The 65,420-nt window shown below is 55.5% G+C and overlaps 3 protein-coding genes across 3 annotated transcripts; all 3 read left to right on the forward strand.

Annotated features, from left to right (window-relative positions):
* The first annotated feature begins 26,356 nt into the window (after positions 1 to 26,356).
* Positions 26,357 to 28,640, forward strand: DUSP2 (dual specificity phosphatase 2). Its single transcript, XM_046662377.1, has 4 exons — positions 26,357 to 26,837; positions 26,924 to 27,045; positions 27,445 to 27,664; positions 27,783 to 28,640. Exons 1-4 carry the CDS (start codon positions 26,450 to 26,452, stop codon positions 27,995 to 27,997), a joined length of 945 nt encoding a protein of 314 aa, XP_046518333.1. The 5' UTR covers positions 26,357 to 26,449; the 3' UTR covers positions 27,998 to 28,640.
* Positions 28,641 to 31,851: 3,211 nt separating this feature from the next.
* ASTL (astacin like metalloendopeptidase) lies at positions 31,852 to 45,057 on the forward strand. Its single transcript, XM_046661809.1, is given in 10 exon segments — positions 31,852 to 31,897; positions 32,511 to 32,636; positions 34,381 to 34,442; positions 35,671 to 35,761; positions 36,235 to 36,352; positions 37,113 to 37,294; positions 39,896 to 39,977; positions 40,071 to 40,225; positions 44,617 to 44,960; positions 44,962 to 45,057. Coding segments are annotated over 10 exon segments (1,302 nt in total).
* Positions 45,058 to 52,188: 7,131 nt separating this feature from the next.
* On the forward strand, positions 52,189 to 55,868 carry ADRA2B (adrenoceptor alpha 2B). Its single transcript, XM_046660352.1, has one exon. It carries the CDS (start codon positions 52,658 to 52,660, stop codon positions 54,020 to 54,022), a length of 1,365 nt encoding a protein of 454 aa, XP_046516308.1. The 5' UTR covers positions 52,189 to 52,657; the 3' UTR covers positions 54,023 to 55,868.
* The last annotated feature ends 9,552 nt before the right edge of the window (positions 55,869 to 65,420 follow it).

Consider the following 65,420-nt stretch of genomic DNA (forward strand, 5'->3'; position numbering starts at 1 on the left):
CCTGGCGCCTGAGAGCTCCCTGCTCCTTCCGCCTGCGATTCCTTGCATGTCCATCCCGTGTTCTCCGTACCGCATTCTTCCTCCTGCTTGGTTTATTTCCTCTTCGATTGTCAAAGGAGAAAGGGTACACGGGAGGTAAAATTTTTCAGATCCTCACACGTTGGATAATTCAGCCAAGTAGAGAAAAACTAGTTGAAAATACTTTTCCTTTAGAATTTTGGCGAAGGCAGAAGATGTTTTGATTCCTGATCTTTGATCTGAGGTGTAGCCTCCCCCATCCTCCAGCCTCCAAGCTTGAGATCTTCTCTTTGTTCCTGGTCTTCTGTCTGAGTTGTTTTTATCTATTGTGCTGTCGTTGGGACGTCATTTGTAAAGTCACGTCTTTCAGTTCTGGAGAATTTTCTTGAATTATTTCATTCTCCCTCTTCTCTCTTTTGGCCCTCATGTCACTCAGATGTTCAATCACCTGGACTTGTCCTCTCATCTTCTCATCGTTTTTCTCCTGTTTTTCAACCGTTTGTCTTCTCGCTCTACTTTCTTACAGTTTCTCTCATCTTTATCTTCCAATCCTGATACTGAGTTTTTAATTTCTGCTTTCTTGTTTTTCTTACCCAAGAGATTTGTTTTCTGAATGTTCCCTTTTTGTGGTAGCTCTCCTTGTTCCATGGGTGCAGTATCTTCCCCTTCTAAGGATGTTAGTGATTTTTGTTAATGTTTTCTTCTTCCTGCATCGTTTGTTTTGTCCAAGCTGCTTTTTCCTGTTGGGTCCCTCTCCTGCATGGTGGAGGCTTTGCTTGGATGGCTAAAAGCCACTGGTGGTTTTTTCATATGAAGAAACTCGGACTGGGGGCTCTGAGCGTGTATGTGTTTGCGGCTGGCTATGAACTTCACTGTAGGGTGGGCTGACTGTGTATCACACAGGCTTTCAACTGGTTCTGATTCTAGCCCCTCTCTTTAATCCATTTGGTGCCTCACGTATCCTGAGCCTTTTGAAGATTTTGTTTTGTAAATTGGATTGGCTCTTGTCCCCACTGCTGGTTAAGAATTCAATTTTTTGTTTCCCCTAAACCATTTACCATTTGGTGCACTGCTTTCCAGTCTCCAAAACATTTTTCCTGTTGTTCCTCTCCTTTCTCTTTGATTGTGTGGGGTTTGCCTTAAATTTTGTTTCCTTTGCTGTTGTTGAAGTGGGATTTTAGGAAGGAGCAGAAGTAAATGTGTTTCTTCAATCCAACATTTTTACCCAGCTCTGTTCTTGTTTGTTTCTTTATGTAGTTTATCCCTCCAACTTTATTGAAGTGTAATCAAAATACATTTAGCTGCATGTATTTAAAATGCACAATCGAGGGGGCCACCCTGGTGGTGCAGTAGTTAAGTTTGCATGTTCTGCTTCTCGGTGGCCCGGGGTTTGCCGGTCCAGATCCCAGGTGCGGACATGGCACTGCTTGGCAAAAGCCATGCTGTGGTAGGCGTCCCACGTATAAAGCAGAGGAAGATGGGCATGGATGTTAGCTCAGGACCAGTCTTCCTCAGCAAAAAAAGAGGAGGATTGGCAGTAGTTAGCTCAGGGCTAGTCTTCCTCAAAAAAAAAAACAAACACAATTGAATCAATTTTTACGTGTATATACACCTGTGACATCATTATCACAACTAAGATAATGAAGATTTTATCCTCCACAAAGGTTACCTTGTGGCACTTTGTGATTCTACCAGAGCCCTGTTCTCAGGCAAGCACTGATCTGCTTTCTGTCTCCATAAAATAGTCTACATTTTCTAGGATTTTATATCAATGGAATCATATAGTACGTGCTATTTTTTCTATGGCTTCTTTCATTCAGCATGATTCTGAGATTCGTCCATGGTGCATTTATCAATGGTTCATTCCTTTATATTGCTACTACAGTTACGCGCCATATAACAATGTTTCAGTCAACAGCAGACCGCGTGTATGACAGTGGTCCCGCAAGATTATAGTGGAGCTGAAAAGTTTCTATCGCCTAGTGACATCGTAGCCATCTTAACATCCTAGGGCAACACATTACTCACGTGTTTGTGGCAATGCTGGTGTACACAAATCTACCGTGCTGGCAGTCGTATAAAAGTGTAGCACATACAGTCATGTACAGTACATAATACTTGATAATAATAAATAACTATGTTACTGGTTTGTGTATTTAATATACTATCCTTTTCATCGTTATTTTAGAACGTACTCTTTCTACTTATAAAAAAGTTCTCTGTGAAGCAGGATGCCGTGTTACGCTGGTAGCAGCGTCGCGTCTCATCTTTACCACGTCTCTTGATTGCATCATTTCTCTTGTGCTTGATTTAACCTCACGTTGTTTTGTTCAGCATGGCCCCTAAGTGTACAAAATCCACTGCTAATGTTGCCAGTAGGAGCCCACGTGGAGTGATTGACCTGCAAATGAAATTAAAAGTGATTAAGGAGCCAGCCCTGATGGCCTAGCAGTTAAAGATCAGTGCACTCTACTTCAGTGGCCTGGGTTCAGTTCCCTGGGTTTGGTTCCCGGGCGTAGAACCAGACCACTCTTCTGTTAGTAGCCATGCAGTGGTGGCAGCTCACATAGAGGAGCTAAAGAATTTACAACTATACACAACTATGTACTGGGGCTTTAGGGGGAAAAAGGAAGAGAAAGGAGGAAGATTGGTAACAGATGTTAGCTTTAGGGCAAATCTTCCCCTGGGGGAAAAAAGTGATTAAGGACTACAAGGTGGAAAATCTGTGATGGTTATTGCTCGCCAGTCAGGCATGTCCCATTCCACCATAGTTACAATCTTAAAGAACAAGAACAAAGTGACGAAAGTTGTTAAAGGATCTGCTTTATTGAAGGCAACGAGAATAACAAAAATTTGAACACGTGGAAACACAGATTAGATTGGTGATTACCAGAGGGGAAGAGGGGAGGGAGGAGGGCGAAAGCGGTTGTTAGGCACATGTGTGTGGGGATGGATTGTAATTAGTCTTTGGGTGTTGAACATGTTGTAATCTACACAGAAATCGACATAGATAATGATGTACACCTGAAATTTATGTTATAAACCACTATTACCACAATAAAAAAGGAATTAAAAATAAATACATAAAATGTAAAAAAAAATTAGAGAAAGGTCTATATAAGACATGGAGAAACTTCTGATGACCTGGATTGAAGACCAGACACAGAAGTGTACCCCTCTCAGTGCTATGACGATCACGGCCAGGGCAAAAAGTTTGTGATGTTGAAAGAAAAGACTGGACCCTGCTACGATGTTGAATTTACTGCGGCTCTGGGTGGCTTAAACAATTCAAGAACAACAACAATTCATTGCTCATTACATCATGTGAAAGTGAGTGGTGAGTCTGCGAGGCTGATGTGATGGCAGCTGAAGAATTTTTGGAAACTCTACATAAGCTGGTTGTGGAGGAAAATTACGTGTCAGAGCAAATATTCGATACGAATGAAACCTCCCTATTCTGGAAATAGATGCCTGAAAGGACTTTCAGCTGTAAGGAGGGCAAGTCAGTGCCAGGTTTCAAGGCTTTTTTTTAAAAATTTTTTTTGAGGAAGATTAGCCCTGAGCTAACTACTGCCAATCCTCCTCTTTTTTTGCTGAGGAAGACTGGCCCTAAGCTAATATCCCTGCCCATCTTCCTCTACTTTATATGTGGGACACCTGCCACAGCATGGCGTGCCAAGTGGTGCCATGTCCACACCAGGGATCCAAACTGGCGAACCCCGGGCTCCTGGGCCACTAAGAAGGGGAATGTGTGAACTTAATCACTGCGCCACCGGGCCGGCCCCCAGGTTTCAAGGCTTTTAAGGACATGATAACAGTCTTGCTTGGAGGCAATGTGGCGGGCTACAAATTGAAATCCTTTGTGATCTGGCACAGTGAGAACCCCAGGGCCTTCAAGCATATCAGTAAACACGCACTGCCAGTGCGCTACAGGAGCAATAAGAAGTCATGGGTGACCCAGCACCTCTTCCAAGATGCCCTCCTGAATTGCTATGCCAGCAAAATGGAGAAGTACTGTTTGGAGAATAACATACCTTTCAAGATTTTGCTTATTGTTGATAATGCTCCCAGACATCCCCTTTTTATTGGTGATCTTCATCCCAATATCAAAGAGGTGTTTCTCCCTTCAAACACCACCGCTTTGATCCAACCTATGGATCAAGGAGTTACAGCAGCTTTTTAGGCCTATGACCTGAGGAGGACCTTTGCCCAGGCTATTGCTGCAACTGAGAGGACACTGATGCAATTCTGGAAGGATGACAACATCTGTGACTGCATCAAGCACCTTGCTTGGGCTTGGGGTGATGTCACCAAGGAGTGCATGAATGGCATCTGGAAGGAGACACTCAAGAGGTTTGTCCATGACTCAAAGGATTTGCCAAAGATGAGGAGGCTGCAGAAGGCGACAAGGCTGTGGCTGAGAGGGCAGACAACTTGACCCTGGCTGTGGGTGAGGAGGACACTGAGGAGCTGCTGGAGGTGGTTTCTGAGAAACTGACTAATGAGTTGATGGAACCAGAACAGAAACACTCGGCTGAAGAAGAGGCGAGAGAGAAGGAAACTGCAGCAGAAGAAGAAGACGGACCCCCAGGAAAATTCATAGTGAAAGTCTTAGCAGAAGCCTTTGCAGATCTTAACCATCTCCTTAAAAAGTTTGAAAACATGGACCCCAACCCGGAAAGGTTTTCATTAACAGAGAGAAATGTTCATGGTCCATTATCTGCTTACCAGTAACTCTGTAATGAAAAAAAGAACAAACCAAGCCAAACACCAGGGACATATTTCTTTTTTTTTTAAGATTTTATTTTTCCTTTTTCTCCCCAAAGCCCCCCATATACATAGTTGTATATTCTTCGTTGTGGGTCCTTCTAGTTGTGGCATGTGGGACGCTGCCTCAGCGTGGTTTGATGAGCAGTGCCATGTCCGCACCCAGGATTCGCACCAACGAAACACTGGGCCGCCTGCAGCAGAGCACGCAAACTTAACCACTTGGCCACGGGGCCAGCCCCTGAGGACATATCTGAAAAGAGTGGCACCTCCTCAAGAAGAGCCTCAGGCAGGTCCTTCGGGAGGTGTTCCAGAAGAGGCACTGTTATCAGAGGAGATGACGGCTCCATGTGTGTTACTGCCCCTGGAGACCTTCCAGTGGGAGAAGATGTGGAGGCAGAAGACAGCGATGTTGATGATCCTGCTCCTGTGTAGGCCTAGGCTAATGTGTGTATTTCTAAGTTTTTAACAAAAAAGCCTAAAAAGTAAACAAAAATTAAAAATTTTAAAAATAGGAAAAGCTGAGAATAAGGATATAAAGAACATATTTTTGTACAGCTGTACAATGTGTTTGTGTTTTGAGCTAAGTGTTATTACGAAAGAGTCAAAAAGTTTAAAAACATGAAAAAGTTTATAAAGTAAAAAAGTTACAGTAAGCTAAGGTTAATTCATTATGAAGAAAGAAAAGCTTTTTAAAACAAATTTAGCGTGGCCTAAGTGTACGGTGTTGTCGAGTCTCCAGGAGTGCGCAGTAGGGTCCCTGGCCTCACACTCACTCACCACTCGCCCACTGACTCACCGCGAGCAACTTCCAGTCCCGCAGGCTCCATTCGTGGTAAGTGCCCTAGACAGGTGTACCATTTCTTATCTTTTACACTGTATTTTTACTGTACCTTTTCTACGTTTAGACACACAAACACTTAGCGTTGTGTTACAAGTGCCTACAGTATTCAGTACAGAGACGTGCTGTGCAGGTTTGTCGTCGAGGAGCCATAGGCTGAACCGTAGAGCCTGGGTGAGCAGTGGGCTAGACCATCTGGGTTGGTGTAAGGACACTCTGTGATGCTGGCACAAGGACAGAATCACCTAACGACGCATTTCTCAGAACGTATCCCCATCAGCAAGCGATGCAGGACTGTATCCACTGAGTGGATGTACCACAGTTTGTTTATTCATTCACGTTGAGGGGCATTTGGAACAATAGTTTTTCACTATTACAAATAAGGCTGCTATAAACATCTATGTACAAGTCTTTGTGTGAATATGTTTTCGAGGTTTTTTTTAAAGGTAAATACCTAGGAGTGGAATGGCTGAGTCATACCGTAGGTGTATGTTTAATTTTTTTTTTTTTAATGGAAGATTCACCTTGAGCTAACATCCACCGCCAATCCTCCTCATTTTGCTGAACAGGACTGAGCTAACCTCAGCTAACATCTGTGCCCACATTGCTCTCCTTTATATGTGGGATGCCTGCCACAGCAGGCCTTGATAAGTGGTGCGTAGGTCTGCGCCTGGGATCCCCCACAAACCCCAGATCAGAGCACAGGAACTTAACTGCTATGCCACTGGGCTGGCCCCTGTTTAAATATTTTTAAGTAAGTGCCAAACTGTTTTCCAAGTGGTTGTAACATTTTATGTTCCCACCAGCACTGTATGAGCTCCAGTTGCTCCATCTCCTTGCCAAAACTTGCTATGGCCAGTCTTCTTATTGCACTTTTAATTTGCATTTCCCTAATGACTAATGATGTTTAGCATCTTTTTATGTGCTTATTAGCATTTATAAATCTTCTGTGAAGTGTCATTTGAAATCATTTGCTCATTTTTTATTGGGTTGTTTGTCTTATACTGTAATAAGAATTTATTACAGTAAAAACTTTTTCTCTTCTTTTTAAAAATTGAGTTATAATTCACATACTAAAAATTCACCCTATTAAAGAGTGCAATTCAGTGGTTTTGAGCATATTCTCAAAGGTGTGCAACCGTCAGCACTATCTAATTCCAAGCATTTTCATTACCCCTCTCCTCCAAATCCTCAGACCCATTAGCAATTGCTCCCCCATCCCTGCCCCATAGCCCCTGGCGACCACTAATTTGCTTTCTGTGTTTATGGAACATTCGATGTAAATGGAATCACACAATATGTGGTTGTTTGTGACTGGCTTCTTAGTATAATGTTTTCAAGGTTCATCCATGCCATAAAATGAATCAGTACTTCATTCCTTTTTATGACTGAATAATATTCCACTGTATGGATAACACCACATTTTGTTTATCAGTTGCTGGACATTTGAGATTTTTCCACTTTTTGGCTACTGTGAATAGTGCCATTATGAACATTCATGTCCCAGTTTTTGTATGGACATGTGTTTATAATTCTCCTGAGTACATACATACCTGGTGGTGGAATTGCTGGGTTACGTGGAAACTCTATGTTTAACTTTTTGAGGAGGTGCCAGACTCTTTTCCAAAGCAGCTGCACCATTGACATTCACACTAGCAACTTATGAGGGTTCCAATTTCTGCACATCCCCAACAACATTTGTTATTGTTTTGTCACTCTAGCCGTCTCATCGGGTGTGAAGTGGTATCTCATTCTGGTTATGAGTTGCATTTCCCCCGTGACGAATGATGTTGACCATCTTTTCATGCACATATTAGCCATTTGTGTATCTTCTTTGGAGGAATGTCTATTCAAAACCTTGCTCACTTTTAAATTGGATTGTCATTTTATGGTTGAGTTGTGTATTCATATGTTTTAGACGCAAGTCCTTTGACCGATACGTGTGTTGGGAATATTTTCTCCCTGTCTGTGGTTTGCTGGGGTGTTTTTTTAATGGTATCTTTCAAAGAACACAAGTTTATAATTTTGATGAAGCCTAATTTATGAATTTTTTTCTTTTATGTTTTGTGCTTCTATGTTCTACAAAAAACCTTTGCCTAACTCAAGGACACAGAGATTTTCCCCCTATGTTTTCTTCTAGACATTTTATAGTTTTAGGTTTTACATTTAGGTGAGTGATCTGTTCAACTTAATTTTTATATGTGGTGTGAGGTAAGAGTCATGTTTGACATTGAAGATATTTCCGATTGTTCCTCGTTGTACGTTTTACGTGTCTCCTCATTGCATATTGTCTCATATTTCATATGAGGCAGTCCCCTTCTTCTCTGAGTCCTTTGTCCTCACCGTGTCTCACACCCCTTAGAGGGAAGGTTTTTGCTTTTTCTTATTTTGAGAGTAAAGATGCAGAGAGATTTTGCTAATATGGAGCATACTTTTTTGACTCAATACTGCCATGTTGCTTACCCTACATCCTTGTCAACACTTGGTATTATCTGACTTTTTGAATTTTTATTTATTTTCTGCCAATCTTGATGGTGTAAATGGATATCTCATAGTTTTATTTTTGATTTCTCTAATTGCTATGGAGTTTCAGTATTTCTCCACACACCTGTCAATCATTCAGATTTCCCTTATATAAATTGCCTTTTATGGCTATATCCATTTTACTGTTGATATTTTTCTGTAATTCCTCTATTTTCTTCTTGATTTGCAAAAATTCCTGGTATATGCTAAATTAGAATTCCTTAATAGTTTATTTTATTTATGAAATTAAATGAATACATATATACAATAACTATTGTGAGTTTTAGACGTTGCAAACATTTTCTCCCAATCTATCACCTATCTGTTAACGCTGTTATGGAAACATAAATCTTTGTGTGTGTGTGTGTGTGAGGAAGATTGGCCCTGAGCTAACAGTTGTTGCCAGTCTTCCTCATTTTGCTGAGGGAGATTGTCACTGAGCTGACCTCTGTGCCAGTCTTTCTCTATTTCTGTATGTGGGACACTGCCACAGCATAGCTTGATGAGCAGTGTGTAGGTCCGCACCAGGATCTGAACCCTTAAACCCTGGGTCGCCAAAGCAGAGTACACGAACTTAACTCACTATGCCACTGGGCTGGCCCCAAGATCTTTTTTTCATATGTGGTTGAATCCATCATCTTTTCAACTATAACTTTCTAAAATCTTTACTGTCTTAAGGTAAAAAAGATGTCCTCCTACATGCTCATCTCTTAGCTTTATCATTTTACCTTTTACATTGAGATATTTATTCTATTAGGTAAGTGTTGTGAGGTAGGGATCCAACCTTATTTTTTCCATCCTGGCTTACCAGCTCTATGTACTAAACATAGTTAGCACAGCAGCCGGGCAGCTAAGGAGCAGGAGAGGCCGTGAGGACCAGGGGCCCCTGAGTGTGAGCGTCAGAGACTGACCCGTTTGATGGTTTTCTCCAGCAGCATTGAGCTGCCAGGGCCAAGAGCTGGACTGAGACAACATCAGGGTTTTTTCCAGGTGTCAGGGTTGGAAGGGCAAGGAGGGGAGGGAATTCAGGTCTTGGCAGGGGTGGGAATAGACAGGATAAACCGTGAAGTCCTGTGGACAGGAGCAGGGGTTTTGGTTCCTGTGGGTAGGCACCTGAGACATGGAACACGCTTAGGGTACAATAAATGAGAATAGGACAAGGAAGCTGAGAGTGTGGGCTGTAACACAGGGCCTAAATGTGACAGCAGGGATTTCCTGCTTCCCTCCACTCCCTCCACCCTTCTTGGTGTCGGCACAGATGGGGGTAGACTGCTGGCGGCAGAGGCTTTTTATAATAACAGCAGAGTTAGGCCCAGCGGCAGCCACCCTTCCTCACAGGAAAGGCTGGGCTGTCCTGAAGGTGCTGGCTCTCAGGCCGGATAGGTGAGACCCCCTCACTGTCCAGGATCCATAGGAGGGGGTGGAGTGGCCGCACATGACTGACTGTCTGAAGGCCCTGGAGCTCAAGACCGGATGGTGATGGGTGGCAGGAAGCAGAGAGATTTAGGCGGGAGATGGAAGTTGGGGGTGGGGAAGCGGGCCACAGAGAGTGGGTTTGTCCCAGCAGCAGCAAATGTGGGGCTCTCCAGCCGAGGCAGACTGGCTGTGCTGGGCAGGGTAGCTGGGTTACGTTACACAACAGTCCTATCGTCCAGCCACTTAACACGTTAACAAAGGTTCAGGGCTTGCTGAAAGAGCTCCTCAGGTAACTGCCCCGCCTGGAGAACCAAGGGCTTCTCTATCCACAAGGCAGAGGCAGAGAGGGAGACCGGAAAAGCCCACAGGGCTTTTTAGCGCCTCAGCCTGGAAGTGACGCTTCATTGGCTGGAATGAATCTCCTGGCTCTGCCCAGTGGCAGGAGGGCTGAGAAGAGGAGGCCTCTGCGCAGCTGGCAGGGGGGTCTGGAGAACCCCCCCTCCCACCATGTCCTCTACAGGATGTGCGATGCTGTGTCCCCTTGTCACGACTGGCCTCTGCCTGGGCCTGCCTGGGCTTCCAGCCCTACCCCAGGGCTTGTCCTGGAAGGAGAGAGGTTGATGAGAGGCAATACTGGGGGGGCCCAGGGAGGGCTGCTCTCCACTGAGGGGCTGGCGGGACTAGCTGGCGAGGAGGAAGGGGAGGGGAGCCAGAAGGGTCCCTCCGTGCTGCCTGAGGAGGGGCTCCCTGCCCGGCCTTGCGGGCTGACAGCCGGCCTTATTCTCACTGATGGATTCGCTTACTGCTCCTTCTCGGTAAGGGCATTGCAAAGGGCTCACATCCAGGGAGGAAGTGACTCCAAAAACGGACTGACCCCTGGGTTACGGGCAACGCTCCACTGTCTTTTCCCTTTTCTGTTTGTTCCCAGTGTTCTATCATGTGGATGGATTTCTGAGACAACCAGAGAAGATAACGAATGTTATGTGATAAATGTGTGCAGGGTGGGTATGGTGCATGAGGCTCCGGGGAGATAAAACTTAGGGTCTTTTTGCCCTGACTTGGGGTCTCCAGGGCCTCCCTGGCCCAGGCCTTGGGTGTCCTTGCTGCTGGCTTGCACCAGTGAGGCCACCTCCTTGCGTTCCCACTTGGTAGCCCATGAAACTGGGGCTGGGGTCGTTTAAGGGCCTTCCGCAAGGTCACGAGGCATGCTGGTGGGAGAAACAAGCTTGGAGCCCAGCCTCCTGGCCCCAACCTGGCCTTCACCCTCGCTCCTTCCCCTCCCCCTTGGCGCTGGCCTGAGCTGAGCCTGCCCCACAATACCATATTTGACACATTAAGACTGTCTGTTCAGGAGAGTAGAACAAGGTGTTAATTCCTTCAAGCCCTAGGAGTTGAAAACAAGAGGCCTGTGCCCCTAGAGCAACCCAGGAAAGGCGATGTGAAAACCCAGGAGGCGGGGGTGGGGGCCCAGGGCCCGGGGCCCAGGGTGTCAGAGGGTGGAAACAGGATGTGAGCAGAGAGGGGGCCGTGAGAAGCAAGGTGGCTCCTAGCAAAAGGCGCCACCTGGTACGGCATGTTCTGAGCCACGGAAAAAGACCCTGGCTGCGTGGGAGTCGTCACATCCTGCTCCCCAGGAGGCCTCCCCCTGCCCTGCCTGGCTCCAAGCCAAGGCAGAAGCTGACCCCTGAGCTGGGGGCGGGGGAGAGGGGGACAAGAAGGTCGGCTTTGGAGAGATGGAGATTAAATCTTAACAAGGACTCCCAGCTCTCCCGGGGAGGCCTGCCACCCAAACACAAAAGCGAAAATGAAGGGAGAACAGGGCAGATGGCTCACCTGTCTTCCATCTACCCGACACTGATGGAGGACCTGCTCGGCTAGCCTGAGCCAAGAGCGGGGAAAGCGAAACTGCCAGGGCCCACTCCCTGACTCCAGGGAGGCCCAAGAGTTGGGAGGTTCTTGTGATGAGGGCAGAGGTGAGCCTGGACCCTAGGAGGCCCTGGGAGATTCAGCCTGAGGATCTGGGAAGGCTTCCTGGAGGAAGTGAGGCCTAAGGGGAGTCTCGAAGGATGGGCAGGTGAGGGATGAGTAAAGGCATGCCAGGCAGGGTCAGCCAGCCCAGGGTACTGAGGGGACACCTGGCCTAAGGTGTAGGTCCAGGTCGCTGGGGCCCTCTTTTTGCCCCCCTGGCCAGATCCCACCCCCTTGGCCCGCTCAGGGCCTGTACTCTCCCCTCTGGCCTGGCCCCTCGCTAGCATTAACACCTGGCATTCTCTTTTCTTGTCAAAGCAACACCCCACCCCACATCCCCCCAGCAAACCTCGGGGCCCCTTCCTCCCACAGTCCAACATGGAAGTCTCCCCCACACTCACCCCCCACCCTGCCCGACTGTGTGTGCTCCCGCAGCTCCCGCCCCCAAGTCCCCATCGACCTCTCTGTGGTTCAATGCTTTTCCTTGGTTTGTAACCAGACTTTTTCTCCTAGAGCGTTTTCAGACATTTATACATACATACATACATATATAGAGATATATACAATAAAGAGCTTTCTCTTTTTTGTAGAAATGGTATCATACTATATGGCCTTACTTTGCAGCTCACTTTTTTCCTGTTGTCCTGGAGCTTGTGTGTAGATCCACCTCGTTATTCTTTTATAGATGCTTGGCAGAACTAGAAAGATTGTGTATTCCCTTTTCCCCCGATACAGACAAGGCTGCATTGGAAATCTTTGTACAATTCCCTTTTTGCAGAGTGATGCCCTGAAGAGGGGTTGCTGGGTCAAAGGGCATGTGCTTTCCACATTTGGATGGGTCCTGCCAAACCGAGCTCTAAAAAGACATGCCCCTCACGCTGCCACCACGAGGGCACGAGCTTACTCACTTACCGGCCCTCCCGGTGCTGAGTGTCGCCGACCAGATGGGCAAGTGATGCCAGCTCATTGATCCAGTGGGCAGAGAGGAGTCCCACGTGTGCTCTAAACATGGCACCTCCCGGCCTGTGGAGTCTGTTTTGCTACAGCTGCCCCTTCTTCTATTGTGTTCCCTGACTCCTTACTCATTTTTGGAGGGCCTCACGTCTGTGCTTGCCTTCCCCACACTCCCTTTCCTCCTTCCGTGTTTTCTGTCTTTTTCCAAGACTGCCATCTCACACCCTATATGTTTATTTCTTTATTTTCTACCCTCCTGCCCACCCCACCCAATTAGAACGTGAGAACCAGGAGGGCAGGGATTCTGTCATTTCTTCATGCTAATGTTTCCAGCACCCAGGACAGTGCCTGGCACAGAGTAGGCACCCCTGCTTAATTGTTCTATGAATGAGCGAATGAATGAATGAGAGAATAATAACCTTTTATCTGTTATTTGTTTTTCAAATATTTTCTCCACGTCTGTCACTTGCCCTTTACCTTGGTTTATGGTGAGTTTGATCATACAGAAAATTTTAATTTATATGAGGTCGAATCTATCAGCCTTTCGTACATGGATTTTGTGTTCTCCAGTTTGCTTATGATCTTATTTCTTCCAAAGTTATAAACATATTCTGCTATATATTTTCCCTAATACTTGCACATTTGGGTCTTATTTTAAGTGAATTATTCCACATAGAATGTATTTTTGTGAAAGATATGAGATATGGATAAAAAATTTTTAAAAAAAGGATAGTCGGCTCTGCTATTGCTGTATACTGGGGTCCAATCTTTGCCCTGCTGGTCAGAAATGCCCCCTTTACCACTAACTGGGGTTTTGGACTTTCTATGGGTTCCTGATCCATCTGTTAATTACTATGCCAGAACCACATTTTTAAAATCACTAGACTTTTGTAGTTTATTTTTATATCAAGTGGGACATGTCCCCCCTCTTCATTCTCGATTTTCAAACATTTCTTTGCTATTTTTGTACACTTTCTCTGTTGGAGGAATAGAAAACCAGCTTGTCAGGTCCCATTAAAACATCTTGTGGTTTTGACTGGGTTGTGATGCTTTTACAGATCAAGTTACAGAGGCCCCAACATCTACGTGTCAAATATTCCCGTTACCGGGCAGGACTCAGTTCTCTATACGCTTAGCTCTATCAGGTCCTTCAGCCAAATTTTACAGCTGTCTTCCTAGAGGTCCTACACGTTTCTCTTAGGCCTATTTCTTCGTATCCTATTTTGAATGACAAAATTCTATTACAATTTCTCATGGGTTTTTCAGTGTGGAGAAAAGCAGTGCTGCTGTGTGATTATCTCGAATCTGGGTCCCTTGCTGGATTTCCCTTTTTAAAAAGTTCCGATATTTGTCAGATGATTTTTCTGACAGGCACTCATATTTTCTGCAAATAATGATGGGTTATGCTCTTCTACATCTCTTTCTTGCCCCACTGAAAGACCGGGACCCCCCAACATGACCCAGCAGTCCTTCTAGTGGGCTTGCTCGTCTTCCTCCTCCATTAAGAAGATGATCCTTGGGGGCCGGCCCCATGGCTGAGTGGTTAAGTTCGTGCACTCCGCTGCGGTGGCCCAGGGTTGCACCGGTTTGGATCCTGGGCACGGACATGGCACCGTTTGTCAGGCCACGTTGAGGCAGCGACACACATGCCACAACTCGAAGGACCTGCAACTAAGATATACAACTATGTACGGGGGAGCGGGGGGGGATTTGGGGAGATAAAGCAGAAAAAAAAAAAGAGAAGAAGAAGAAGATTGGCAACTCAGAAGAAGTTGTTAGCTCAGCCGCCAATCTTTAAAAAAAAAAAGAGAGAAGATCCTGGAGTTTTGCTATTAAGTTGATGTTTGCTGGAGTTAAGAAGGCTTCTAATTTTCTATTTCCAGTGTTTTTCCAAGAATTCTGCTTTTCTATTATCTCAGATGAGTGTTAATGGTATCCGTTTTTTGACAAGCTTGCTTGGTGCACTGGGCACCAAGATAACGAACACCTTCGTTGAAGTCAGGCGTGGCTAGGTGACTATGTTCTGGCCATTGGGGTATAAGCAGGTGACCACAGCTTCCGGGAAGTGCGCTTCACCTTCTGGAGGGGGCGTGAGGAGACGGGAGGGTGTCCTAGGAGGCCCGCCCACTTTCCCTCTTGTGAGTCTGTTCTTCCCTATTATTTACGTTTTTTACGCAGGGACAGCCCTTCATAGTTTCCAAAATGCCTTCCTGGATGCCGGCTCATTCAATTCCCACAACAGCTGGGTGAGGCAGCGCTGCTCTGCCCCTGTCCCAGGAGGCGGCTGGGGCTGGGGTGACTCACCGCCCCGCCCACCCGCCTCCCTGCAGAGGGGCCGCCCAGCACGGCTCCCTGGGAAGGGGAAGGCACCCCATTGTCAGTATGCAGCAGTTTCTGTTTCCCTTATTGACTGGGGCTGTGGGGCCTCTTCCTCACTGGGACCCGTCAGCCGCGCTGGACCCAGTCTGGGGGAGCTGCCCCGGCCCTCTGCAAGGTGAGGGTGCAGGGTGAGCCCCACCTGGCCTTGCCTGGGGGCTTCCAGGCTGCTGGATGCTGCCTTGCTCTGTGCCCCCCAGACCCGTGAGGCCCCCAGTGCTCTGGACGCTCCAGCACCCGTTCCCTCCTTGGCCAGGCTGCCAGTATGCCTCTCCTCCGGCCCTGGGGGCTCTGGATGGGGAGGAGGGAGATCACTGAGGACAAGCAGCTACACTGTGACCTGCTGCTTCCACCCCCCGAAGGAACCATGGCTGCCAGCTGTCCACAGCCCCATTGCCCAGCTTGGCTCTGGCAGGGGCCGCCCCTGTGGTTAGGCAATGGGGCCCCTAATGGGAGCCGCCATGGGACTGTTGTTGGCCTGGGGACAGGAGAGCTCTGCAAAGGGGTGGAGGGATGGGAGTGCTGCTCTAGGCAGCCTGAACAAGACCTGTCCTCCATCCCCTGGCCTGGACTTGGCCTTGCAGGACTCAATTCCCCTCTCTGGGCCTCGGTTTCCTCATCTGTAAAGTAGGGCTGATGAAAATCCCTGGGGTGAGGCCTGGGTGAGGGAGAGCGTGGAAAGGAAGGAGGGCACAGGAGAGCGCATTGCACTTGCCTCGTTGACTGCATCCTATGCCTGCTGCCAGACACAGAGCGACAGAGCACATCCAAGAGGGGCGAGGGGGTGGTGGGCAGGTGGCCACCCAGGCTGCACAGAGACTCCAGTAGGGCCGGGAGCCCTTGAGGACTCTGCAGTGCTGTGGTGCTCCCAAGAGGGAGTCAGTGCTCCATGAGAGCCACCAGGGAGGCCTCCTGGAGGCAGAGGCGACATGGCCTCATCTCTCAGCCAAGGTCAAGGGGGTTCCACAGCCCCTGGAAGATGAAATCTGGCCCACCTCATTTGTGACCACAGGTGAGGTACCTGCCCCAGGTCCTGGGCAGATGACCCCTCTGTTCTGCTCCTGTTGGATGGGTGAGGGGTGAATGCTGACGCCAACCCAGATCAGAGGCTGCCAGGGGGCATGGAGCAAGACAGCCCACCAGGCCTGCTGCCCGTCCTTGGGGCATCTCTCCCGCAGGCTGTGGGCTAGGGCTTTGGGGCCAAGGCACACTTCAGGGTTGTTTACTGTTGCTGAAGAGGCAGGACCAGTGCACTGAGTGCTGGGACCTCCTGGGGAAAGGAAGGGCTGGTGTCCCAGCTCAACCTTGTGCACACTAAGGAAAATCTCTGAGCCTTAGTTTTTTCTTCTGCAAAATGGGGAGAATAAATAATTCTTATCTCTTAAAGTGACATAACACTGATGCGCAATGGGATGGAATGTAGCTAGCACATGGTAGGTCTGCAAATATGTGAGTTTGGAAACATTGCCAAGTGGTTCTTGCTTTCAGCCAGAATGAGGCAACACCCAGAAGCCTCGGGCTGCTGGAAGAGAGCAAGGAGGCCTTCGGGGTCTCGAGTGGGGCAGCAGAAGGCATGCCCCGGGCTCTTTATCCAGGGCTGGTCTGGCCTCCAGGACCTGGGGAACGTGGAGCAGCTTCTGGGTAGCCCCCTGGCTGGGCCCATTTGCAATGGGACATTCTGGGCTGGCAGAGGGGCCTGGGGTGGAGACAGGTACGGGGAGGTGGAGTTCTGGTGCATGGGGAAGCCAGCAAACATTGCCATCTACCTGGTGAGCATTCTGTGCTGGAAGGAACTCTCTGGGTCATGTTTGCCATACCCCTGCCTCTAGGAGGGCTGCAGTCCCCAGAGGGAAAAGACATCCCCAGGCTCTGGGGCACCTTCCCTGTGGAGGGCAGGGGAAGTTCTGCAGTCTGACCTTGGCCCCTCAGAGTGCCGGTTTCCCCTCACGCCTCTGCCTTGATGGACAAAGGCCTCAGGCTGCGGGTTGGCCTGGCCCCAGCAAGGCTTGGGCTGGACCTCACCCTGACGCCCAGGGAGTGATGGCTGAGCTCCCCCTCTGGCCCGGCCAGTCCACCTCCCTCTGCCCCAGGCTGGAGGGGCAGCTGTGCCGGGCCTGGAATGGGTGTGGGGGCGCAGAGCAGGACGGAGGAGGCCCAGAGACTCTGGGCAGGAGGAGAAATAAGCTGGGGCTGGGCTAGGGCACTGGGCAGGTTTCCAGGAAGGTGGCTTCAGCGATCCAGGGGCAGGGAACAGCAAGGGCAGAGGTTGGGAAGTGGGGACGCAGGGTGGATGGGGGTCGTGGTGAGCTCTCAAGGCCAGGCCCATGAGTAGGGACTGGGCGGTCACCGCATGTGGTCTCTGACAGGGAGAGGTGGCTCCACACTCAGACCAGGTGCTGTCATCAGGGGCCCAGTGCTCATGTCCACACTAGGAGGCTGCAGTCCTGGGGGGCCTCACTCAGGGTCACCCACTGAGACCAGGGCAGGGCGTGCCAGCACCTGGAGCTCGGCCTCAACTCACTGCTCCGTCCACCTCCCTGGGCCTCCTCTGGCTGAGGTGGATATTTAGCAAAAACCGCTGAGGGTGGGAGGCAGCCTGAAGAGGCGGAGGGGAGAGGGGCTGAAGGAGGAGGGGAGATGCTCCTGGGAGAAGAAAGTGGGACGAGTGAAGGGAGAGGGGAGGGAAGGAAGGGGGCAGGTGGCCTTGAAACTGCAGGCCTTTCCAGCTGCTGCACAGACCTTCCCCAGGGCAGCACCCTCCTGCCCTTCTGTGGGTCCTCCTATGGCGTCAGCCGCCCTGTGGCCCTGCTGTCCCTCCCTCACCTTTAGCAGCCGGGCCAGGAGGGGGAGGCTCCAGCCACCTGGGTTGCTAGCCTAATGACTACTATCTTTGGGGCTGCACCCTGGGCCCCGTGGCCTTGTTCTGGCCTCCTGCCCTCCCTCCCTTGGGCCCACTGCTGGGCCAACTTGCAGCCGGAGCCAGCCAGCCCCATGATGGCAGGAACACCGGGCATCTGGGCATGCCTGGCCCCTGCAGGCCCCGGGAAGCTGGGCCTCAGTTGCTATGCCTATGCCTGGCCTGGCCTCCAGGGGCCTTTCCTGTCTCAGACTAAATCTGAGGCCTGCCCTTGCCCCTGGGGAAACTGAGGCAGGCACTCCTAGTTCAGGCCCTGCTGTGCATGAGTCAGGCTGGGGACAGGGCCAGCAGCCACACCCTGGAAAGCAGCAGGGACAGCAGGATAACCTCTCTGGTTGAGGTCCTCGAGGAGGGCCTGCTGAGAAGGTGGCATGGCTCTGGCCGGGCCGTGCTCTCCCTGGAGCAGGGGTTCCTGACTTGCGGCAGTGGACGGGCTCCAAGGGATGGTGTCAGTGGGGCTGACAGCAAAGCCCAGCTCATAGGGAAGTGTTCCTGGGGCACCAGCACAGTGCCAGACACCCTGGGGAGCCCTGACCACTGTATTTGCAAAATCAAAGACTAAGGACCAGCCCTGTGGAGCAGCTTTGGTGGCCCGGGGTTCTCTGGTTTGGATTCTGGATGCAGACCTATGCACCGCTTGGCAAGCCATGCTGTGGCAGGCGTCCCACATATAAGGTGGAGGAACATGGGCACGGATGTTAGCTCAGGGCCAGTGTTCCTCAGCAAAAAGAGGAGGATTGGTGGTAGATGTTAGCTCAGGGCTAATCTTTTTCTTCAAAAAAGAAAAATTAAAGACTAACACGGGCCCTCCCAGGGTGAGGCCCCCTCCACAGAACAGCACTGATGAAGGGGCTCACAACTTGCAGGGTGTGTGTGGGCTGTGTAAGCGGGTGAGGCTGCAGAGGGCCGAGACCAGGCCCTGAGAAATGGCCCTGCTTGGACCCCCAGCAGTCTGAGAGCCACCTTCCTTCTGGAGCAGGGCAAACGGGGCGGGGCAGCCACGCGGGGAAGGGGAGCGCCACACCTGAGCTGTCTGAGTGAGAGAGGGACTTGGGGACCTGCGTCCAGGCTGGACAGTGTTCTGTGTTAAGTGGGTGGGGTGCTGGCGGGCAGAGGCAAGTCTCAGGGCTGGCGGTCTGGTGAGAAGCTCGGTGGGCTGCACAGGTGCAGGCGGGGAGCGTGTGTGACAGTGCCGTGGGCCCCGGAGCCACAGCTGGGCCACAGGTCAGTGGACTGGCCCCTGGGGCCCCTGAGGCCGGACTGCTCATGGAGGGGCTTCTGTGGGTGCCCTGGAGCTGGGGAGGCCACATCCCAGTGGGCGTGTTCCAGGGTCCATGGTAGGAGGTGCCTGGATTTGATCATGTGTAATGGCGTGTGATGCCGTGTGCACGAGGACAGGTGTGTGAGTGTATGAGTCTGTGCACACATGTGTGTGCATGCGCATGGCCCTCTCTGGATGTCCAGGGGTAACTCGATAGCAGTGATGGCTTCAGCTTTTTCGGGAGCTGACATCTTCAAGGGCAGCATAATCCGATTGGGGGCCCTGATCCTCCCTAATCCTCTGCAGGCACTTCCTCTCTGGCGTCCACCCCAAGCCATCTGTGCTGCTAAACCCCAGCGTCAGCCCCATCTCCTCCGGCCCCCTGGCTCCTCTCTGGCTAGGGCACAGGCAACCTCCCGTCTCTGCCCTTTTCCCTCCCAGGTGCCGAGGAAGTGCCCCTCTTCTAGATTGTGAAACTGAGTCCTGGGGTGGGGTGTGCACACGAAGCAGCTGGCATTCCTTGCCGGGCTCCTGAGGCCCAGTCTGGGGGAGCAGGCGCGATGGCAGGGCTTGGCGTCGGGAAGGAGGGGAGGAAGGCTTGTGCCCCATCCTTTCTTAGTCAGTGGTCCACCGCTCTGCTCAGCCCAAACCCAGGAGACCTCCTCCACTGCTCTGTCCACAATTCCTGCCAGCTTGGCTGTGGCCTGGTCCCGCCTCCATTTTCATTGCCACCCGGGTCCAGTCAACATCCCCTGAGCCACTGCAGCAGCCCTGACCTCTCCTTGCAGCCACTCCTGCTCCCACAATCCATTCTCCACCCACAGCCGGAAGGAGGACATCAATCAGATGGCTCCTCCTTAATCAAGACTCTCCAGGGATGCCCACTGTCCTTTTAATCAAATCAGATTAACACGGCCCTGGTGCGCCCAGGACTCCATCTCTCCACTGGCCCCAGCTCCTCGCCCACCTGCACGCTCGTTCCCACCTCAGGACCTTTGTCCTTGCCGTCCCATCTCTTGGACTGCTCTTCCCTGCCCGTTCCCTGGCCAGCCCCTTCTCATGCCTCAAGTTACAGCTCGAAGGCCACCTCTTCCCAGAGGCCTCCCCTGCTCCATCTTGTTCCCCTGTGGGGTGTCATCCATAGCACCCAGCCTTGTCTGACATTCTCTCAGGTTTTAATTTACTTGTCTAGTCTCTGTCTCCCCACTGGAAGGTCAGACCCACGAGGGCAGGAACCTTATCTGTCTTGTTCGTGGTGCATCCCCACACCCAGAGCAGAGCCTCAGTAAGTCCCTGTGAGTGAGCGGGTGCTGGGACAGGAGGGGAGCCCGTGGCACATGGCATGCCCAGGCCTCCGAGCTGTGAGTGGCAGAGCTTGCCCTCGAATGCAGGACATCTACCTGCCCATGAAAGTTACAAGGGGGCTCTTCCATTCACACACTGGCCTGTTTACTCTCTGGAACCATCCTCTGCTCTGGGGACCTGAGGGAACCTCTTCTGCCCTGGAGCCAGGCAGGGCAAGGTGGGGGTGAGGGGCATGCAGGGCCCCATCCTGACACTGACCTCTGTCCAACAGTGTGGATTTTCAGCTTCCTATGTAATCTACGTCCTGTTCAAGAGCTAGCTGGGGGCACAGAGACAAGTCAACACACGCAGAGATACCTCGAGCTCCCACTGTGAGCTGGGCCCTGGGCATCGAGCATCTTCAAGGAGTTTACAGCTGAGCTGGGAGACAGCGCTGCTGCCCTAAAAACAGCAAGGAGGTCCTGTGGGATCGCGGCCTGTGTGGCCAGAGCCCAGCTGAGAGGCAGGAGGGCTTTGGGCGAGGGTGGGAGGCCCGTGGGAAGAAGCTGTGCAGGTGGGGTGGGGACCTGGATTCTTGGGCGGGAGGGACACAAAATTGTGAGTTCAAACTGGCTCCACCGTCTACCGACCGTGACAGTGTGGGAAGTCAGCCTCTCAGTGCCGGCTCCCGCATCTGTATTTGAGGGACCAGTCACTCCCAGCTCTCAGCTCTCTCTGAGGTTCAAATGCGACGATTCCTGTGAAGGTCTTGGAACGGGCCCCAGGACAAGCACCCGATCACTTAATTGTTGTGCTTGTATTTCTAAAGAAAGCTGGGACCTGGCAGGGTGGGTGTGCTGGGGAAAGGCGTGGATGCAGGACACAAGGGGCCCCTGCAGCCCCTGCCCAGAGGCAGGGCAATCTAGAGGTTCAAACCCAGGGTCAATATCAATTCTCCCATTGACAGGCTGTGTGGCCTCCGTTCAGCCATCTAACCCCTCCAGGTTTCCCTCTCTGCAAATGGAAGGTAATGATGCTGCCCTCCAAGCTCCGAAGCTTAGGTGCAGTAAGGCCCAGAAAGCACCTAGCACAGTGCTAGTAATCGCTATTGTTTAATGACAGCACAGAGAGGTTAAATCACTTATCCAAGGCCACACAGCGAGGAAGCAACTGGCTGTATTTGAGCCACGGCCATGTGGCTCCAGAGCCCCCACAGCTCACTGATGCACACCGTTGCCGCCACTGCCCCACTGCTGCTGGTATTACTGGTCTTCAGGGGAGTGGCCCAGCCTGGTCTTTGATGGTGGTAAGGGTACCAGGGGTGACAAGGTGGGAAGAAGCAGTTTCTGGCTCCTCTGGGTCTCAAAGCCCCCTTGCCGCCCCTCACACCGCACCCAGCTCTGGCTTCGGGGGAGCCCCAGGAGTCCTCCTGTCATAAAGCCACGCACCCTGTGACCGCAGTGCGGTCACATTTCTGAGAATCCCTCGCCTCTTGCTCAACTGTTACCACTTGCGACAGAGCTCTTTTTTAGCAACCTCTTCTTCCCTCCTTGGCTACCTGCGCCTACGCCAGGGGCGCCTCCGGCCGACAAGGTGGGAACGGGACCCATTTCACTGCTGTGACGGCCGTGGGGTGGGGGCCAAGGGTGTGCTGGGGGTGGGTGCATGCCAAGGGAAGAGACGGCGCCAGGGGTCTCCTCCAGCTCCAAGCCCAGGCACATCCAGGGGCACAGCCAAACCCATGTCCTTTGATGGACATGCCCGCAGAGGAAGAAGGGACCTGGCTCTGGCCTTGGTTCCCCAGATTCCGCTCCTCAGGGCTGGGGCTCCTCTCCCGTCGGCGCCTCATGCTCCTCTCTTGATGGGAGACCACGGCAGGAGGGAGAACCAGACCCCAGAAGCAGACTGGAGGGGCTGCGGGATCCTCTCCTGGGCAACGGCTCTAGCCTCTCCTGCCTGCATCACACTTTTTGTCATCTTTGGGTACCACTCAACTCGGTTTTTACAAACGTAAAATTGATCTTAAAAGGAAACGATATCATTTCTCTAGGCGGATAACTAGTATCACTTGCCATGAATACAGCATAATCACAAAAACAAATACTATTGGAACGGTGAGGTCTGCTCCCCAGGGCAGCGGTTTGTATCCGCAGCACCCAGGACAGTACCTGGCACATAACAGGTCCTCAAAACATATTTTCTAAGTGAGGGGCCAAGTAAATGAATAAATGCAGAGAGAACGCGTGACCCAGATATGGATGCTGGGGGAAGGTCCTGAGCCTTTGTTAGAATGAGGAAAAGCAAATATTCGAGAGGTGTGAAAGCCACACCAACCCCAAATGGAGACTTTCTTCTTCTTCTTCTTCTTCTTTTTTTTGCAGGGAAAGATTCACCCTGGGCTACTATCTGTTACCAATCTTCCTTTCTCTCTCTTTGTTTTCCTGCCCCACAGCCCCAGGACATAGCTGTATATTCTAGTTGTAGGTCCTTCTAGTTCTTCTGTGTGGGCTGCTGCCACAGCATGGCTACTGACAGACAAGTGGTGTGGTTCTGTGCCTGGGAACTGAACCCAGGCTGCTGAAGCAGAGCATGTCAAACTCTAACCACGAGGCCATTAGGGCTGGCTTGGAGGCTGTCTTCTTGATGTTCATTAGGTCCAGGAGAGCTTCCCCAGCAGGGCTGCCTGAGGGACATGCACGCATGTGGGGACAGACACCAGCCCACTCAGACACATGTGGCCGACTTCTGAGCCAGCCTTGCTAAGGCTGGGGGCCCAAGGTGACTCTCCCTGCCCCCACCACTGTGCTGGACAGGGCCATCTTCACAGAGCATGGAGTCACCATCCTCGCCTGGCAGGAGCCTGTGGGGGTGGCCACCGCGCCTTGTCTGTAGAGGCCCGGCACAGGAAACCTGACGTCATCCTGATTCACTCCCCAGGCGGGGCTGGGGGTGGCTGTCACTCGTCACTCTCACCTTCGGACCTTTCTGGCCTAAGGGTCATAGCCACACCATTCATTTCTTCCTCCTCCCCTCAGGGCATCTGCTTGGGGCGTGGGTCTGGAAGGAGGAGGAAGGAAAACGCAACACAAGGCAGCATCATCACAGAGCTCGCAGCTTCGAGACTGTGGAAGGGAAACCACTGTGCATGGGGGCTGGGAGGACAGCCAACGGCGCAGGGAAAGCCCAGGAATCCCCAAGGTAGGAGGCGAGTGACACTTAGCCATCAAAACAGATGGTTACAAACAAGAACAACACAAAATCATCACTTGTTCCAGATGGGTATTTTAATTAAAAAGAAAAAAAAACTGAGCCCCAAACCTATAGTGATAGTGACAGTGTCTGCTGTATAACAGCTGGGCCAGGAAAACAAAAAACTGAAAACCTCTGGGCGTGGCACACTCCTCCTGCTGCCCCAGACCACCTGGTGATGGAGGGTGGTCCTCCCCCAGGACCTGCAGCCTGCGGGGCACTCAGCCTAACAGAGTCCCCTCCTCACGCTGCCCCTCACTCAGGGCCCAGAGCCCCGCCTGTCTCTGCCGGGGAAGGTGGCGAAGGGGGAGAAATCCCAGTGTGACTTGTGACTCACCGAGAGGGTCGAGGGTCGGGGATCTTTAGTCAGAGCAGAAGTGGGAGTGGGATGGGGGCGGACGTTCTCTCCTCTCTCTCTTCTTAGCCCAGGTGGGGCTTTCATCCAGTTCTCGCATGGCGCATGGCGGGGAGTGTTTCCCTAGTTTGGGAATAGGGGAGGGAGGCAAAGGGGAGCCCCTCCTCTACGGCTAAATCAGGCCTCCTTGAGCCTGTGTTCTAGAGCTGAAAAGGGGACAGTCCCAAAGCAAGTGGCATTGAGAGGGTGACATACACGCAGCCACCTCAGGCAGAAATCACAGGTCCCGGCCAGAGTGCTAGGCAGGGCCCGGGGACTGTGCCACTACTGCAAACCTTTGGCAACGCGCTCCCGCTCAATGTGGAAACTGCCAGCAAGGTGTGCACCGTCCTCCCCAAGGAGGGGAAGAGGCACAGCCCAGCGTGGGAGTCCGGGGTCTGGAGCCCCTACTGCTGACTGACTTTCACTCCTGAGTCAGGACCCCAGCTGGCCAGGCCTCTCTCCTCCTCCCCAAGGAGCTGGAAGGCCATGGCTCCCAGCTTGGGAGGTGATGCCAGCCCTATGGGTCAGCAAGACTGGACCTGACTGTCCTTTTGTGTGCTCTGTAATTTGCCCCTGGAATCAGCCATTAAGTCATTTGCCGGGCTGATGCCAAGGATAAAGGCCCGTATCAGCCTCTGGGATCTGTGGCCCAGACTCCTTGGCTCTGTTGTGGGCTTTGCCACCTCAGCCTCCAGACTGGCCTGGTAGGGAGGGACAGAGCACTGTGAAGCCTCATAGCTTTGGAACCAGTGTGGGCAAGCAGGGGGTCTATTACAAATGGGGACACTGAGGCAGGAGAGGGTGATATGGCCTCAGGAATCTTTGGAGTCCTTGGGGCTTCTCTCCCTTGCAACCCCTCTCCCTGGAAGCACACTCAAGCCACACGCTCCGTCGCAGACATTGTGGAGTCGCATACAGATCATGCTCCAGCACACATGTCAACAAACCCTTGGGAAGAGTTCAGAGTCTACAAGCCAAGCGGAGGGCTTGGGGGCCCATGCTGGTCCTACTGTAGCCCTCTGAGAGAGTCTGGATATAGGGGTCTGCAGGCAGCTGGAAGGGTCTTACAAAGGGTGTACAGTAGTGACTCAGAGGGATGGGGGCCTAAGGGGGTGGGTTCAGAAATCCCATGCAGCTAGGGGTGGGGGTGGGGGCGGCTCCAGCTCCAGCACACTGTCCCCACCCACTTGAACTTTTCTGCTTCTGAGTTCAGCTGCCAACATTTCTTGCCCCCAGCCCAGGGGCCCAGATCCCCCACGCACACCTGGGGCTCACCACATCCGGCCCCAGGGCTGGCGGCTGGGGTGGGGGTGGGCAGAAGAGATGTGGATGACCAAGCTCCCCACTCTTACTGCTCATGGCCTTGCTCCAGTGCCATCCTGGGTCCCTGGGGGGTGTGCTGCAAGCCGAGGGAGGGCTGAGAGGGGGAGTGGGGGGTGGAGGACGCAGATTCTGGTAGCTCTTGTCCTTCTTCCCCTTGGTGAGTGAGGCTCCTGAAATTCCCATCAGGCCCAGGGGAGAGCCCGGCAGCGTCAGCAGAGTTCCCCTTAGAGACCGTCTGCGTCTTGGGGAAGTGCTTCACTCTGGGCCCCTGGGGTTTCCCTGGGCTCCAGGGGAAGAAGCCTTGCCCCACTTATAACTGGAAACTCGTCAGAGGCCCCCTGCCTCCCCGTTACCTCAAGCCCCCCAAACCCCCCAAGGAGGGGGTCCTCCTCATGCCAATGCCCAGGGTCTTGGGCTCCGAGGAGCATGTTCTGGCCTAGCTTGGCCACTAAACTGCTGCAAAACCCCCAGCGCTGGTCTCAGCCATGTAATGGGGGAGGGGGAGGAGGAGGGGGAAGAAAGCCCCTCCTGCCCAAGGTCTCTGAGTACAGGACAAAAGGTCCATCTCAGCAGGGCTCCCATCCTCCACTGTGGCAATCACCCTAGCAGCAGGCTCTGTCAATTTTTGTTGTAACAAATTCCTAAGGGGCAAAATCCTGGGAGGGAAAGAGAAAAGGGAGAGGAAGCAGGGCGAGGGGCACCACCGACCCCAAGTCTCCGTGGATGGGGATGTGCATCTGAGCGGCGCGCAACAGGTCAAGGGGGGGATCGCTCTTCCAGGCTGGGGCGCAAAGATGGGAGGGGGACGTTTGGGGCCCACTGACCATGGCAAACACCTTCCCTCAAGAGCCGGTCCCCCACGATCTCCCCCAGCGCACCCCCAACCCCCAGCCGGCCCCAGTCCCCGGCCCCGCCCCGCCTGCGCCCCGCGTGAGGCCGCGGGGGCGGAGCCGGCGACTTCCTGCTGTGCCCTTGTATGGTTACCCGGGAGGCCGGCCCACGGGTACTTAAGCCCGGCGCTGCAGAGGGCGCCCAGAGCAGACGGCTCGGAGAGCGCGGCCGCCACGAGAGCGCGGGAGCGCGAGAACAGAGGGGGATTGGGAGAGGCAGAGGAGAGGGAAGAGGAGGAAGAGCAGGCTGCCCGGGCCGGCCGCCATGGGGCTGGAGGCGGCGCGCGAGCTGGACTGCGGGGGGCTGGGCGCGCTGCTGCGGGAGCCAAGGGAGGCCGAGCGCACGCTGCTGCTCGACTGCCGGCCCTTCCTGGCCTTCTGCCGGCGCCACGTGCGCGCCGCGCGGCCGGTGCCCTGGAACGCACTCCTGCGGCGCCGCGCGCGCGGCCCGCCCGCCGCCGCCCTCGCCTGTCTGCTGCCCGACCGCGCGCTACGGGCGCGCCTGGCCCGCGGGGAGCTGGCGCGGGTCGTGGTGTTGGATGAAGGCAGCGCCTCGGTAGCCGAGCTCGCGCCCGACGGCCCGGCCCACGTGCTGCTCGCCGCGCTGCTGCACGAGACCCGCGCCGGGCCCACCGCCGTGTGCTTCCTGCGAGGTGAGCGCCCGTGCCCCTGCCCGCGGCCCGCCCCTCCCCGCCCAGCCGGGTCCTCCCGGCTCACCGTGCCCTTACCCTCCCTGCAGGAGGCTTCGATGGCTTCCAGGCCTGCTGTCCCGATCTGTGCTCCGAATCCCCCGTCCCGGCACTGCCGCCTGCTGCGGCCGAAAATAGCCGCTCCGACGCCAGGGCTCCCTTCTATGACCAGGTGAGTTGACATCAGGGCTCATTGTCACTGTCCCCCTGGCCCCTTATGCAGGATAGGCGCCTCTGTGGAGTCTGCCACTTGTGGATTCGAGGAGTCTGGCCGTGTCCACAGTCACCTGTGTGTGTGTCCGCATGCAAAAGGGAGCACACCTTTGTGTGCGCCTCTATGTGTCTCTATATGTCTGCAGCGTATTTGGGGGCTTGAGAGGGACGTGTGTATCTGTGAGCGTATATCTCTGCGTGTCCCCTTGTGTCCTGCTCCTATTCCTGAGTCTGATCCCCGGTCAGGAGTGGCTGAGGGCTCCTATTGCCCCGCCCCATGTCTCTGCCCCTACTGGTGGCAGAGCCCTCCAGGGCTGGGCTGAGAAGACCTCACCCCCGCCCTCCCCTCCTCTTCCAGGGCGGCCCTGTGGAGATCTTGCCCTACCTGTTCCTGGGCAGCTGCAGCCACTCGGCAGACCTGCAGGGGCTGCAGGCTTGTGGCATCACAGCTGTGCTCAACGTCTCTGCCAGCTGCCCCAACCACTTTGAGGGCCTTTTGCACTACAAGAGCATCCCGGTGGAGGACAACCAGATGGTGGAGATCAGTGCCTGGTTCCAGGAGGCCATAGGCTTTATTGGTAAGAGGGAGGGCCTCAGCCCCGGAACCTGGAGGAGCCCCAGGGGAGGGGCCTGGAGCACCTGTCTCCTCTTCTGCCCACCTTCCTGTCTGACGCCCCTCCCCCATTTCCCTTGCAGACTCGGTGAAGAACAGCGGAGGCCGGGTGCTGGTACACTGCCAGGCGGGCATCTCGCGCTCCGCCACCATCTGCCTGGCCTACCTGATACAGAGCCGCCGCGTGCGGCTGGACGAGGCCTTCGACTTTGTTAAGCAACGCCGGGGAGTCATCTCTCCCAACTTCAGTTTCATGGGGCAGCTGCTACAGTTTGAGACTCAAGTGCTGTGTCACTGAGGCAGGGCCGGGGCCCTGCCATGCTGGCTCCTCCAGGGCTGAGGCAGACATGGCCGCTGACTCCTGGGGGAGCTGCCTCCCTGCAGTCCCCTTCACCTCAGGGAGAGCTGCCCCTTCCTCAGAGTTTGAAAAGCCCTCAGGTGGGGGTGCTGGGGATGCGGGAATGCTGGACTTTCTCACCTGGTGCTCTTCTGCTAGGGGTTTGAGGGCCGGCCCTCATGCGGGGAGGAGAATGGAGGGTATGCCTCCTCCCCATCCTCTGGCAGAAACTAACTGGACTCTACATCCACGGCCACCCACGGGCCCCACCACCATGTTGAAGCCCTTGGCAGCCTGAGAGCTCCAAGGAACAAGCTGTGACAACAGGAGCCCTGTCTGGGGGGTGGGCCACCCGGGGCCTGGAGCCTGCGCCCTGCGCTCCTGGGGCAGCTGCATCTCCCGGAGGTGATGCGTATATTTCGTGTGGACCTCTGCTTGCGTGTGTACGGATGCGAGCATTTCACGCCTGTGAATGCTGGAAAGTTGTGTTCAACTGACATTTAACACTCCCTCCCCCACTTCCTCCCGCCCTGTGGGTGGGGGTTGGAAACTTAGCACTTTATATTTATACAGAACATTCAGGATGTGTCAATAAAATATTGTTTTGTTTAAAAAATAACTTCCCAAGCGTCTGGTCCCAATTTCTGGGAAAATGCTCCAAAGCCGTTTCTTAATCAGACCTCAGCTTTCCTCGTGTGCTGAGGTCTGGAAAGGAAGAAGGAAGGGGCAGGTGTGACCTCCTTGCTAGGAGGCGCCCTCCCGGCTGGGTGTCCCTGTGCTGGGGTCCTTTCCCAGGCAGCGCTCGTCTCGGAGCTGAAAGAGGCCGGTCCTGGGAGGCCAGCTCCAACCTTATTGTTACCGGCTTTGGTCCTGTGGGGGGAAAGGCTGTGTCCATGACTCAGAACTGGGCCCAGCGCTGCCCTGGTCATGCTCACTCCCTTTCTGGAGCATGTGGATGGGTGTCTGTGTGTGCACGCGTGTGCCCATATATGTGGCCGTTCCTATGGGTGTGTCTGTTGTTGGCCTGCACACACCTACATGTCATGAGTGTGGGTGTTCCTATGTACCTGCATGTGTCCGTGCGTGTGCGCATGTGTGTGGCTCTCCCTGGGGCTGTGTGTACGAATGTTAGGCCAGGCCTCCACTTCCCCACAGTAGGGCAGCACAGCCTCTCACCTCTTCTCCTACATCCCGGGCTGGGCCCCCAGGCCTCAGAATGTCTGGAACAGTTCCTTCTTGTCCCCAGAAGGCATGAGGCCTGGTGTCTGGTGCAGAGGACATGTCACTAGGGATGGGCTTCATGACTTTTCACGCCCACCCAACTATGTAGCAGGAGGCATGAGACATGGGCCAGCCCAAGCCAGAAGCAGATGGGTGCCTGCCGAGGCTGGCTGAAGCGGGTGCTGTCATTTGCCTGAGAGCCGGGATGCTGAGGCCCTTGAGGGCGGCTCTGTGAGAGCCGATCTTGCTTCAGCCTCCCCTTTGATGTTCCCGGCCACTCGAAGTGTCACCTAGCGAACTCTGTTTTGTCCTTCCAAACTCAGGTCACCCCTACAGAATGCCGTCTCTTACCCAGTGCATTCTGAGCGCCAGCAGGGTACACCTGAGCGGGCAGTGTTGTTTCATGGTTAGGGTACCAGTTTTGTTCAACCTCGCTGTGTTTTAGTTTCCTTGTCTGTAAGATGGGGTTTTATCATTAGCCCCCCATCTTGGGTGGTCTCGAGAATTACACAAGTCAGGCCGTGTACAGGGCTTCGCCCAGCACCCCATGTAGCAGGTGCTTAGGAAGTGTTAGCTCCCGACGGCCCGTGAGAGACAGCTGTGTGTCTCGACCAGGCTGGCTACTCCTGAGAGCAGGGCCTGTGGTCTGCTCAGCCCCATGCCCGGAGTCTGGCACTGGCGGGCACTCACTCCATGAGGCTCAGTGAAGGCCAGACAGCTTGCCCCCAGAGCCGTGTGGCCTCTGCACTCCCTGGTGGGAACGGAGCACAGCTGGGGTTGTTCTCAGGACTTCCTCAGGGCCTGAGTGGGCTTCGGTTTGGACCTGCCCACAACCCCCACGCCCAGCTCAGGGTGGGCGGGGGGCCTCTGGGGCCAGTCCCAGCCCTGTCTCACACACAGCAGGGCTGGTGGCTGAGGCCCCTGCCACCCGTCCCCCTATCTCTACCTACCCCTACCCCCATCCCATTCCATCCTATCTCTACCTCACCCTCTCCCACCCCACCCAACCCCCACTGCACCCTCCCCTCCTTGCATTCTTGTTTGTCTTCCAAACTGCATTTCTTTCTTCTTTCTCTCTTCTTTTCTATTTCTCCTTTCTCTCTTTCCTTCTCTTTTATTTATTTATTTTAAAATTTTTAATTGTGGTAAAAACATATAAAATTTACCGTCTTTACTATTTGTAAGTGTACTGTTCATTAAAGTTAAACGCATTCACATAGTTGTGCAATGGATGTCCAGAGCTTGACACTCTGTACTCGTTAAAACGGTGGCTCCCCAGTTCTGCCCGCGCCCGGCCCCTGGCAACCACCGGCCTATTTGCATCTCCGAATCTGACTATGCCAGGGACCTCGTGTAAGTGGAGTCATACAGTATTTGTCCTCTTGTGACTGTCTTATTTCACTTAGCATAATGTCCTCGAGACAAACTGCATTTCTTAACTGAGAATCTGTTTCTCTTCCCAAGCAGGGTGATTATTTATTACCATGCTTATGTTACTGTGCACTCCTCTGAGGCGGTTGCTTGCTGCGTCCTCCCCTCTGTTAACACTCTACCTGGGCAGCAGGGCATCTGTCTTCATCACGGTCCCCCTCTGATTCTGACTCCTGTCTTTTGAGAAATGCTGGATTCCAGGCCTGGCAGGATGCTGAAGGGCACTTGTGGACAATAGATGGCGACCTTGGCTCTCTTGCTTCCTTTCACGGGGCAGTCGTAGGGGGGTGGCCCCAAATCCTCTACCTCCAGGATTTAAATCCAGGTGGGCCCCTTGGTGACCAAGCTCCGAGGATAGGCCTCCTGAGAGGGTGATGGGTGCAGAGGAGGAGGAATACGGGTAAGGAGCTTCAGTTTCTGAATCTGTGAAACGGGTATAAACACCGATTTTGCAAAGCTGTTGTGGGGATGACAGGGGTAGTGTCCATGCGAGGGTGTAGGTATCCAGAAGTTCTCTCTCTTTCCGCATGGCAGGCTTCTCTGGGGCGCCGGTGACCCCGGGGGTTCAGCTTGTGAACTTCTACTGACCCTGCACTTTTGATCGTCCATATCAAAATGAAAGCTTATAAAAATGTAGTCACCTTTTCCTCCTTTCACCTCAGGGTCTCAGGCAGCTTTTCCCACGTCTCAGCTCAGGGCGGGGGCAGGAAAGGGGGCTCCCCCATTTGGAGGTCGAGGTCCCTCCCAGCGCTCCCGCCTCAGCGCCTTTCTGCAATGTTTCTCTGCCCCCTGGTGGTGGGAGGGGACCTCAGAAGAGGCGCACCCCCAGTGGGACAACCATCCGAGGTTGCCTTATGCCTGGCTTCTCCCCACCTTCTTGTCTACTTCAGCCAGCCCAGGAGGGGTCTGACAGGGTCCAGAAGGCTCGGGCCTGGGCAGGGGGTGGGGAGCACGTGAGGGAGTGGGCAGGGCTGCAGGTGGGGGCTGCTGGGCGGGGCACAGGTGGAGTTGGTTGGGGCAGGCCTGCAGGTGGGGGCTGGAGAAGCTGCCATTTAAGGGGAGGGGGTGGTGCTAAGCCTGCCATGAGGCTGCCTTGTCCTGCTGGGGGTTTGAGCTCCTGCTTGTTGAGGGGCCAGTGAGGGCCCGCCACAGGCAGCATGAGCATGGGGGGCCTCTGGCCTTGGGTGCTGGGTCTGCTATCTGTTCCAGGTAAGCAGGCTGCCTCACTCTCCTCCTTTTGGCTCCAGCCTGCAGAGTGCTGGGGAGAGGCCAGAAAGGTGTGGCTGGTGTCCGCAGGAATCTAAAAGGCTCAGAGAACGGGCTCTCCAAGGAATGTTCCTAGAAGTCAATTCCCGGTGGCCCCAAGGGGACCTGAAGACCCTGGTTGCAGAGGGCCTGCCTGGCAGGAGTGGCACTCCAGACGTCCTTGTTCTGCTGGCTGTGCCAGGCTTGCCCAGGCTGAGAAGGGAGCCATGGGGCAGGGTCTGAGACTAGCCCGCACCCTGCCATCAGCGTTGGAGCCTGAGGTCCATCCCTGCCTCCTTCCTGCTCCCTCCCCTACCTCACACACACCCAGACACTCAGAGCATGTGGCTGCCTGGTGTTGGTCTCGCTAAGGGAGCTCCTTGCTCAGTTGTTTGGGCCTCAGCACCAGCTGGGGCTGAGAGGAGAGGCTCCCAGGACTCCTTGCTGGAGGCCTCCCTTTGTGAAGGGCCTGGGTCTTGAGGTCTGACACCCCACCCCGACCCATGTCCTGTCGTCCTATCTCACCATTGGGGGCATCTCGGGCACCAGTGTGTATGCACCTGTCTGTCTGGGCCAGGTTTGATCCTAGGAGCACCCTCAGCCTCCAGCTGCCCAGGAGCCTGTGAGCCCAGCTTCTCAGAAGGTCTGGCCCCTGAGGCAACCCAGACGTCTTGGGACAAGGACATCCCTGCGATTAACCAAGGTGAGGGCACTGTGTCTTCTCGTGGGGTGGAGGGGATTTAAAATTGTCCATAGTGTGCTGAAAACCATGCCAAGCACTCAGGCGAGCAGAAGCAGCTGGGAGGGACCGTGCTGGCTCGCTCGGCCGGCTCTCTATGAGCAACCTCTTAGGAGTCTATTTTCCTGTGTCTTCTCTGCTGGGTTGTTACTTCTACAAGAAGGGAGAAAAGCGTAGGTTTTTAAAGACGGCCTGATGTAAGCATGGGTCCTCGGGGCTCTCCAAGTCTGGTGTTGAGCCAAGTTATTAGTGGATGTTTGGAAACGTATCACTGCCTGGTGCAGGATGGTGGGCAGGTGTGAGGGTATGAGGACAGAGAAGCACGAGGCTCAGTGCCCCCTGTCTGAGGTCTCAGCTGAAGAAGAACAGATAGATTTCCTGGGACAGAGCTGGTAGAAACCGACCAGAGTGCAGATGCTGGAGCTGAAGCTGAGGGATGGGCAGCTGCCAGACGTGGGGATGTGGTGGCCACTGTGTGGTTGGCCCCTCTCCTTCTCTGTCAGCTCACTTGGAGCCCCAGTGCTGCTGAGCACGAGCAGGTCAAGATGCCACCTTTTGGTCACTGTGACTGGTCTGGAGATAGCCAGAACCAATCTGAGGCTTCCCTGGCATTGATTTTCAGCTGCCAGGGAGGACACTCTCAGCCCTGGCTGCTGGTGGCCCGATGGCCATCTGCGAGCCTCTGGATAGCAGGTGTTGATGCCCTTCACCAGGAAGCACACCCTCCCCAGCGGCCGCGAATGTTGGCTGCTCAGGCCTCACAGCTGAAAGCCATCAGCCGGTCGCCTGGGGGGGCCACACCCTCCCCTGCCCGGGCCGGCCCCCAGTGACTCATACAGGGCATGGGGCTGGCCCCCGCCTCAAGGGGGGACAAGTCTGTGGTGCCATTTGGGGTCCAGAGCTCCCTGGGATGAGGTTGAGGCTACCCTCCAGCTGAGCCCAGTTCTTCCCCAGCGCTCTCCAGCTGTCCTCGCTCCCACAATAAAGCACTTGCAGATGCTTCTGGGGAACCCAACCCAAGGCTCCTCCAGGGTGCCCGGAGCTCTTCTAAGATTCCTCATGGGGCTGATGATATCTTAGTAAAGAGGCTGTGGGGAAGGGCTGCCAGCTGTGGCAGAAAACGAGGTGGGAGGAGAGAGAAGCGGAGACAAGCTGAGACGGGGAGGGAAGGGGAGAAAGAGGGAGAGCCAGGCTCGCTAGAGGGAGCCAGTACTCACCTCCTATGGTGGTACAAGCTGGAATTTCTGTCACCTGCCACCATGAGGGCCCCGAGTATCACACAGGTGGGTAGGAATTAGATAGGGGATGAGGTGGGACAGGAGAGCCCAGGGCATGTTCTGAGGAGTGGGGCTTGGGCTGGGGTGGAGGATGGAGACAGCTGGAAGAAAAGGCTGCTTCCTGACAGCAGAGGGCCTCGGTGCAGGAGGGAGGAATTGGGCCTGGGCTGTGTGGGTCGTGGGAGCTGTGGACTGTGTTTGAGCAGGAGAAGGATGTGATCAGGCTGAGAAGCACCACGCAGGTTTGTAGACCGGGACTCAGAGAGGCTGTGTGACTTACCTGAGGCCACATAGCCTCAGAGCCTAGGGAAGCTCTAGCTCCGGAGTCGGAGGAGGGCCAGACCCTGGGGTTTCTTGGCCTGAAAGCCAAGGTCTCTGCTGGACCTGCTCAGGGGGCACGGGCCCATGCATACCCCTCCCTTCCTTCCCAGGGCTCATCCCAGAGGAAACCCCAGAGAGCAGCTTCCTCCTCGAGGGGGACATCCTCCGGCCGGTGAGTGTGAGCATGCACACACGTGGGTGTAAATAACCTCACAGATAGCGTTAGAGGCCTTTGAGCCCACCCCCAGGCATATTGGGGCTGTGAAATGTGAGGGATCCATCTTCATTGCTCATAGCTTGATAGACACCTTTTCTTGCCAAAGTGAGAGCAAATGTTCTGTTAGGAACAAGCCAGCCTAAGCGCTAAGGGTCGATCTGGAGGGGTGGCGGCAGCAGTCAGCCTGGGAGGGCTTCCTGAAGGAGAGGGTTTGAACTCTCAAGACGCAGCTGGGTACCCTGCCCAGGAGAGGTGCTTAGGAAGTAGTGGGATGAGGGGAGACAGGAGCACAGGTTGGCAGAGTGGCTGGTGGGGCTGTGGGCAGGTGTGGTGTGAACACTAGGGGTGGTAGTGGTGATCTGGGGAAGACAGGACAGGGAGTAATGGGACCCCATCCTGGCAGGGGGTGAGGGGCTGAGTCAGAAACGCAGCAGGCCTGATGGGAATTGGGAGCACTTGCCAGTGGAGGAGGGCACATCCTGTGTTCAGGAGAACCATGCCATCTTTCAGGAGACTGGGGATGGCAGGAGGTGATCCAGTGACAGACTGTTCTGTGGATTGGAAGCCGCCGCTGATGGCGCAGCATGAGGCTGGCTGGAGAGGGCCTGGGCAGGACCCCCAGGGGCAGGGCGAGGCCCCTGTTCCCGGTGACCCAGTGAGGGCAGCGGGTAAGAGCAGAGTCCAGGAAAACCTCTGGTAGCTGGTGAGGCAGGACCTGCTGGGGTGCTGTGAAGCCCAAGCTTCAAAGGGTATGGTTGGTAGAAGAATGGAGCATGGAGCTGCAGAGGCCAGGGGTGTCGCCTTAGCATCAGCCTGAGGAGGACCTTGTCCCAGTCTTTCCACCTGCACATTCAGGAAGCTTGGCGAGGGGCACTGCCGAAGTGCTTGCAGGGGGCTGCCTGGGGAGCCCTGAGCCCTTCTGAGCTGGGCCCCCTGGGGCCCACGTCTAAAAATAAGTTTCGAGTTCTGTGTTACACAGAGCAAAGCGTCATGTTGTGCACCATCATGCACACAGCTGGCCTGCTGACTTCCCATGCTGCTATCCCATTTCTAATGGCCTCCCACCCTCACGTACCTGGGGCCTGCCTCTCACATCCTTAGACCTCTTGGGGCCTGAGGTGTGGCATCCTTGTGGGCAGGAAGCTTGGGTGGCCTGGGTCCCTGAGCTGCCCTCTCTCCTCAGAGTCCCTTCCGGCTGTTGTCGGCTTCCAGCAACAAGTGGCCCAAGAATGATGGGGTCGTGGAGGTCCCCTTCCTGCTCTCCAGCAAGTACGGTGAGTGAGTGTGCACCCCCAGACCTGGGAGCCGCAGGCTTCCCTCCCTGCCCCAGGCCCTTAGTCCAAATGCAGCCTGGGCTCCTCTCTGGGTTTTTTTCCGTCTTCTTCCACATCACCACCCGCCTCCACCATCACCCCATAAAGGGCCCTTCCACCAGAAGCCCTTCTTTTCCTGAGGGCTCTTGAGTTGAGATGGTTAAATCCTCGAAGAGCTCATGGGGAAGGTACATCTAGGTACTATCGGATCTGTCTTGAGACCGAATGGTCCAGTGGACAGTGACCTACCCAAGGTCACACACCTGGGTCTGTCTGGAGCCCCACTTTCTTCCCCCAGCACTGTCACCTGCCCTTTCTTGACGTTCCATCTTGGGAGAGTGATGTGAGGCTCAGTGGCCCATCCCACTGCAGGCTTCAGGGGGCACGAGGCTCTGGGGGCCTGGCTGGGGGTTCAGCCAGGGCGTCCTCCCCAGACCAGCCCAGCCGCGAGGTCATCCTGGAGGCCTTCGCTGAGTTTGAACGCTTCACGTGCATCAGGTTTGTCGCCTACCAGGGCCAGAGAGACTTCATTTCCATCATCCCCATGTCTGGGTAAGTCCTCCTGGGGGTGTGTGTGCGCGTGTGTGTGCAGGGGGAGTTCCTCAGCTTGCTTCTGAGTTCAGCCGGGAATTAACTAAGCCATTGTCTCAAACTTACTTCTGGGTCTGTCTTCCTGGGTGCAAAGTCCCCGTGCCCACTCTGAGGGGTTTGCCCAACGTGAGCTGGACCTACAGATACTCAGGGCAGAGGTTGGGGAGAGGAGGGGAATTAGTGCTCGCCCTCCTTAACGAAGCCCTCGTCTCGGGGAGACTTCATGGTCTGGTGAGTGAGTGCAGGTTTTGTGGGACAGACCTGGCCTCGGATCCCGGTTCCACAATGCAGGAGCCACCTGACTGCGGGCAAGTCTCTTAACTTCTGAGCCTCTTCCCCCTTCTGAGATGGGGATGATTGGCAATACCTAATTCCTAGCTTGTCAGTGGCCTAAGATAATGTGTGGGAAAGCTTTGACTCAGGGCCCCCCCACCCCACAGCCATATGTTCACTTAAGGAGCTGCTCCTGTTACCCACGTCAATATCAGTTCCGCCTTCTCCCTGCCGCCCAGGCTGGTGATGGGGTCCCAGTACACCCATTTTACAGAAGGTCAGGCAGTGAAGGGACTTGGGAGCAGCAAGCCTGGGACTAGAGTCCAGGATGGGGACTACCTGTTGGTGCTCATTCATCCTGGGACTTGAGAGGAGGGGGCAGGGGCCTGGGTCTATTCTGGCTTTCTCTGGGCTGGTGCCCACCAAGCTCTTTCTCATGGCCCTGCAGGTGCTTCTCGGGTGTGGGACGCAGTGGAGGGATGCAGGTGGTATCCTTGGCACCCACCTGTCTCCAGAGGGGCCGGGGCATTGTCCTGCATGAGCTCATGCACGTGCTGGGCTTCTGGCACGAGCATGCACGGGCTGACCGGGACCGCTATATCCGTGTCAACTGGAATGAGATCCTCCCAGGTAAGCCAGGTCGTGCACAGGCCAGGCTGGCCCCGGGGGGCCCACGGGGAGAGGGCAGCAGGCGCGGGCCAGGGCCTGAGGAGTTGCTGGGCTACTTGGAAGAGGTTGGCCATCTTCTCCCACCACCTACCTGTCTCCCATGGGGAAGGTGGTGTTCCTGCTTCTCTCTGAGACCTGGAGAGTGGTCCAGATGCTGTTGCTCCGGGCTCCAAGCCTTCACCTGCCCACCCACAGTCACCCCTGAGCTAGGGCAACACCACTGAACACTCTCATCTCTCCTCACTGAGACTGTGGGTTACTTGAGGATGGGGCTGGTGGTATCTTATGACGTTTGCTCTTTGTGTACTCAACTAGAGTCCCTCAGGCTCCAGACTCCGCTGTGTGCTGTGGGGGCAGGGGCTGTGTTCCAGCTGTGGGGGCTGAGCCAAGAGAGAAGCCCTGGAGATAGTAGGCTGCATGCCCAGTGCCAGACAGAGGAGGCTGAGGGTAGTGCTGAGGGGCTCGGTGCCTGTGAGATGGGCACTGATGGGCACGTGGGACAGAGGAGGCACAGGGAGACCACGTCTAAAAGGCGGCAGCGTGAAAGCAGAGGTTGTCTGGGGAGTGGGCCACTGCACCAGAGGCCAGTGAATGGCAGCAGCTGTGTGCTGGGTAGGCCCTGGGGATCTGACCTCAGTAAAGGTGGGACTCCGCCCTCGAGGGGCTTGACATCCTGCTTCGTGGGGTAAGAGGAGTAGAGTCAGTTGCTTCATGAGGGAGGGGAGCAGAGGACGTGCATGATCAGCAGTTTGGTTTGGGGGGTGGGAGCAGAGGGGGAGGAGTGGGAAAGCTTCCTGCAAGCAGAGGGCGGTTGGCTCAGGCGCCCCTGCTGCTGGGGCCAGCGTTAGCCAGGTGGAATGGCGGGGGAGGGGGCCCAAGGAGACCAGAATGCATGGAGCCCCCAGAGAAAGCGGTGGTCTGGGGGATGTGGGTAGCTCCTTATAATGAGATGGGGGATGGAGATTGGAGATTAGGGAAGTGGGGAAGAGGGGTGATAGTGACTTTGTGCCCTGAAAATAGAGACCATAATCCTTCCAAGTGCTTGTGGAATACTTGTGAAAACTTAGCAGGTGATAGCCAGAAAGGACAAATTTGAAAAAGCGGAGTCAATACAAACCTTCTGATCATGATGGAAAGTAGAAGATAGAAACTAGTGACAAATCAGTCAAAAACTGCTTCCACTTGGAAATTAAAGTCCGACAAACAACAAACCTCTTAGCTCTGGGGTTAAAGAAATTCCCAGATTTCTGGAAAAAATTCACAAACACAGAGCCAGGGGCTCACAACTAAAGCAGCGCTGAGGGAAAATGTGTAGACTTAAGTACTTATATCAATAACCAGGACAAATCAAGTATTTCAATCCAAGTTAAGAAAAAATAAAGCAGGAGGGAATTAAGGTAAAAGCAGAAATTAATGAGTTAGAAAACAGCACTAATAAACTCAAGAGCTGGTTTCTTAACATAAAACAAGTGAAAACATTGGCTCCCCTAATGGAAAACACTGCTTAAGAACGGAGAAAAATGAGAGTGCATTTGTGGTTAGTGACTATGTACAGAGTAAGCTCTGCAAAGATACACAAATAATAACAGTAATTAACTGAGGGTGGGGAGGTCGGAACTCAAAGGGGAATGGGGTTGGAGATTTGTTATATCTTCTAACATTTCTTGATTCTTGAATCAGATCAATATATTGCCTATTCAAAATTATGTTCAATAACTTAAGGGATTTTAAAAAGAAATGAGCACTCTCTAGGGGCAGGTGTTTCAGGCAGGTGATGGATATAAAGGCGGTGGAATGCCATTTGGTTGGTGGTGAGGAGGCTGCTGGTGCCCAGGAGGAGGGTGTGGGAGGGGCTGGCTGGGATTTGGCGGGCAGAGATGGAGGCGCAGCTCTTCTTTCGGAGGCTCACTGTGAGGGCAGGAGAGAAGTAGGGGAAGGGACCCCTGCCCGTCCCAGGCCTGGAGGACCCAAGTGACAGGGAGAAGTGGGTGCTCTGGCCAACGGGGAAGCGCTGGATTCCAAACATGGGGGTGGGTGCTGCTGGCTGGAGGCAGGAAGAAGGTGGGCTTGCTGCTGGAGACCGGGCGTTCACAACAGCAGGAGATGGGCGAGCACGTCACTAAAGCTGGGTTCAGGAGTAGGCACCTTATCTCGCAGGCAGGGGGCGTCCAAGGCACTCTGAGCAGCATGTGACTGTGGAAGCTGTAGGTTAATCAAAGATAGTCTCACACCAGGTGAGCTTGAGAGGAGGAGGAGGAAGTGGAGAGAAGTCTTAGAGAGCTACTGCCAAACAGCCACAAGGTCCCTGTGCTTCCACATCAGCTGATACAGTTCTGGACCCTCCCCAGGGTGGGGCAGGGCGGGGCAGGAATAGGCAGTGAAGACACGAAGGAGATGGGGACAAGGGGAGTGCAGTGCAGGAGGAAGCACATTTGGCTGTAGTTTTGGACACCTCAGCTTAAGTATCTTATAAGTTCTCAGAAGTCCCCTATCCCCTTCCCTGCCCCCCACTGCTCCTCTACCCCGCCTGCCCCCATCCCCCATCGCCAAGTATTTTTTCAGGCTTTGAAATCAACTTCATCAAATCTCCGAACAGTAACATGCTGGTGCCCTATGACTACTCATCAGTGATGCACTATGGGAGGTGAGGACCCCTTTCTGTTTCTTCCTTCCCTCCTCACTGCCTTGCCAGCCCCTGCTGTGATCCTGACTCAGGCCCCAACCTACTGGGTTTCAGGCTTGCCTTCAGTCGGCGTGGGCTGCCCACCATCACGCCGCTCTGGGCCCCCAGTGTCCACATTGGCCAGCGATGGAACCTCAGCACCTCGGACATCACACGGGTCCTCAGGCTTTATGACTGTAGCCCAAGTGGCCCCGACCCCCGTGGGAGAGGTGAGTGATATGGGCAGAATGGTTTGAAGAACCTGGAGCAGGCTGCTGTGTCGAGTGTGTCGATGAGGGTGAAGCGGTGGGAGATGAGGCTGCAGAGGTGAGCAGGGCAAGATCACCGGGGACTCACCATGAGAGATGTAGAAAAGGCATTTGAAAAAGGTTAACACTCACTTATGACTAAAAACTCTTAGCGTATAGGAATAGAAGTCACTTTCTTAACCTTAACTTGGGTATCTACCAAAAACCCAGAGCAAAAATCATTTTTTAATGTCGAAACATTCAAATCTGAACCAAAGCAAGTTTTCCCTCTATTCTATCTGTTCAACCCTGAAGGGAAGGTCTTGGCCACTGCGGTACAATGAGAAAAAGAAAGTCTGAGGGTGGGGAAGGAAGCAAAAACTGTCACTGCTCATAGGTGGTGATTTTCTGCATTGAAGGCAACAAAATCTATAAATTAGTAGAATATTAAGAATTTTAAAAGGTAGATGTAATCAATATATAAAACAATTGTATTTATGTACATCAATAGAAAACATAATTTTTAAAAACAACATTATAATAGCAATAATAAAAATAAGGTCCCAAGGAATAAATCTGATGGAAGCTGTATAAAAACTCTTACGGAAAATTAACCTTTATTAAAATCATTAAAGATACCTAAATACACAGAGAGATGTATCACATATCATTAATAGGAAGACAATGTAAAAATGTCAGTTCTCCCCAGCCTGATCTATAGATTCAACAAATTCCCACCGAAAATCCCAATGAGTTTCTTGACAATCTGGATAAGGTGATTCTAAAATTTGTGTAAAAACATTGAAGGCCAACAATAGCCAAGAGACTCTCGAAGAAAAATAAAGTGGAGGGACTTGCCCTAGCAAATATCAAGATATATAGTTTATAAAATGTCTTCATATAAATGTTTAACATATAAAATGTATAAATGTGTATACATTTACATATATGTACATAAAACGTACAGCATATAAAATGCCTCTATATAATTGTGTAGCATTGGTGTAAGGATAGATAATTGCTCATTGAAACAGAAGGAGGAGTCCAGAAACGAATCCTACTCAGAAGTGGAACCTCGATTAGGGCGCATTGACGGTCCCTAGGGAGAGAAGAGACTAGCCATGAAATGGCTCTCAGACAACTGGTTATCTATTTTAAAAACGGAATTCCTGACTCATCATGCACAAATTCTAGCTATATACAAGACTTACATGTAAATAGAAAAACTTTAAAACTTTTAGAAGAAATATAATATCTTCATGACCTTGGGATAGGTAAGGATTTCTTAAGACACAAACAACAAAGATCATAAAACTGGAAAGATGCATGAATCCAACTGCATTAACCATAACAGCTACTATTTATCAAAAGGCATAAAAGTGAAAATATGAGTTACAAATCAGAATTTTTGTAACACGTAACTAATCATATCCAAAATATATAAAAAAGCTTCTACATGTTAATGAGAAACCACAAAGTAGAAAAATGGGCAAGAGATTTAACAAGTGTCTCACAGAAGAAATGGAAAATAAACATTAGTAATGGAGGAAATGCAAATGAAGGCCACAATACCATTTACACCCCCTAAATTGGCAGAAATTTAAAAGTCCAATAATACCAAATACCAATAAGAATATGGACCACAATGACATTTGTACCCAGCTGACAGGAGTGTGAATTGCTGCAACCACTTTGGAAAACAATTTGCCATCTTGTCAAGTTGAAGTGCGCACACCCCATGCCCCAGATCCTACTCCTAGGGTCATCTTGTGTGTGAGTGCCCGCAACCCAGCCGTGGGCAATCACTAATCTACGCTCTGTCTCTATAGCTTTGCCTGCTCTGGACATTTCCTATAAATGGAATCATATGATATGAGACCTTTTGTGTCTGTCTTCTTAGCATGACGTGTTGAAGTTTCATCCACGTTGTAGCATGTGTCAGTACTTCATTCTTTTTCATTGTTGAATGTAATATATCCATACAATGGAATGTCAATTTGTTTATCCATTGATCAGTTGAAGGATATTTGGGTTGTTTCTACTTCTTAGCTATCGTGACTAATGCTACTATGAACATTGGTGTATGAGATTTTGTGAGCACATGTTTTCTTTTCCTTTGGGTATATACTTAGGAGTGGAATTGCTGGCTCCTCTAGTGACTCCGTATTTAACTGCTAAATTGTTTTCCAAATTGGGTGCACCATTTTTCATTCCCACCAGCAATGTATGAAGAAGGTTCCAATTTCTCCACGCCCTTGCCAAAGCTTGTTATTATCTATTCTTTTGATTATAACCATCCTAGTGGGTGTGAAGTGGTATCTCATTGTAGTTTCGATTTGCATTTCCCTGATGACTAAAGATGTTGAGCACCTTCTCATGTGCTTATTGGCCATTTATGTATCTTCTTTGGAGAAGTGTTTCTTCAAATCCTTTGCCCATTTTTCAGTTGGGCTGTCTTTTTATAGCTGAGTTGTAGGAGTTCTTTATATATTCTAGATACATGTCCCTTATCAGATATATGACTTGGAAATATTTTCTCACATTCCATAGGTTGTTTTTATACTTTCTTGATGGTGTCCTTTGAATATAAACATTCTTAATTTTGGTGATGTCCAACTTAGCTACTTTTTCTTTTATCACTGTGCTTCTGGTGTCATATCTCAGAAGGCTTTGCCTAACCCAAGGTCATGATCCTGTCTTTTGCATGTGACTATCCAGTTGTTCCAGCACCATTTCTTAGACTATTCTTTCCCATAATATCAAATATTACATACCTTCTTTTTAGTTAAAAAGAATAGGAGATAATATGGCAAGAGCTTTGTGGGTAACTGTCCTAGAGGTTTTACTATCATGAGGAACAGAATTGGGAGGTGGCTGGACGGGACTGTGGGTCAAGAGAAGGGTTATCAAGATGGCAGACATGGGAGCGTGTTTACATGCTGAAATGACCCAGTGGAGAAGGAGAGAAGGTGGATTCAGGAGGCAGAAGGAAGAATATCGAGAACATTTGGGGAGGAGCTGCCCTTGGTAGGAGCTCAGGAGCTTCCTCGGACCTAACGAGAAGGAAGATAGACCCTAGTTTGCATGAGAATCTTGGGCTGTGCAGATGAAGGGGCTTCTGTCCAAGGGTTTTGATTGCATAAAGAGTGAGGTGAGGTCGCCAGCCAAGAGGTCGAGGAGAAGAGGTGAAGCCGCTGACTGGAGAGCAGGAAGGGGAACCTGGTAGAGACACATGGCAGGGCTGTGGGTGGTGCTGGGGCGGCTGGCTGCCCTGGTGGGGGCATGGTGTAGGTTGGCGACTTGGTCCTCGGGACTGGGGTTTTGTGGGCAAGTCTGACAGAGGGGGAGGTGCTTGAGGATGTCTCCAAAGGAGTGATTGTAATGAAGGCCGTGGAGCCCAAGCCAGGTGAGGAGAGTGGTCTGGAAGTGAGGAGGTTGGAGCAAGAAGACATTGGAGTCTGTGGCTCAGCGGGGCTGAAGAATCGTGATACTGAAGGCGGGTGAGCAGGAAGCAGAGGAGGCCGCAGGCAGGGGGTGGGCTGCAGGAACTGAGACGTCAGCAGAGGTGGTTTCTGGTTCTGACCAGGTCTGAGGAGTGAGTGGGCCGTGAGGTCAATGGGAAGGAGAAGAGTCACCGGTCAGCATGTAGCACCTCAACTCAGATTGGTCAGTGTGGGAGGATGGAAGACTGGGCTCGTCATAAAGGCTTCAGTGCATGGGCGGGAGCGACAGGGAGGGGTGGCGGCAGTGGGTGGGCGGGCAGTCTGGCCAGATAACTGGGGCCAAAAATGAAGATGGGTTTTACAGAGTAGCGGGTATAGCCATGGTCTGGGAGCATCAGTGAAGAGCAAAGCAGGACCTGCCCCACCAAGGGCCCGGGCGTGAGAGCACTCAGCCACGTCCTCCTGATGGCCCTGGGTTTGGACAGAGCTGCAAGTGCAGGGAAAGCTCTTGAGGAGGCTTTGAAAACAGGGTGAGAGGTGGAGTGTTGCTGTGCACAGAGTGGCCAGCAACGGGGTTTGGATGGGGAGGGCTGCAGTGCTAGAGGGGGGGTGACCATCAGAGCAGCCTGGGGCATGGGTGGGAGGTCACAGAAGATCCCAGCGGCCTGCCCTTCTGGTGGTGACCTCTGGGGCCAAGCGGGGAGGGAATGGGAGGGCTCTGGGGTCCTTGTCTCTAAGTCGGCGTTGGGAATTTGGGTCTTGAAGGTACTGGGCAGTGGCTTAGCAGGGGCATGGTGGGTTATCATAGCCCATGAGCTGAGTCTTATGTCACTATGAACAAAGCTGACGACAGCTCTGGCTCTCCCCAGCTGGGCCACACACTTTCCTTCTGTGATTGTGGGACATGACCTCCTCTCTTTCCTGCTCCAGGGTTCCAGGCCCACAGCAGTGGCAGGAGCCCCACTCCTGCCTCGAGACCACACCTGCAGAGGTTTCTGAAGGCATTGTTGGCAGAATCCAGTGGCTCCAGGGCTGGAGGACAGCGTGTCGCTGCAGGGCCTGGAGAGAGCCTACATGGGCTGGAGCCCCCTGCCCTGAGGAATTTCGGTGTGGAGGCCTCTGCAAGACCACCTCAGACCCCAGCTTCCTCCCCAAGGTCAAGGCCTGGAGCAGGTGCTCCTGGTATTGCTCCGGAGCGGTCCTGGCAGGGCCAAGTACCCACTGTACCCCCAGCCCCATCTCTAGAAGCAGAAGACCAGCCAGCACCTATCCAGGCTGCTTTGGGGAAACCCAGCTCAGCCAGGAGCCAGAGTACCTGGAAGTCACATCAGGGGGACCCCCAGAGGTCGAGCCTGTGGCTTCTATCCCTGAGTGGGGAGGGCATCCTCTGCCCGGAGGAGCCGGCTAGCACAACCCTTGACCCCTCTGGGCAGCAGCCCTGTGTTCTAGCCCCAATCTAGCCACCTTGTCTGAGGCCCAGGCCTCTCCCTCTGCCCCCTCCTTCCCCATCATTTCTCCCAAGGGTTCCTGGGGACAGAGGATCCCTTGAGGTCTGTCAGGGGAAGGCAGGCCTGTGGGGGATGCCCGGCTCTGCCCACTCTTGACTTCTGCCTCAGCCCTGGAGGATACTGGGAATGGGCGGTGATGTTCTTCTCCAGGACTCGAGGGATGGGGGTCTAGAGGTGTGGGGCAGAGGCAGGTTCCAGCCCTGAAGGTCCCTGCGAGCCCTCCTGTAGCTGAGGCCCAGTCCCCCGGCATGGACTAAAGGCGCTGCCTCCACCTCTCCCTTGGGTGGGCATTGGGAGCCCTGCGGCTGGGACCCTGGGAGCGGCCTCCTGTCCTGAAGTCTGAGGGCTGGGAATGGTGCCCTGCAGCTGTGGGCTCCAGCCCTGCTCTTCAGGAGGTTTTCAAAGCCGACGCCCTACCCTGCAGCACCGGACGGCTCCCGCCCCAGGGATGCCACCTAGGGGAGCTACCACCCTGCCAAGACTGCATAGCGTCACTCAGCAAGAATGCCGGACTCTGAACACTGGACTCCAAGCTCCTCTCCACCTGGAGTTGCTGTTTCCAGGAGCCCCCACCCCGGGGTTTGTCCAGGGGAGGCCCTGGAAGGTGGAAAGAGGCTGGAGGGTGCACCCTGCTTGTCTTCCTTCAGCCAAACCCCACTCCTCTTCCTCAGCTCCTGGCTCCCTGGTAGGACCTGTTCCAGGGGTGCCAGTGAGCAGCCAGGAGACCCGGTGGTGCTGTTTGCGTGGCTGTCAGAAGCCCAAGGAAGCCCAGCTTGGGGTGGGAGGGAGTGGGAGCCTGTGCGTTTCCCGGGGGCCAGGCGCCTCAGACAGTTTTGGGGGAAGGCAGAAATAAAGTTGGGTGCTTGCTCCAGGAGTCGGGTGCCGTGCTGGGCTGACTCTCTCACACATGGGTGCCTTTAACCCTCCTGCCGGCGCTGGGAGGGGCCCCAGGTGCTTATACTCGTTTTCCAGAGGAGGAAACGGGCTCAGTGAAGCAAAGAGTCTGCACAGCGCGGCAGCAGCGCAGGGCTGAGGCGTGGCCTTGCCAACCCCTTGGTGACGTCAGGGGAGAGGAGGGCACGCCCACCGACGCTGGAGCCTCTGCCCTCAGTCTGCCTGGGGTTTCCGTCTCAAGTCAAGGATTTTCTGAGACCACTCAGGGGCAGGGTCTCGGGTGTTAGCATCAGGGAAGGATCACAGTGGGAGGGGGACACTGTCCCTTGTCCCCAGACATGGGAGGAGGGTGGAGTGGGTGGGCAGGGGCCCTGGCCGTGCTCCTAGCAGAGTGACAGTTCCCCTGGGAGATGCCCAGGCGCAGGCTTTGGGCCAACCCTGAGACAGAGAATGCACCTGTAGTAGCCCTGCCTCTTGGACAAATGAGTGACTGCCTCACGACCTGTCGGTCTCTGAGTCGGTGAGCCAGGCCTCTGGCAATGGGCTGGGGTTTCCTGCTGGCCACACTGGGTCAGAGAAGGTGATGTCTGTGTGTGCCATGAGGCCCTCCCAGCTTTCAGAGGCTGCCATCACTGGCCTCTGTTAGGATGTGGTCTTCGGTCTCGGAATTGCCAGAGAGCTCTTGGCTGGTTCCACAAGCCCCACTCTGACTCTGGTGGTTCAGCCCCTGGAGCATCAGCATGGGGGGTGTGATATGTATGGGGCCCTGGGGTATTGACCAGAGCCCTGGTGGCTAGCCACCCCCAAGGTCTGTGGCCTGTTCCCCAATTCCCAACCACATAGCTATGTGGGCTCACTCATCAACTTATTCACTCATTCAACAGACATCTATTGAATTAGGTGCGAGGCTGGCTCTGTTACAGGCAGTGTGAATAACATGATGAGCAAGGCAGGGTTTCTATCCTCGTAGAGTTTATTGAGGGGTGGGGATGGGGGCAGTAAACAGGCCAATAAGAAAGCACCTGGGATTGATAAGTAGTGGGGGAGGGGAGCCTTCATTTAGGTTGTTGGCATTTCAACTGAAACCTGAATGACTGGAGGAGGCTACCCTGGAAAAATCTGGGGGGGGGGGGGGGGAAAGCAGCCAGTGCAAAGGCCCTGAGGCAGGAAGAAGCAAGATGTGGAGGGATGAAGAGGGGAGGAGGCAGGCAGGACCAGGTCGGTTGGCGGGGATGGTTTTATTCTAAGAGCAACAGGGTTCTAAGGAGGGGAGTGACAAGATCTGATTTAAGATTTTAAAAGTCATTCTGGATGCTCTGTGGAAAATGGGTTGAAAGCAGGGAGCACAGTTGGAAGCCAGTAAAGTTGTGCAAGTGAGAGCGATGGGGGTAGTAGGAATAGGAAGAAGTGGGTGCTTTTGTATGTTTTGGAGGTTGAGGCATCTGCACTTGTGACTGGATGGAGCGCTGAGAACCAAGGGGAGAGGCATGGTTCAGGGGAAATGGGTATGTTAAGCCTGAGGCTGCCAGCCATGGAACGGGAGGGTCGGGGAGTGTATGGGCTGAATGAGCCTGGAGCTCAGGGCAGATGTATTTGGGGAGCATCAGCATCCAGGTGGGAGCCATGGGGCTGGATGAAATTACCCAAGAGGAGCTCAGGTGCAGCAGAAACGGGATCCCAGGACTGAACCGGGTGCAGCATCCCTTAGAGCGGGGTTTCTCAATCTCAGCTCTATTAGTGCATTGTGCCCATAATCCTTTGTTGTGGGGGGCTGTCCTGTTCATCGTAAGACCCCTAACAGCATCACTGGCTACTACCTACTAGATGCCAGTAGCACCCCCCTTCCTCCTGCTGTGACAGTCAAAAATGTCTCCAGATATTGCCAAATGTTCCTTGGAGGGAGGGGGCAAAAACCACTCTGGGGATCACCGATTCCGAGTTTGGGAGAAGAAAAGGTGCTGAAAAGGAGTGGCAGCGAGGAGGGGGCAGGACTGCAGCGTGTTCCAAGGGAAGGGAGCTGTCCACTGGATAAATGTTGCTGAGAAACTGAGTCAGGAGGACACAGAAATGAGCCTGGCACTTGGAGATGTGGAGTCATGAGTGACCCACCAGACAGCCCAGCGAGGGCTGCGGAGGCAAACGGTGGAGGAGATGGCAGCTGCGGCGGTGGGGTGGGGTGGCGGCGGTGGTGGTGGGGGAGGGGAGACAACAACCATAGAGGGCTTCTTAAGAGCGGGCTGGCCTGTGTGGTGGAGGAGTGACAGCCAGGGAGGGGATAACAGAGGGAGCAGAGTCCCGGGGGATGTGAGAGAGCCCACCGGAGGGCCTGGCTACGAGCGAGCGGAGTCGGAGCTCAGGTGCAGGTGTGTGGGGGATGAGTTCCTCCAGTCGGCCTCCATTTTCTCCTGTGTAGGTAAAGTCATAGGTGGGGCGGGGGAGAATGTGAGGGGTTCGGATCCTGGAGTGGGAAGGAGCCGCTAGGGACGTGTGGAGCTTTGTGGTCATGAATTTAAAGTGCAGCCAGTCGATGCAGACAGTGCTCTGCTCCGGAAAAAGCAGCCGCCTCTCAAAGGCAGGTGGATGATTTAGGTTTGACCAGGGTTGGGGTTTTGTGGGGCGAGTTGTGATGGAGGGGGAGAGGATGACCGACTTATGTTGTAGAGGGCACGGCTCAGGGGTCTGGGGAGGTGAGGTCATAGGGGGTGGCCTGGGGACAAGGGTCCCAGGGACTTGAATGGCTGGGGCTTCAGGGGAAAGCCTGGGTGTGGCGCCAGGTGAGGAGCACCCCGGTGGGCCCTCAGGGGCGGGAGGGCAGCGCCAGGAGCCTCTGCAGCCCTGGTCCAGGAGGACCTGGGGCCAGTCTCAGCCCTCAGCCCTGCAGAAGTGGTTCCAGGGCTTTCAAGTGAGGTGGCACATCTCTTGTTGTGCTCTCATAGCCAGGGACGGGACAACTGTCTCCCCTTCCTTTGAAAAAGATGCTACTAGGTCACCTTTCCCCCATGGCCCCTCTTTCCAAGGACATCCTTCAGGGGCGCCTTCATTCGGTCACTACCTGTCTGAGAAAGGCTCACGGCTGTCATCCACTACTACCTGCTGCCACTGCCCCTCACCATTCAACAATCTTGGCCAGGTGTTGGGGAGAGAGAAGGGATGTCTGCTCTGGCGGAAACCCCTCGGACGCCGTCTTAGTACAGTGCTCCCAGCGTGAAAGTGGTGCTGCGCGCACGGAGTCAGGGACCCTGGAGAACAGAGTACCTCCCTCTGCCTGAGAGGGCGGTGGCAGGTGAGTGGACCTTGAGAGAGAGCAGGGGCCCACCAAGCACAGAATGAACGGTCAGGAGGGGGTTTCTGGCAGAGCACACTGCCCCTGGAAAGGCCTGGGGGAGATGTGGGAGCTCAGGGCCTGTCTAGGGACCAATATTAGCCTGGTGGGGCCGGGAAGGCGCGTCAGGGCCTGTCCCGTCCACCCCTCCCCCACCCGTGGCTGGGAATGCTCCGGGCAGCTCCTGCTGCTGGCTGGTTGTGGGTCTGGGACTGAACTCTGCCAGCGGTGGTGGACAGGATGACAATGGAAGCTGAGATCTCGTCGGGGAAGAGCTGAAGAAGCCCTGCTGTGGCCGTGGCTCTGATCCATGCAGGGCTGCGTGGAGCAGGCAGCTCTGGAAGGCATGTGTGAGGGCGACGGAGAGCTGCAGAGAGGAGTGGGAATTGACTTATGTAACTGGCCCCACTGCCCCGAGGGCCAGAGGCATGTCTGTGGGGTGGGGCTGGGAGGCGACAGAAGCGACAGAGCCTGGGCAGTGGCTCATGAGTGCCTGTAGATTCTCCCTGGTTGTCCCCACCGGGACTGGTGCCCAGCAGGGCCTGGCACTGGGTGGACCCAGATCTGCCCCTTCGAGGAAGGCCCGGGTGAGAATCCCCCAGCGGGGACTCACAAGGTTGGGGGGATGGGGCAGGGAGGGAGTATGAGCAGCCCTGGCCTCGGTTCCTGCAGAGTCCTAGAGGCCTGGACTTCCTTTTAAGTTTCCCTTGTAAGGAAACCAGGCCAGGAGACAAAAGGCCAATGCTGCCTGCAGTGTCTGGGGAGATCCCCGCTGGTCCCCCAGCCTGAGTTTGGTTGGAGAGGGTGAAACCGTGGGCCTTCCCAGTGCCTGTTCGGGCTGCCAGGGCGCTCAGACTCTGAGGCCCCTGGGACAGGGAGTCACGGGGACGGGCAGGTAGTTGCTTAAGTGGCTGGTTCCTGGGCTCCGGTGGCCACCCCTCTGATCTTCCTCAGGGAAGGGGCTACTGAGACCTCTCCATCCTTGGCAACTGCGGACCCAGGCCCTGCCCAGCCCAGCCCGGCCCAGCTCAGGGAGTGGGAAGGATGCATCCATAAAACCTGACTCTGGAGGGGGCAGGAGAGGCTGGCTGCTGTCTCCGAATCTGACCTAGACAGCACCCACCCCATCAGGCTGTGGGCACTCGCACCTAACAGAGGAGCTGGGTAGGCTGGCAGGAGGCAGGGACAGCCTGGGATCAAGGAGGACCCCCTACTCCCGGGCCACATGGCTGGGGGGTCGTCTGGGGTACCACCATCTGAGCCTGGGTAGGGGTGAGACATTGTGGGCACAGAGAGCTCACCCTCCCTAGTCCCATAAAGATGGAGCGGGCAGGACTGAAGGTCCAGTGGGCATGCTTGGAGGAGCCCTACTGTCACAGGTGGATTGATGTCTATTTATACAGTGGATGCCACGCAGAGCTGTGGGCTAGAAACATGAGGCCTGGCTATAGGCTCGGGTTATAGCACTAGGAACTCTGGGAGCTGAGGAAAAACGCACCCTTGAGGTTGCCCGGGCTGGCACTGGTGGCAGTGGCCACAGGGAGAGTGGGTAGGGCAAGGGTGCCCGAGGGAGAGCCTTGCTCCATAGCTCTTTGAGGCCAGATGGGGGTGGGGCGGGGGTTGCTTAATCAGAAATTCCTTCTTTCCCCAACTCCTCTTTGCGCCGCCACTCCAAGAGGGGTGTGCAGTGTGAATATGGAAGAGTCAGCACGACTAGTGCAGGGAGCTGGGGTCACTAGACAGGCACAGGGAAGCTTCTCCCTTCATAGCTGTCCCTGAGACCTACTCTTTCTCTGAGCTGTATCAAAAAGACCCCACCCTTGGCCCCCACAATTCCCCTTGCTCTGCGCCAAGGACATCCTCTTCCTATTGGTCAAGAGGTTGAAGTTTGCCAAGCGTCGTCCACCCCCAACAAAACCTTGCCTGAGACTCCGTTGTCGCTGAGATTTGAGTCCAAGCCGGTTTTCCTCTTACCTTTGCCTTTAATGGAGGAAACTGAGGCAGCTGCAGGAGAACAGGAAAGCTGAAGTCATAAATCGCTGAGCGCTCGCTTGCCCCACCGGGCTTGGGAATCTTTTTGGTGCCCGCAAGAGGCGGCGGGCACGCGGGTCTCCCGGCCGGCCGCAGGCCATCTGGGCGGCGGCAGGGGGCGCTCGCAACCTGGCCTCGCGCGCCTCCTGGGGCTCCGCAGGCCCGACGGAATCCAGTCGGGGCAGGAAAGCATTTGAGGAAGGTTAGGGGCAGTCTCCCCGCTCCCCCCACCCCCTCCGCTCGGCTTCTTCCTCCTCGGGCGCCGGGTAGGGGGTGTATGGTTTATTACGCTCCGGCGCCCCCGGACGCCCACCCTCTCCTTGGGGCTTTTGGGCAGTGGGAGGAGAGATCGGCTCGCGCCCACCATCCTAGCCCCGGGTGCTCGGACTCAGCCCCTAAGTCCGCAGGAAAAAGATCCCGCCTTGGTGCCCGCTGACGCGCCAGCGCCGCGTCTCAGCTCCCCGCGTGCACCGACCCTTCCAGTTCTGCAAGCATCCTTCCCAGAGTCCCAAAGACCCAGCACGCCGGGCCCCTGTGACCTCCTGCAGCGCGGAGGCGCGAGGCAAAGGGGTTGGGGCGTCAGGGCGGCAGCCGGGGGCGCGGGGAGGTTGCTGCCCGCCAGTCCTCCGGTGAGGAGCACCTTCCACCCACCCTTAGTCCGCTCGCCCTCCCGCCCCGCCTCCCTCCCCACCTCCTGCTCCCGCCTCCAGTCTCCTCCCTCCTCCAGCCGCGCTCGCTCTCCTCTCGACTCCCCTGCCGCGGCGGGCTGCCTGCAGGCGCGGCTCCAGGCTCGAGCGAGCAAGCGGAGCGGGCTCCTCGGCCTCCGCGCCTCCTCCGACAGCCGGCGGCGCGGCCCCCGCCCGGCCCGCCGGGCCCTGCGCCCCAGCGTACGTCCAGCAGCCTCGTTGCGGGAGGGCGCAACTTTCCCCCCGTCCTGGGCTGGGCGGAGACGGCAGCGGGACAACTTGGAAAACTTCTCTGGGGCGGACTGCAGGGACGCCGGGCTCTGGTGGAACAGGATGTAGGAGGGCAGCGGCTGGCCCCGGGCGTCCCCCAACCTTCTAACCGCCTTTCGGCCTGGCCATGGGGCTCCAGCGCCTTCAGCGCCGCCAGGGGGGTGACCCCCTTGTCTAGCCGAGCTGGGTGGGACAGGGCTGTCGCGGGCTGTGCACGCGCTGGGCGAGCAGCGCCCCTTCTGGCCGCGTCCGGTCCCGCCATGGACCACCAGGAGCCCTACTCCGTGCAGGCCACTGCAGCCATTGCGGCGGTCATCACCTTCCTCATTCTCTTCACCATCTTTGGCAACGCGCTGGTCATCCTGGCTGTGTTGACGAGCCGCTCGCTGCGCGCCCCGCAGAACCTGTTCCTGGTGTCGCTGGCCGCTGCCGACATCCTGGTGGCCACACTCATCATCCCTTTCTCGTTGGCCAATGAGCTGCTGGGCTACTGGTACTTCCGGCGCACGTGGTGTGAGGTGTACCTGGCGCTCGACGTGCTCTTCTGTACCTCTTCCATCGTGCACCTGTGCGCCATCAGCCTGGACCGCTACTGGGCCGTGACGCGCGCGCTGGAGTACAACACCAAGCGCACCCCGCGCCGCATCAAGTGCATCATCCTCACCGTGTGGCTCATCGCAGCTGTCATCTCGCTGCCGCCCCTTATCTACAAGGGGGACCAGGGCCCCCAGCCGCGCGGGCGGCCGCAGTGCAAGCTCAACCAAGAGGCCTGGTATATCCTGGCCTCCAGCATCGGATCCTTCTTTGCACCCTGCCTCATCATGATCCTTGTCTACCTGCGCATCTACCTGATTGCTAAACGCAGCCACCTCAGAGGTCCCAGGGCCAAGGGAGGCCCTGGGGGAGGTGGGTCTAAGCAGCCCCACCCAGTCCCTGCAGGAGCTTCAGCCTCAGCCAAACTGCCCACTGTGGCCTCTCCTCTGGCTGCTGCCGGAGAGGCCAATGGACACTCCGAGCCCACTGGGGAGAAGGAGGCAGAGACCCCTGAAGATTCTGGGACCCCTGCCTTGCCCCCCAGCTGGCCTGCCCTTCCTAGTTCAGGCCAGGATCAGAAGGAAGGAGTTTGTGGGGCATCTCTGGAGGAGGAAGCTGAAGAGGAGGAGGAAGAGGAGGAGGAGGAGGAGGAGGGGGAGGAAGAGTGTGAGCCTCAGGCGTTGCCAGCATCTCCTGCCTCAGCTTGCAGCCCACCCCTGCAGCAGCCACAGGGCTCCCGGGTGCTGGCGACCCTACGTGGCCAGGTGCTCCTGGGCAGGGGTGTGGGCACTGCAGGTGCGCAGTGGTGGCGGCGGCGGGCACAGCTGACTCGGGAGAAGCGGTTCACCTTCGTGCTGGCCGTGGTCATTGGCGTCTTCGTGCTCTGCTGGTTCCCCTTCTTCTTCAGCTACAGCCTGGGTGCCATCTGCCCCCAGCACTGCAAGGTGCCCCACGGCCTCTTCCAGTTCTTTTTCTGGATCGGCTACTGCAACAGCTCGCTGAACCCCGTCATCTACACGATCTTCAACCAGGACTTTCGCCGTGCCTTCCGAAGGATCCTTTGCCGCCAGTGGACCCAGACGGCATGGTGAGCCGCCTGCCCATGAGGGGTTGGTACCAAGTGGCACCAGGGCTGCCCTGCTTCTTGCCATGTGTTATGTGGCCACCTTCCTGGGGCTTTCTGGTCCCTGCTCAGGTCCTACAGGCCTCATCTTGGGAGCCCACTAAGATGGGCAGGGGCAGGGATGTTGTTCACAGGGGTCCATTTGAAGCCTCCCTTTGCTGGCTCAGCTGTGGGGCAATGTCTTCTCCACCCCTTGCCTGAGCACAGGCAGATGGATAAGGCTTAGGCCTTCCTGAATATAGCCGAGGCCAGGCTAGGATAGAGCACCTCTCTCCCGGAACCCCAGACCTCGGCAAGCCGATGGATGGGCTTCCCTTCCTCAAGTACCCTGTGTTCTTGGCAGGTTGCTTGCTTGTGGTGTTTTTGTTTCTTTCTCATCTTCCCCATGTTGAGCAGGAAGCCAGACTTCCACTTTTCCCAGGAGGGCCTGCTGCTGAGGAGGAGGCAGAAATGACGACTGTGCATCCACGTTGGGCACCCATGGTCCTCGTCAGGCGCTGGGTGGGGATTTATGGGCTGGAACTGTCTCTGGGCCCTTCTGTCCCCTTCCTCTTGCTTTTGGATCTGTAGCTCTGTTACAGGCCAGAGCTGTGGATCGTTTTCCTCACCTGGCGCCCCTCTGGGAAGCGGATGGGCACGTAGGTGCCTCAGTGGGGTGGTCTGGAGGCCTGGCCTCTGCCTCCACAGGAGATCCCTGATCGCTGGCATTCACCCCCTGCGAAAACCAGGGCGACAATAGCTTGCCGCCTACTTGCCGCGGGGAGATGAAAGGCTTTGCAGAAAGCTTTGGGCTCCATGGGGGAATGCACTAGAGAACCAGAAAATGTGATTATTTGGTGATATAAAAATCCCCTTTCTCTGTGTTTACCACCACCTGTCTTCCTGTAGACTTTTGTTCTGTGCCTGGGGTGTGTGAATTCCTACCCCAAACTGGAAGTGGGGAGTGGCAGACAGAACCACTATTTCAGTTAACGGATTTCTTTGAGAATGTGTTCTTGTGCCTGTAAAGGTTTGAGTTATTATGCTGCATGACAATTTCTTGACATTTCACCTGCAACACCAAGAGGGTTTTCAGTAGCTTGGGCCCCCCAGTGGGGGATGTCTTTTGTCATCAAGCAGGCAAATTGTTTCCCCAAGATAGCTAAAAATACCTACACCCTGAGAACAGTCTGAGATGAGAGCCTGTGGCAGGTGACAGAGCCCCAGGTAGGGTGCTGGGGCTGGAGCAGGTGAGCAAGGGCCCTGTGGCTTCCTGGGGGAGCCTCCCACCGGAGCACCCTGGTGGGTCTCCAAATCCCAGATGGGTCCTTGTGATGCATGACTGATCCCACCCTGGTGGGTGCCAGTTGCCCAGCCATGTTGTTCCACCCTACTGATGGGCTCCGGGGGCTTCTCCCTCCTGGTACTCTCTCGTACCCCAGATCCTGGCACCCAGAACAATTGGGAGCATATGAAGGATGTTTCCCCATCTCCATGGGAGTGCCTCACTGAAGCATTAAGCCAGTGGGCATCTTAGCTTGGGGGTGGGCTGAGCGGCACAGGCACTGTTGGTGCTCTGATGGACCTGGCCAGATTTGGAGGGGTGCTAAGAGAGTTTTCTGGGGTGGAGTCAATGGAGGGGACCAAAGAGGGTCCCTCCTGAGGAAGGGGCAGTCCAGCTCATTCCTCCATCTTGGTGTGAGGGTGGGGACTTGCCTGGGGCCAGGCTGGGGAGGCTGGGCCTAGGGGCAGGGCTGACTTATCACATCTGCTGACTGGTCTCACGTGTGCCCCATGGGACTCCTGCTATTGTTGCCTGTGGCCCCCTTGTCGTGATATGCAGGTATTTTTCAAAAGTCTGAGCTATTTTATCAATAAAAGATATTTTGTAATAAACAAGCTGTGTCCTCGTTGCCCAAGGGCTGCCCGGAATAGTTACTCGTCAGCTACTTGCATAGCAGACTGCGCATGGGCTCCCTCCCAGGGCTGGTGCTCTCTCCTCCTCCAGGTGTGGCTGGCTGGTGCCCACCCACCTGCCTGCCTGCTTTTTTCATCAGCATCCCTTATTCATCATTACAAGTCAGTGGGGTGCGAGTGGCCAGAGACTGGATGCCTGGGAAGGGAGGTCTTCCTGGAGGAGGTGGCCTCTGGGCTGGGTCTTGGGGGAAGAGCAGGAGTGCACCAAGAGGGAAGATAGGAAGGTGTTTCGGGCAGGGGAACAGCACATGCAAAGGATGCTGTATTTGGTGAATTTGTAACAGTTTGAAGCCTTGCTGGGTGGTCAGGGGCAGCAGCTGGAGGCCGTGGAGGTGGTCGGGCACCACCCACATGGGGTGAGAGGAGCACGGGAGGGAGGGAAGGACGTCACTCTGCGCTATGTTTAAGCTGCTGCCTTCGGTGAGGGGCTCTCGAATGGAGCTGCTCTGCTTCAGGCCTCCCACACTAAAGAGGGAGGCCTGCGGACGTCATGCCCGTCGGTCTCCTCCGCTCCCGAGAAGCGTCTGAGGCCTCAAGCCGCCCTGTGAGTTGGGTTAGGGGTTGAGTCCACCAGGCTTCCTGTCCCACCTCAGAGAGGGCAGCCTTTGCAGCCTGAACCAGGCTGGCCTTGTTCTGAGGGCAGGGGCGCCCGCAGGGGGCGGGGGATAAGGTGGGTGCCAGTGCAGACCCCAGGGCACAGTGAGGCCTGGGAGGGGACAGCGGGGGGAGAAGCAGTGAGGCCCCAAGGGTCTGGTGGTGGGAGGCCACCTCCTAACCCCACCTTGACCAAGGATTCATACTTTGGTGGGGCCACGGCTTCACCATTATTGGGGGACATTGGGCTTCACTGAGGACTTAAGAGAGTCACACCCCGCCCTGAGGAGCTCCCACCCCTAAGGCCCTGAGCCTGATGAGGGTAGATCAGAGTAGTTCATTCGCTCCCATTTACTGAGCCAATTGCTCTCCTGGCATTTTGTCTGATTTCCTCATTTAACCCTTACACCCATCTTGTAAGATAAGTGTCAGTCCATTTTATTCAAGGGAAACTGAGGCTCAGAAAGGTTTAACGACTTGACAGAGGTCATCCAGGCCCAAGCTCTTTCCACTGGACCACACTGTCCCCTGTTGCCTGAGGGTCTGCAGGGGGCAGGGCCATGGGCCCGGGAGAAGAGCTCCCTGCCCAGTCTCTGGAAATGGTGGCAGAAAATTATCCTGCTGGTGCTGGACTGCTGGCAGCCCATTTTGAAAACATCGTCTCATTTAATCCTCACAACCTTGCTGGGTGTGGCCATTTTACAGAAGAGGAAACTGAGGCTCAGGGTCACCCAGCAGGCACTGGGCGTTTGGGGATTCTGAAACTGCATCTGGGAGATTCAGTAGGCGGCAGTGCTGTGATAGACTGCTCATGTCTATCACACCTATGGAATGCGTAAGCAACGGGGGTGTCACAGGTTTTCCGTTCCTTAGAGCTCAGTCCAGTCCCTGAATTTTATTAAAGAAGAAACTGAGGCCCGGAGAGAGATGACTTGCGTTGGACTCCCCATCGCCACGTGGTCATAGAGCCGGTCTAGACCCCAGGTTGCTCAACTCTGTACCCACCATGCCGCATCCCCGTACTAAAGGGATTGCATCCACACTCAGGGAATAACAGGCCCACACTCAGGAGGCATCTGTTGATGGTCCACCGTGTACCAAGTCCTGTGCCAGGCTCGTCCCCATTTTGCCACCTTTTTCAGTTCTCCGATGAAGAAACGAAGGTGGAGTCCTGAGGACTTGCCCAGCGCCACACGGCTAATGGGTGGTGCAGCTGGACCTGGATCCCAGGACCCTTGGCTCCCACTCAGGCCTTCTCCTCTCAATTCCTGCTGTTCTGTGGGAGCTGTGCCTGCTTTTGATTTTACCCCGAGCCTATCTGAGGGTTGGTGAGTTGATGAGGTGGGCTCAGAGCAGCAGCGATATGGGGTGATCCCAGCTTTTCCTTGGAGGTGAGGGCAGGGGCAGCAGGAGGGCCTGGTGGCTCCCGAGGTGGGTGTGCACTGTCCTGGCTGGCACTGCTGACTTCTGGAGACCCCTCTCCTCAGATGCCCCTGAACAAAGGGAGGCGCCGATAGGGAAGATAGGTAAAGAAGGGGTGGGGTGGAGGGCTCAGGAAGACCGATCCCCCAACTGCACCCGCTCTGTGAGAGTCTGGGTCCTTAGATCACAGGGATACCCTTGAAAGGGAGTTCAGACCCAGCCCTTGCCTCATGCCAGTGGCTGAGAAATTCAGGGCAGCTGAGAATCCCTCTTTGGAGCATTGTTGCAGGAGGGACTCTCCACCCACCTGCTCAGAGGGTACCTGTGGGCAGAAGGCCCTGCTGACCTGCCACCAAGACTCAGGGCGGAGGCGGCTTGTGGGTTCTTCAGGCCCTTGCCCTCTCCCCATCCTCTGTGTGATCTCCGTCTTGCGTGTTTGGGGGGAGTGTGCTGGGAAGGGGGTGTGAGGCCTTGCCAGCTACCGCCTGCTGATGCAGTTGCTGCTGCCTGGGGAGACGGCATCTGCCCAGCTGGGGTCGATCCTGGGTGACCTTTCACTTCCCCGGTGCTGCCGGGAGCTCTGCTCAGGGGGCCTGCTCACTGTGGGCAGCAGGGCTGGGGCGGGACTTCTGTGCTGGTGAAAGTCACAGCTGAGATGGCAGGGAGGCCAGGGTCATACCCTGCTTCTGCTGTCATCTGCTTGGCTGCCCCCAGGCAGGGCTGGGTCCTTCCCAGGGCCTCGGTGTCCCTGCCTGCCCACGACGGGTTGCCCCTGTGGTCCCCAAGGTCCCCAGCTTGAGGATCCATGTCTGCCCCACCCTTGCCGCAGCTCCCGGGAAGGTCCAGACATGGAGGTTCCTGGAGTTAATCAGTTCTTCTTAGAGTCGAGCTCCTGGGCAGGACCAAGGCTGTGTTTTCTTCGCCTGTGTAGCTCAGTACAGAAGCAGTCTGGAGTGACCGATCAGTGTGGGGCCGTCTAAGTTGGGCCATGGTGAGAAGACTAATGACAGCTCTGAGTCATTAGGGCCAGTGCCTGGCCTGCCTCCTCTGAGCCTGGAGTGATTACCATCCCCACTTTAGAGGTGAGGAAACTGAGGCAGGTTGAGGGACTTGCTTGAGGTCATCCAGAGGGAGGACAGGAACCCACCCAATCTAATTTCAACTTTGTCACTAATTGGCTTCAGCATCCATCTCCTCAACAGTGGGGAGCAGGCCCGGGGCCCTCCCAGCCCAGCAGAGCTCCTGCCTGTGTGAGCTGGAGGGACTCACTGCAGAGACCCTGTGTTTTGGGGGTAATCTCCCTGCCTGCTGGCAGGTCCCCTAGAACAGGAGCCCCGGCAGCGGGTGGGAGGCTTCCCCGCTCCCAGCTCTGCTCCCTGTTAGCAGGGGAGGTGGGGGGCACTCAGCTAAAATTAGATCTGGGATTCTTCGAGCTCCTGCATCCGTCCTTTCTTCCATCCAGTGGTGCGGGGAAGGCTGCTGTCAGAAGGCCAGCGCTGGAAGGAGCCTGGATGTCAGCTCGCACCCTCCCCAGGGCTCGCTGGCTCTGATCTTCTCACACCCTCACCTGGCCTCTGGCCAAAGGCTCCTGCCCTTGGCTTGGCCTTGCGGCCATGTATTGATTAGCAGTGATTTCAAGGGGAGAGGCGCCTCCCTGTAATACCCCACCCTCTACCCCTGGGATTCTGTGCTGCTTCCTTCCTCTCTCCCCCTCCTCCCTCCCTCCCTTCCCTTCTCCTGGCCCTTCCCACTTCCGGGTCCTCAGTGACTGCTCCCCCTTCTCTGAGCCTCGCCTCTGCCTTCTGCTAACTCTGACTTCTGCCTCTCCCTCGGGGATGATCCTGGCAGTTCATGGGGCCTGCAGGCTCAGTGGACCACTGTGGTTGCAAGGGGACCGGAACAGACTGGAGACCAAAAAAGAGCTTTCCTCCCTGGCAAGCCAGGGCTATTTTTGGCTCCACTGCAGCCCCCTGGGGCCACTGGCTCTCCAGCAGGAGGGGGAGGTGCTGGGCCCCAGCTGAGGGTGCGAGGGTCCTGCACCTTTGATTTCCCTGGGGAGGGGGCAGGCTCCTCTGGAGCTGAGGCTTAGGCCCCTCCAATCTCAGAGCAGCCACTGCTCAGATGGACTGCCACTACCTCCAACCCCAGGGAGACCTGGGCTGCTCCAAGAGGGAAAAGGGCTGGGCCATGGTGTGGGGAGCCCGGGTGTCGCTGCGTCCATCCTAGTTCCCACCCCAGCCCAGCTACAGCTGTGAGTGGGGGAGCGTGGGAGGCTGCCTATGAGTCCCCGGACAGTGCGGGCAGGCGAGGGTTAAACCCAGCCCTCTGGCCCCCAGTGTGGTGGAGCGTGGTGGGGTGGTCACAGGCAGCGGACTCCGCTAGGTCCCTGGCTGCATGTTGTCAAGTGCCAGTTTGACACAGCTGTCCCAGTTGCAAATTCAGGCAGGAGAGGAGTGACCTCTTCACCCCCTGCTGGCCTGGCAGCTGGAGTTGGGTGGGCCCAGGGCTGGCAGCTGCTTGAAGGATTTCCTCTGCTGTCTCAGAAGTACTGGCTGGGGTCCAGAGGCTCCGGTCATGGTCCCAACAGGGCCACCAAATTCCTGGGTGATCTTGGGCAAATGCCTTCACCTCTCTAGGCTTCAAATTCCTCATTGTCAGACGAAGGAGTTGCACAGGAGCATGGTTCGAATGATGTCCTGGGTGCTGCCCCAGGAGCCACTGGGCAGGGGCAGAGAGAGAGGAGGCACCGAGTCAGTGGTCCCCTGCCCCCTCCCTGCCCCTGCTTCTGTCGCTATTTTCAGGAAGCAGCCCCTCCTGTCCACCCCAGGCTCGAGTAACACCCCCAGCCACCTCCCTGTCCTGCCCCTGATGCCTGCCTGTGTCCCAGGGAAACCTAGGTGGCATGACCCTCCGAAGGGTCATCTTGAAAGACATTCCCCCAAGGCAGGCTGGGAGCTGGTGGGACGGGAGTGGGCCAGTGCAGAGGTGACTGTACCAAGCCTGTGCTTGACATTGTGTCCACAGTAAGGCTGGAAGGGGGCTCGAGCTGGGGGGCAGCAGAGAGGAGGGGGGAGGTCCCCTGGGAGAGGCAAGAGGGGAGGGGGCTCCTGGGGAAGGCTTGCTCCCACGGGGGCATGGCCTGAAACGACACAGGGAGAGGATGTGGCTCCTGGAGACAGGCCCACTGTGGCCCGCGGGCTCCCTGGCAGGGGCAGGGGCTCTCTGCCTCATTGGCCCCGGGGCTCCTCTCATGGCCCAGCACAGAGCAGCCGCACAGAAAACATTGTTGACCCAGTGAGCTTCCCCAGCAAAGTGGGGCAGCCTTGGCGTCAGTTGCCTAGGCTGGGGGCCCTGCTCTCCGGGAATGTCTCTGATTTGGTGTTTAATTTTTCTGTTTTGTTTTGTTTCTTTCCATAGTTTCCTAGAGAAATTCTTTTGGAAGATTCCTTCCTGGCCTTGGCTGAGCCAGAGGCAGGAGAATTGTCCCGCAGAGCTGGGGGAGCGCCATGCGTCCCAGGAGGTGGTGGCAGGGACCCGTCCCAGAGTGTGGAAGAGAAGATGGGGGTGGACAAAGAGGGGAGAGGCAGAGGGAGGGCGTGGTTGGGTCATCCGGTGGCAGCATGAAAAGAGTACTGGCCTTGCAGTCAAACCTAGCTGCATCGCCTACCGGCTGTGTAGCCTCAGGCAAACTGCGAAACCTCTCTGAGCCTCAATTTCCTCACCTTTAAAATGGGGTAACATTAACTACCTTAAGATTGGACAGGTGTGTTGAGAGGTAGAGATGATATATAAAATGTCCTAATAGAGTGTGGGAGCGCAGAGTTGGCACCCATGAGTGGCAGAGCCATGAGAATCACCCCTCTAGAAGTCCAGGTCCTCTCCAAGGTGAGCTGGCAGAACCTCTGTCCCCCAGGTGTCCCCTGACTCACTGCTCAGTGGCCTGATGGCAGGAGGGAGGACTGTCTGTCCCGGACTCCTGTGTATGGAGTCTGCGCTACCTGCCGCCCCTCTCTCCCTGCTCCACAGGCTCCGAAACCTCTCCCAGCGAGAGCTCTGCCAGGATTTCTCCAGCCTGCAGCTGGGAGGGGACGATTCTCAGGCGAATAGGTCAAATACGCCACAGTATGCCCACCCCCTTCCTGCTGTGCCCGTGGCAGACATCAGTAACGGACCCCAGAGCTCTCTCCATGAGCGGAAACAAGGCAGCAGGGCGTGCCAGGCAGGCATTCTCAAACGATGGCGGCTGGAGCACAAGAGGAACCCGATTTGCCCCCCAGGTCTAGGGAGAACGCTAGGGGCCACAGGGCAAGGGCTGCCAGCCTGAGGTGAGGGGAACCGCTGGGGGTGGTGAAGAGGGCCGTCTCTGGAGACCTTGGATTCCTGCACTGCTGCTGCAGTAGGGGCCCCCAGGGGTCGGATGTCAGCTCCCAGAGGACCCCAGAGCTTCTGAGAAAACTGCATGTGGAAGCACAGCTGCCACATAGGGCAGGTCTGAGCGCGGCGGGGTGGTGAGGCCAGGCAGCGGGGCTGGACCCGGTGAGCCTGGGGGCTTTTGGGCCAGCACGTCTTGCCCTGGGCTGTGGAGGGGTGCGAAGAGCTGGGAAGGGATGCAGGCGCTTTAAGAGGTCTTCTCCTCCAGGAGCGTGTGAAGCAAGGCAAGGAAGCTTCGGGCAGCGCCAGCCCTCACAGTTGAATGGCCTCTGTGCTGCTTGTGAGTCTGATCACCTGGTCTGAGCAGGCGCTGTCGCCCTCTGTGCTCCAGGAGTAGGATTTGAGCCCAGTTCCCTCTGCCTGCAGCCCCCCGGCCCGTCCCCACACGCTGCACCTGTCCTGGCCCCTCCCCACCAAACCCTCCTCCCTCCTTGCTCTAAGGTTGCTCCAGCCAGCGTGCTAGGACCTCACAGACCTGGCTGCTGCTTGTCTCTGACTCCTGCTAGACGGCGAGCTCCCCCAGGGCTGGGAGGGGCTCTGTCTCATCCACCGTGTATCCCAGGCCTGACCGTGCCCTGCCAAGCATGAAAATGTACGGGCTCCCTGGCCGGCCAGCTGCCCTGGATTCCCCTCCTGGAGGGGGGAACAGTGGACAGGGGGTGGAGGTCAGAGCCTCTTGAACACCAGCACGTGGGCTCCTGGGCTGAGCTGCGTTGGGCAGCTGGGCTGTGAGTCCCCACGGCACGGCTTTGGTTTGGCTGAGTGGAGAGTGCAAGTCTGGGGCCTGAGGGGAATTGCTGGGGCCTGTGGAGGTGGGCAGAGGCTGCCTCCAGCGATGCCCTCTGCCCCCAACGCCCATCTCACCTGTAGTCACGGGATGGACGGCTGGTCTGGGATAAGCAGCTTGGAGGGCCCTGTCTGGAACCTGCGTGGACACTGGGTCCCTTCCTGCCGCGCCTGTCCAGTGCACTGAGCTCTGTGCGCAGCTCAAAGGGCCACAGAGAGAGAGTCAACACCACCCAGGACCCTGGGAGCCAGGCGGGGCAGGGCAGGAGCGGTCCAGCGGGCAAGGAGAGGCGTCCAGCACCAACGTTACAGAGCACTGAGGGATGGAGGGCAGCCACTCAGCACTTGGCAAGCAGGGCAGGTGGGTTGGTGGGGGCATGAGGCAGGGAAGGAGGGCTGCCAGAGGGTGGTGCTCTGCGAGGACTGGAGGCTGGCGTCTCAGGCCGGAGGGGGTTGGATGGGGAAGCAGGGGAGGCCATACTGGCCAGGCTATGGCCTGGGTGTGGGCTTGCTCACGTTCCTAGGTGACTTCTGGCCCCAGGCTGCCCCCCAGGGGCCGGGGACAGGGCGGGGTGAGGCCGGGCCAACAGCCCTGCTCCAGAGGCAGCTGACTAAAAATAAGTTGGGATGTCAGGGTCTCCTGGCTCCAGGAAGAGGCGAAGAGGGATGAGCGGCGGGGGGAGGAGGAGGCAAAGGGGAGGAGACGCAGTCACAGCTGAAAGTTGCCAACAAACTTATTGTTTATTTTCCTCTCTGGCCTGGAGTCTCTCAGGCCACCGCTCCCTGTGTCTGGGTGAGGGGCACTGGTCTCTCTGGGCCTGGGGGTGCCCCCAGACCCCTCGCTGCATACCCAGCACTCCATTTCCCATTCGTTCCTTTGAGACCCCCTCCAAAGTCAGCGGAGGGCCGGAGACGGGAATTCTGTGGGTGAAGGCAAAGGGATCAGGTTGCAAAGATCCCGTTTAGAGAAAGAATAAACTTGGTGCGTCCAAGTTTCACTTTTACTCTCGTATTCTGCAGATGTGGAAACTGGGCCAGGCAGTGTAGGGACCTATCCCAGGTCACATGGCTGCTGATGCCTGGAGCCACACCAGAGCCCAGGTCTCTGGACACTCAGCGTTGGCTCTCTGCGGGGGGCGTTAGCTCAGATATGGCACAACCACTGCCCACACCCACCTTGGAAGAAGGGGCAGGGCGAGGGCATGCAACAGGGAAAGGTGGGTCCCCATCATGGTGACAGGCCAGTGGGTGTGGCTAGGGGGTGCGAGGGCAGGCTGGCACTACCACCCCACAAGTCATCAGGGTTCATGTGACACCCGCCTCAGCCCACCTGCCAGGCCTCCAGACCCCTCAGGGGCTTGGCTTGTTGGTGACATGCCTCCTTGTCTGTCTGCCCTGCATTCCAGGGGGCGGGAGTGGCTTTGCAGATACCGAGGGGTAAACATGGTGCACCCTGTGCCCTCTGCCCCTCGGCTCTGGGGCAAGGCCAGTGAGAAGCCCACTGCTCATCCTGGCTGTGGAGCTCACCGGGGTGACGTGGACACAGCCCCTCTTGACCCTGGGCATCCTGACCTGTGGCCTGGGCGTTGGGGGGCTCAGAAGATCTGCGTGGGCCTCCTTGCCTCTCCCTTGGCACAGCAGCTCCCCTAGGCTCGCCTGGATCCAGCCTGCAACCCGCGCCCCCCTTTCCCTCCACCCTCTTCCCATCCTCCTCTCCTAGCCCTCACTCAGAAGAGCCTCCACTGGGTGAACACTGACTGACCAGAGGTCACGGTCCGCTTGGTTCCCTTGAACCTCTGTGTGGGGCGGCCCTCGCTGCCCTGAACGCCTGCCGCTGTTTATCTGCACCTCTCTGATCACAGTGATGAGGATCAAAGCTGCCTCAGGGAGAGAGCCCAAGGCATCCTGGCCTACATGCCGATCTATATGACCCGATTCACATCTAAAGTTATACGACCACACAATAACCAGACTCCACCTGCACTGATACCATTTAATGACTTTGTACATCATCTTTCCTTTGTCTAGTAAAAATAAGCCATGTACCCTCGCCTTATAAATTTAGCCCTAACGTTCAACACATTCCAGCTCTTCACTGACCAGGGGTCCTGTCCCCATGCCTGTAGCTCTTCACTGCCCAGGGGTCCTGTCCCCATGTTGCAGCCCCTCACTGCCCA

This window comes from Equus quagga, chromosome 5 (genome assembly GCF_021613505.1).
Source record: "Equus quagga isolate Etosha38 chromosome 5, UCLA_HA_Equagga_1.0, whole genome shotgun sequence".
Taxonomy (NCBI): domain Eukaryota; kingdom Metazoa; phylum Chordata; class Mammalia; order Perissodactyla; family Equidae; genus Equus; species Equus quagga.

Bases quoted from the DNA above. Each gene is read 5' to 3' on its own strand.
- DUSP2 (XM_046662377.1), top strand. From the start codon at position 26,450: ATGGGGCTGGAGGCGGCGCGCGAGCTGGACTGCGGGGGGCTGGGCGCG. The intron at 26,838-26,923 runs GTGAGCGCCCGT...CCCTCCCTGCAG, and splicing joins CGCCGTGTGCTTCCTGCGAG to GAGGCTTCGATGGCTTCCAG. The intron at 27,665-27,782 runs GTAAGAGGGAGG...TTTCCCTTGCAG, and splicing joins GGAGGCCATAGGCTTTATTG to ACTCGGTGAAGAACAGCGGA.
- ADRA2B (XM_046660352.1), top strand. From the start codon at position 52,658: ATGGACCACCAGGAGCCCTACTCCGTGCAGGCCACTGCAGCCATTGCG.